The sequence below is a fragment of the Microcaecilia unicolor genome, chromosome 2, assembly GCF_901765095.1.
Source record: "Microcaecilia unicolor chromosome 2, aMicUni1.1, whole genome shotgun sequence".
Lineage (NCBI taxonomy): Eukaryota > Metazoa > Chordata > Amphibia > Gymnophiona > Siphonopidae > Microcaecilia > Microcaecilia unicolor.
In genome coordinates, this window is record NC_044032.1 from 251,216,380 (window position 1) to 251,288,468 (window position 72,089).

Here is a 72,089-nt window from a genome sequence, read left to right on the forward strand (position 1 = left end):
CCCGGAGGCTGAGCAATGCCCAGCCCCCACTAAACAAACGAGCAGCTGACCCTGATTACAGAGCTACGTGCACACACACACACACACAGCAGCAGCTAACCCAGAGGGAAGGAAAAGAATACTCTAAATCAACACAGATCCCTGTCAGAACCTAGAGCACGTTCTGAGAGAAACCTATCAGGCTTTCCTGTTACCACCAAATAAGTAACGCAAAAGCAGAGAAACTCTTCAGCTGCAGGCTAAAGTACTATCCCCTGACGTCAGCACAACCCCTGGCAGCCAATCAGAAGAGACGTCCCCCCTCCCCCTCAGCCAGTGTTGCCAGGTGGGCGGTTTTACCGCCCAATTGGGCGGTTTTCTGCGACCCGCCGCGGGAAATTTTTGCCCGCGGCGGGTTGCGGTTTTTTGGGCGGTTTTTAGGGCTTCCGGGCGGCTTTTTGGGCGGCTTTTTGATTTTTTTCGGCCGTGGGGGGCGGGGTTAGTGACGTTTTGGGGCGGGGTTAGTGACGTTTTGGGCGGGGCCGATGACGTGGGAGGCGGGGCCGATGACGTGGGAGGCGGGGCCGATGATGGGGAGGCGGGGCTGATGACGGGGAGGCGGGCCCGATGACGTGGGAGGCGGGGCCGGTGACGGCGGGGGCGGGGCCGGTGACGCGGGGGTGGGGGTGTCAGGGGCGGGGTTTGTGTTTGGGCGGGTTTTGGGCTGGTTTCTGGCCTGGATTGGGCTGGAAAAAAAATTTCTACCTGGCAACCCTGCCCTCAGCCAAACCGGCAGAATCATAACAGGGGTCACCTAAAGTTGCACCTTCCCTCCCTCATCCTTCCTCCCCCTCCTTGTACCCAGATTGTCAACACTCCAGTTCTTTCCTTTACCGGTCCTCCATAAGCAGCAGTAGGTTGTGGCAAAGAGAGTGCTGAAAGCAGCTTCTCTGGCTAGTAGAGCCTTTCCTCTGTTATGTCCTGCCTCTCTGATGAAACTTCCTGTGGGCAGGACCCACAGAGGAAAGGGTCCATGGCCAGAAAGGCAGCTTTCAGTGCTCTCTCAGCTGTGACCAACTGCAGCAGTGGAGGATCAGTGTGGAGGTAGGGAGTGGGAGGAAGCTAGAGAGATGTCAGACTCACGTGGCTTGGGGAAATAGGGAGAGGAGGGGGACAGGAAGGGAGAGATGCCATACCTGGGTGGGAGATGGAGAGATGCCAAACTGATCGGTGGGGGGGGGGGGGGTAACAGAGGGGAAAGATGTTGGGGGAGCAGAGGAAAAACAAAGAGAGAGAGAGAATGAGAGAGAGAGAGAGAGAGAGAGAGAGAGAGAGAGACCTGGAACAAAGTGAAGGGGGAAGAGGGGGGAGATGCTGGGCAGGGGCTGGGGAACAGAGGGGAGAGAGAGAGAGAGAAGCAAAGGGGACAGGAAAACAGGAAAGAGAGGGGACAGATGCTAGGCTGTGTGAAGAGTGGAGAAAATAGATGGAGAGAGGGGGAGAGATGTTGGACCAGCAAAGGGAGAGAAAGATGCCAAACCACATAGGGTGGGGGAGGGAAGAGAGAAGAAAGAAGCAAAGAAGCTGAACAGGAACATGGTGGGGCAATACTGGATACAAATGGAGGGATAGGGAAACAGAGGGGATGCTGGACAGAGGGACACAGAGAAAAGATACTGAACATTGGGGAAGGATAGAGACAGAGGCACAGATGAGAGACACTGGACAGGATGGATAGATACAAACAGAAAAGATGAACGCTGGACGTATGGAGAGAAAAAAATGTCAAAAGGAGATCCTGGAGAGAGTTACAAAAAAAAAAAACAACAACAACAGAGAAAAGCAGAAGAGAGACACTAGGACCAGAGCAATGCTCAAACAACAAAGGTAGAACAAGAAGTATTTTTCTTTGAATATATTAATTCTAATATGTCATTCTTGAGAAATGTGCATCCTCCTCCACCTCTGGTCCCTACTACCTTGGGAGCAATGGTGTTTTAGGGGGCCCATCTCAATTTTTCTGCCCATGGACCATTCAGTCCTAGCTGTGCCACTGACTGAGCCATCAGCAATCAGCATTTTTTCCAGTGCTGATTAAATTAGACCCTGTATTGAATATCTGGCTATAACTAGGCATTTGCTGAATAGTGGCCAGGATCCATAAAAGGGGATTTTGTTAGGTTCCCGACCATACTCTACCTCCTCTCGGTTCTGATCCTCTCTCATACCTCCCTAGTGACCAAATTCTCCCTCCATGGTCCATTTCTCCCTTGATCCCCCCGCTCCTTGGCCTGATCTCTGTGGCTTCAAATTGCTCTTATATGGAAAGCTGACCCCTAGCAGTAGTACCATGAGACTATGGGTTATGGTTATTTATTCTTGATATACTCCCATTATTGCAAATGTATCTCTGATTCAAGTAATCCCAGAGATGCCTAAGAATTTGGAGAGTAGGGGGAAGGATCAGGGGATCGCAGCCACGGGGGGAGGGAGGGTTGCAGCCACGGGGGGAGGGGGAGGGGCAGATCAGACAACAGAGGAGTTATCCAGTCCTGGAATCCTGGTTCTAAAAATCTATAAATATCGTTATATGCAAGCCTTAGCAATGACTAGGCAGCTGCCCAGGTGAACTCACAACAAATTATAGAACTCCAGCTTCCATATCCATCTGGGTACCAGTCTGACTAACACTAGTACCAGCATAAGTGCTGGCAGCTGCATTAAAAATGGATATTCAGCACCAGTATCTAGATATTACCTAGCACCAAATATTCAGGTATCAAAAGCCCATGAATGGCTGGTATTTAATAACTTTCTGACCATTGTGGATTGAATATTGAATCAATAGATTATTCTTGCATTGCAGAGACTCCAGTTGTTTGCAAAACCAATATGGTTATGGAGAAATAAGTAAAATATTTCTACATATTCAGTACAATTAATTATTATCATTAGCAATAAATAGTAATTACAACAATAATAAATTTGTTACTTTCAGTCTCTCTGTCCCTCACCTTCTCTCTCTCTCTGTTTTTCTCCATCTTTCTCTTTTTTCCACATCTCCCTCAGCTCTTTATTCTCTTTTTCTCCTTCTCTTATCTCATACTTCCTCTCTAATCTTATTCTATACCTCTTTTACTTCACACTATATGCCGCAGAAAACTATTTACTGTATTTTGTTAATACATGGCAACTATAAAGGCATAAAACTCTGTGTTCACTAAAGGATCTGGAGGTTCAGAACAAGAGATTGCTAGTCACATCCCTTTCTTTACATCACTGGTTTGGGAGTATTTCATGGTTTCATGTCCCCCTCCTTCTCCCCCATTCTCACTTTTCTCAGTCCCATCACTGAAGTAGGTCTCACCAGTTTCGTTAGAGATCTCTCCCTCAGGACAGGAGAAACAGTTGAAGCAACAGACAGGTCGTCCTTTCTGTGAAACCTTCCTGTACCTGGAGGACACATGGAGCGTGGGACCTGGAGGAGAGGTAACAGATGGGGTCACTGGTGCTGCTTGACAATTGTCACAGGTACTTTTGAAAACATACTAGATATTTTCCTATAAACAGCAAAATTCATTTATTTCTCTGTATTTATTTAATCATTCTATTAATGTATCTATTCTATCTTTCAAATGGGCAAAAGACCAGAGGAAAGGAGGGTGACTAATGTAAGACTAGTTTTTATAAAGGGCTTCAGAGGTGATTTGGAAAACTATAGATTGATGAGCCTGACTTCAGTGCCAGGCAAAATGGTTGAAGCTATATTACATAATTTTTATTGTCAGCCACTTCGATTTTGTGAGAAAGGTGGTATATCAAATTTTGTAAACTATTAAAGTATAATAACATAAGAATAGGGAAAACTCTGTTTTTATTTGCTACATATTATACTGTATTGGGAGTTTATTTGTTACTATTTCAATAATTACTGATTGGCTTCTTTGACAATTTGAATAAACATTTATTATGTCTAATACTTATTTATTAGCCAGAGTTTTCCTTGCCTGGGGTTCTGCCTGAGGGAGTAAAGATTTATTTGAGGAGCCAACCCCCCAGGAGATCTTCAGAAGGCAAATCCTGTCTCTGAGGCAAAGGCAGGAATGCATTTGGCGTCCGAACAGGGACTTGACAGGTGCATTGCCTCAGGTGGGTGATCTCCGTCCTCAAGGTAACTCTGTGGGTGAACATCTCCAGTCAGTCCTTTAACTGACAAGAGGGGTTTAGGGGTTCAGATAAGTAAAAGGTTGAGCACTGTGAAAGTAAAAGTTGAGTATTTTGAAAAGGTTAATGTCACCTTCGACACCTTCATGGCCACACCTCTCCTACTCTCCTCCACTCTCTTTTATTCCTTCTCTTACTCTCAGCCGGTGACATCAATCCCAATCCTGGCCCTCCTCACCAACTATTATCCCAACTATGCAGATCTCACTGTGACCTCTCTAACCTCATCACTATTCCTCTACTCCCCTCCTCTTCTTGCCCTTCTCTTGCGCCCTTTGGAATGCCCGCTCTATCTGCAACAAATTCCCATATGTTCATGACCTCTTTATCTGACGTCACCTCCATCTGCTCGCCATAACAGAAACCTGGCTCTGCCCTGATGACTCTGCTTCAGTCACAGCCCTCTGCCATGGCGGTTATCTTTTTTCACATACTCCTCGCCCTGCTGGCCGCGGGGGCAGTGTTGGATTACTTCTCTCTCTATCCTCCAGCAATTCAACCCCTTCTTCCACCTCAATCTCACTGTTTTTCCTCCTTTGAAGTCCACTCTATCCGCCTTTTCTCTCCTCTGCCTCTTCGAATAGCGGTCGTTTATCGTCCCCTTGATAAGTCCCTTTCATCCTTTCTCAGTGATTTTGATGCCTGGCTTGCCTTCTTCCATGATCCTTCCTCCCTCTCTCTCATCCTTGGTAACTTTAACATTCCTGCTAATGATCCTTCTAACTCATATTTCCAAGTTACTCGCTTTAACATCCTCCTTTAATCTCCAACTATGCTCCACCTCCCCCACTCATCAAAATGGTCACTGTCTTGATCTTATCTTCTCCTCCAACTGTTCACCCTCTAGTTTCCTTGCCTCTGATCTTCCCCTCTCTGATCACCATCTTATAACTTTCACACTTAAATCTCCTCCCTCCCAGTCCCGTCCTATCTTATCTAATTTATCTAGGAATCTTCATGGTATTGACCCTTCATCTCTATCCTCCCATGTTTCAAACCTCCTCTCAACTGTGGCACCATCCACGTCTGTCAACGAGGCTGTTTCTTCTTACAACAATATTCTATCCTTGGTAACTTTAACATTCCTGCTAATGATCCTTCTAACTCCTTCAATCTCCAACTATGCTCCACCTCCCCCACTCATCAAAATGGTCACTGTCTTGATCTTATCTTCTCCTCCAACTGTTCACCCTCTAGTTTCCTTGCCTCTGATCTTCCCCTCTCTGATCACCATCTTATAACTTTCACACTTAAATCTCCTCCCTCCCAGTCCCGTCCTATCTTATCTAATTTATCTAGGAATCTTCATGGTATTGACCCTTCATCTCTATCCTCCCATGTTTCAAACCTCCTCTCAACTGTGGCACCATCCACGTTTGTCAACGAGGCTGTTTCTTCTTACAACAATATTCTATCCTCTGCCTTAGACACTCTTGCACCTTTGATGACCTGCCCTATAAGGAGTACAAAACCTCAACCTTGGCTGACTTCTAATATCCGCTACCTACGTTCCTGAACCCGCTCCACCGAACGCCTCTGGCGGAAATCTCGGGCCCTTGCTGATTTCTTACACTTTAAGTTCATGCTGACCTCCTTCCAATCTGCTCTTTTACGCGCCAAACAGGATTATTATATCCAACTGACTAACTCTCTTGGCTCTAACCCTCAACTTCTCTTCACCACATTGAACTCTCTCCTCAAGGTGCCCCTCCCCCAACTTCCCCTTCATTATCTCCTCATACTCTTGCTGAATTCTTTCATGACAAGGTTCAAAAGATAAACCTTGCATTCTCTACCTCGCCACCTCTTCCTCCACTCCGTTCCCCTCTCTCTCCTTCCCCTCATTCCCTTTCCTCCTTTCCTGAAGTTACTATTGAGGAAACTACACTTCTCCTTTCTTCCTCAAAATGTACCACCTGTTCCTCTGATCCCATTCCCACCCACCTTCTTAATGCCATCTCTCCTGCTCTTATTCCTTTTATCTGCCACATTCTCAATCTCTCACTTTCCACTGCGACTGTCCCTGCTGCCTTTAAACATGCTGTGGTCACACCTCTCCTTAAGAAGCCTTCACTCAACCCTACTTATCCCTCTAATTACCGACCCATCTCCCTCCTTCCTTTTCTCTCCAAATTACTTGAGCGTGCTGTTCACCACCGCTGCCTTGATTTTCTCTCCTCACATGCTATTCTTGACCCACTACAATCTGGTTTTTGCCCTCTCCACTCAACCGAAACTGTGCTTACTAAAGTCTCCAATGACCTATTACTGGCTAAATCCAAAGGTCAATATTCCATCCTCATTTTCTTGATCTTTCCACTGCTTTTGACACTGTCGATCACAGCATACTTCTCGATACCCTATCCTCACTTGGATTCCAGGGCTCTGTCCTTTCCTGGTTCTCTTCCTACCTCTCCCTCCGCACCTTTAGTGTTCACTCTGGTGGGTCCTCTTCTACTTCTATTCCTCTGCCTGTCGGCGTACCTCAGGGTTCTGTTCTTGGTCCCCTCCTCTTTTCTATCTACACTTCTTCCCTTGGTTCATTAATCTCATCCCATGGCTTTTCCTACCATCTCTATGCTGATGACTCCCAAATCTACCTTTCTACCCCTGATATCTCACCTTGCATCCAAACCAAAGTTTCAGCATGCTTGTCTGACATTGCTGTCTGGATATCTCAGCGCCACCTGAAATTACATATGACCAAAACCGAGCTTCTCATTCCCCCCCCCCCCAAACTCACCTCCCCACTCCCCCCATTTTCTATTTCTGTTGATGGCTCTCTCATTCTCCCTGTCTCCTCAGCTCGAAACCTTGGGGTCATCTTTGACTCTTCTCTCTCCTTCTCTGCTCATATCCAGCAAATCGCCAAGACCTGTCGTTTCTTTCTTTACAACATCCGTAAAATCCGCCCCTTTCTTTTCGAGCACTCTACCAAAACCCTCATCCACATCTTTGTCATCTCTCGTTTGGACTACTGCAATCTGCTTCTTGCTGGCCTCCCACTTAATCACCTCTCCCCTCTCCAGTTGGTTCAAAACTCTGCTGCCCGTCTCGTCTTCCGCCAGGGTTGCTTTACTCATGCTACCCTTCTCAAGTCGCTTCACTGGCTCCCTATCCGTTTTCGCATCCTGTTCAAACTTCTTCTACTAACCTATAAATGTACTCACTCTGCTGCTCCCCAGTATCTCTCCACACTCGTCCTTCCCTACACCCCTTCCCGTGCACTCCGCTCCATGGATAAATCCTTCTTATCTGTTCCCTTCTCCACTACTGCCAACTCCAGACTTTGCTCCTTCTGTCTTGTTGCGCCCTACGCCTGGAATAGACTTCCTGAGCCCCTATGTCTTGCCCCATCCTTGACCATCTTTAAACCTAGATTGAAAGCCCACATCTTTAACATTGCTTTGACTCGTAACCACTTGTAGCCACTCGCCTCCACCTACCCTCCTCTCATCTTTCCTCTACACATTAATTGATTTGTTTGCTTTATTTTTTGTCTACTAGATTGTAAGCTCTTTGAGCAGGGACTGTCTTTCTTCTAGGTTTGTGCAGCGCTGCGTACGCTTTGTAGCGCTATAGAAATGCTAAATAGTAGTAGTAGTAGTAGTAGAATTCCGGCCGAAGACGCTTGGTAAATGAAATATTATGAAGGAAAAGGAAAATTGAAGGAAAGCGTGACATATTTTTTGTATTTCTGTCTTTCCCGGGTAAGTGTGATATATATTATGTTTGGTATAAGTACATCTAATTATGCTGATGTCTCTTTACTGCTTTGCTGATTTTTTTCTTGCATTTTTGTTATCAAATTGTCAATTAGAAGTTTATCAGTATGATTGCTCATTAGAGACTGTTTGTGTAGCAAATCCAGAGGAACAGAGAAAGATTATAAAGTATAATGAGAAATGGGTTAAGCTAAGTGAAAAGGATCCTTTCTTTTCAATGAAATAGGTATTGTGTTACCTAGTAATTTGTTGCTCAAGGGAAATTCATTATTAGAACATTTGAAAGTATTTAATTTGTGGAAGCAGGAGTCTGATAAACTAACGGGAAATAAACAACCCCCCTTACAGCCCTTCAGTAAACAGTGCTTCCTCAAAGCCAGGGTTGTGCCCAGCTCTGACAGAGGTACTATAAGTTGCTGAAGGTTACAAGCTTAATTTGCTTGATGACAGTACATCTGCTTCCCCAAAATTATCTGACATAGCTAGCAGCTCAGTAGGAAGTCTGCAACAGGGACCGATCACTTTATCTCCAGCTAAGGAAAGTAAGGGCTCTGTTCCAGCTTCAGCTGCCCCTTGGCTGAGTTCAGTGGCTCCATGTAAAAATAAAAGTTGCTTTTGGATACTAATCTTTACCCTCAAAACCTCTTTCTCCATTTCAGCTTGTGTTAAAACCTACACTTCAGCCGTACTAAAAAAGATTAAATTACCTTTTCCTCTATACACTTCTATGTCACTGTTTCCTTTGTGTATCTGGTTTTTAGATAACAATTTTGTTTCCCTGATCAGCTTGTTTTTTATGAGACTGATAGAAACACATGTAGATCCCCACCATCTCTTTTATAGGGAGCTTTTAGTTTTAAAATTAGACTAACAGGCTAAAAGAATTAATATACACTAAGCAGTTTCCTAAAAACAAATTCAATTCTGTAGATTTCTGCATATAGCAATAAGCTCTGACACTTATATGTTAAAACAAACTATTAATACCACCAGAACTAGGAATCAGAAAAGTTCATGCTGAGTTCAGCTTATTCTTTATTTATTGTTGCCTCTTTGTCAGGCAGGTTTGTACCTTTTAACTGGAAACTACACCTTGTTAAAATGTATTATTTGTGTTTTACCTTCCTCTGTTTCTTCAGAGGCATCTGGTATCAAACATATAAATGGCAAGAGGCGTACTCACTCGCAAATGCGCAGTAGAGACCCTCTCTGTCCCGTCCCCGCGTCAATACGTGATGACAGGGGCGTGACAGAGAGGGAACCTGCGCACCTGCGAGTGAGGGAACCGCCGTCGCAACCGCTCCCCCCCAGGGTTGCCGCTACTGCTCCCCCCACCCACCCGGAGTCGCCGCTGCCACCCACCCTCCACCTGGCCCGGGTACCTGGCTTCAATATTCAAACCGCCGGAACGCAGCACACAGCTCATCTGAGCTGCCGATGGCCTTCTTTACCTGCCTGTGTCCTGCCCTCGCCGACGTTACGTCACACGAGGGCGGAACACACGCAGAGAAGAAGGAAGGCCGACGGCAGCTCAGATGAGCTGTTTGCTGCGTTCTGGCGGTTGGAATAGTGAAGCCAGGTACCCGGCCCGGGTGGAGGGGTGGCGGCGGGGACTCCGGGGGGGGGGGGGGGGTGGCGGCGACCTATCCGGGGGGGGGGCTTTCAACCCCCCCCCATCCTTTACTAGCCCGTTTTTACGGGCTCAACGGCTAGTTCTACTATAAACAGATAGAGGTATTTTAGGGAAGAATAAGGGAAAATAATTGAATGATTTGTTGCTCAGTCACCAAACTTGTACTGCTTGTTTTATTCTTTGTTCACAGGGATTTTACATACTATTAGGTGAAAGAAATGGTGTGGTTTTAAACATGTGCATGTGTGTCCTAAGAATGACAGCCAGAACAGTGGAACTACAGTATGTGATCTTTGTTAATTAATATTTTATTGTCTTTTTTTTCCTTTTTCAGAATTTGAATTATAAATTTAGGCTTCTTATGGAATCAGGGTTTTATTCATACATGGCCATCCTTTTAATTTTTTATTATATGCATGCACTCCACTGAGACTTTTTTTTATTAACTGCAGAAATTAAAAAAAAAAATCTCCACGGAGCATTTAAACAGTATTGCTTGAGACTGATCTACAGCCTCTTAGGTCTTTGTCTTTTGTTTGTTTGTGGGTGTTTGTGTTACCCCTTATATACAATCAGTGTAAGTGACCATTTTTGAAATTTTTAGTTTTGAGGGTAGTACAATCAGTACATACAAATAGTTTTTCTCCTGAATACATATTAGTTGTGTATACAATGTAACAAAAGATTTCTTTTCTGCATTCCCTTGTAGACATGTTAGCTACTTAGATTCTGTCTCTTATCACCATTTTTAGTACATTAGTTACAGCTAAAGTGTACTTTTTTCACATTCAGTACAGAATTAGGGTCTCCCTTCCTCCAAGGTATACTTTTCCTTAAAAATTACTTTTATCTGGATGCTCTCTTTGCCCCAACTTGATTGTAGAGACCGGTGTACTATATTTTGTTTTTATTTGGGTTGACTAGACCCATGAAGACCCCCTCTAGTAGGCTGGCAAACTAGCCATTTACCAGAGAGGTTCCCTAGAAGGCTGTCATCTATAATTTCCTTGCGCTTATCTGACTCCCTACCAATACATATGCACTTAGGTATTTTCTTACTAACCATTCTTACCCCAAGAATTTAATTGAGCCTTAAGATATTCTATAGGAAAGAGTGAGAGAAGAAGTTGCAAGAAAAATAAGCTTTATTATAACTCACCACAATAATACAGCAAGATCAGGTATACAAGCAGATGGGGTGGTCGGACGGACAGCATGTCAGTCTAGCACGTCAACAGATCTTCTACCCCACCCAAAATCTCCCTGTCTTTTATACCCTCATGGTCCTATTCAATGGCTTCAATGTTAAGGTTGTTTACCACTTTTCTTAGCTAACCACAAGATGCTCTGACAGAAGGACTCCCTCCCCTCTTGGACAGCTACTTCCCTATTTTCTTTGTACCTGGCATTATCTTCATATAAACAAGTTTTTTCTAACTCAGATACAGACATAAGAGAATCCATTTTGTGACTGAGAGGTTCCATTTTGATTTCAGATTTCTTGACCTAACTTTTCCAATTTAGGTTATTAGGCCTCAGTCCGGGCTAAAAACTAGGCCATGCTTTTCCAGCAAGCTCCTAGTCATGCTAGCCATCAGATTTCTGACTTAGCCAGTGTTTCTAACAGCCTGAGCTCTAAGATTTGACTTCCCACCCTTCCAGTGGGGGCTTCTAGCTGTACCATATTTCTACAATTTCTTGCCTGATCTATGTGAATCTTGTAAAGGTCAGTCAAGGATGCACCTTTGTCTGTCTTACTAGGATTGGTACTTTTTTACAGCTCAATTTTATTAGATTGGGTTCAAAGCTTGTTATTAACTTTTCTGATCCTATATAATAGGTTTTGTACACAGATAACTTTTACATTAACTGTGAGATTTATTGAAAGGCTTATGCCTGTATCTTCTGTTATGTCTACATGTTGCACACTCTTACAATATATACATATGTGTTCTGTATCCCAGGAAGAGTGAATCTAGATGAATGTTTAACTTCAGAAGTTAAGATTTTTTCTGTAACTTGCATGAACATGTTTTGTGCTGCTCAAGAAAAAGGACAGTGCTTTTCTAGGCAACTGCCTAGTTTTCCCTAATTTGTTTACATTGTTTTCCCCTTTCACCATATATCAGATAGGTCACTAGATTTCCTATCTGGGACCATTATCTAAATGACCCCCCCTTTCTGAATTTATTGTTTTAGGTTAATTGAAATGAATTTTCCCCTAACTTGAGTTCCTTGTGTCCTTTATTATTTTAGCAACAAGATTGATGTTTCTACCTATCATATTTACAATTTAGATGTTAATTGTGAACAGCTAAAATATTAAACTTGTCTCCCACTCTGTGTGCTTTCTGAGCCTTGTTTTGTATCAATGGAGAAACAGTGTGCCTTCGTTGATTACATGGAGAGGCATAATCGAACGGCTCCGGCGAAATAGCTGCCTGGCCATCTTTTTCTTTGCTAATACGGTTGGGCCCGGCCAAATGTCAGATTTCGCCGGGTTTGAGATGGCCGGCATCGGATTTCGGTCATAATAGGAAATAATGCCGGCGATCTCAAACCCGGCGAAATCCAAGGCATTTGGTCATGGGAGGACCCAGCATTTGTAGTGCTCTGGTCCCGCTCACATGCCAGGATACCAACCGGGCACCCTAGGGGGCACTTTAAAATTTTTTTAAAAACCCATTAAAATAGCTCCCAGGTGCATAGCTCCCTTACCTTGGGTGCTGACCCTCCCCCAAACCCACTCCCCACAACTCTACATCATTACCATAGCCCTTATGGGTGAAGGGGGGCACCTACATGTGGGTACAGTGGGTTTTGGGTGGGTTTTGGAGGGCTCCCATTTACCACCACAAGTGTAACAGGTAGGGGAGGGATGGGCCTGGGTCCACCTGTCTGAAGTGCACTGCACCCATTAAAAACTGCTCCAGGGACCTGCATACTGCTGTCATGGAGCTGGTATGATATTTGAGGCTGGCATACAGGCTGGCAAATTTGGAATATAAACTTTGTCCAACTGATCAAGGGGCGATCAAGGAGGACAAAGCCGTAGCGGAGAAATTAAATGAATTCTTTGCTTCGGTCTTCACCGAGGAGGATTTGGGGGGGACACCGGTGCCGGAAAGAATATTTGAAGCGGGGGAGTCGGAGAAACTAAACAAATTCTCTGTAACCTTGGAGGATGTAATGGGTCAGTTCAGCAAGCTGAAGAGTAGTAAATCACCGGGACCTGATGGTATTCATCCCAGAGTATTAATAGAACTAAAAAATGAACTTGCGGAGCTACTGTTAGAAATATGCAATCTGTCCCTAAAATCGAGTGTAATACCGGAAGACTGGAGGGTAGCCAATGTTACTCCGATTTTTAAGAAGGGTTCCAGAGGAGATCCGGGAAATTATAGACCGGTGAGTCTGACGTCGGTGCCGGGCAAGATGGTGGAGGCTATTATTAAGAATAAAATTGCAGAGCATATACAAAAACATGGACTGATGAGACAAAGTCAGCACGGATTTAGTGAAGGGAAGTCTTGCCTCACCAATCTAATGCATTTTTTTGAGGGGGTAAGCAAACATGTGGACAATGGGGAGCCGGTTGATATTGTATATCTGGATTTTCAGAAGGCGTTTGACAAAGTGCCGCACGAAAGACTCCTGAAGAAATTGCAGAGTCATGGAATCGGAGGTAGGGTACTATTATGGATTAAGAACTGGTTGAAAGATAGGAAGCAGAGAGTAGGATTGCATGGCCAGTATTCTCAGTGGAGGAGGGTAGTTAGTGGGGTCCCGCAGGGGTCTGTGCTGGGTCCGTTGCTTTTTAATGTATTTATAAATGACCTAGAGATGGGAATAACTAGTGAGGTAATTAAATTCGCCGATGACACAAAATTATTCAGGGTCGTCAAGTCACAGGAGGAATGTGAACGATTACAGGAGGACCTTGCGAGACTGGGAGAATGGGCGTGCAAGTGGCAGATGAAGTTCAATGTTGACAAGTGCAAAGTGATGCATGTGGGTAAGAGGAACCCGAATTATAGCTACGTCTTGCAAGGTTCCACGTTAGGAGTTACGGATCAAGAAAGGGATCTGGGTGTCGTCGTCGATGATACGCTGAAACCTTCTGCTCAGTGTGCTGCTGCGGCTAGGAAAGCGAATAGAATGTTGGGTGTTATTAGGAAGGGTATGGAGTCCAGGTGTGCGGATGTTATAATGCCGTTGTATCGCTCCATGGTGTGACCGCACCTGGAGTATTGTGTTCAGTACTGGTCTCCGTATCTCAAAAAAGATATAGTAGAATTGGAAAAGGTACAGCGAAGGGCGACGAAAATGATAGTGGGGATGGGACGACTTTCCTATGAAGAGAGGCTGAGAAGGCTAGGGCTTTTCAGCTTGGAGAAGAGACGGCTGAGGGGAGATATGATAGAAGTGTATAAAATAATGAGTGGAATGGATCGGGTGGATGTGAAGCGACTGTTCACGCTATCCAAAAATACTAGGACTAGAGGGCATGAGTTGAAGCTACAGTGTGGTAAATTTAAAACGAATCGGAGAAAATTTTTCTTCACCCAACGTGTAATTAGACTCTGGAATTCGTTGCCGGAGAACGTGGTACGGGCGGTTAGCTTGACGGAGTTTAAAAAGGGGTTAGATAGATTCCTAAAGGACAAGTCCATAGACCGCTATTAAATGGACTTGGAAAAATTCCGCATTTTTAGGTATAACTTGTCTGGAATGTTTTTACATTTAGGGAGCGTGCCAGGTGCCCTTGACCTGGATTGGCCACTGTCGGTGACAGGATGCTGGGCTAGATGGACCTTTGGTCTTTCCCAGTATGGCACTACTTATGTACTTATGTACTTATGATCATTTTAGTTTAATTTCCCCTCTTGTTTTTGAAACAGGAGAGTGAGGTTAGTGATAATAAGTGCACCTCACCTCTGTCCGTTTCACAAGGTGTTCCAAGGGTAACTGTAGGGTGAGCAATTGTATCCAGAGGTGGGGTCACATTATACTGTATTAGGAGTTTATTTGTTACTATTTCAATAATTACTTATTGGCTTCTTTGACAATTTGAATAAACATTTATTATGTCTAATACTTATTTAGTAGCTAGAGTTTTTCTTGCCTGGGGTTCTGCCTGGGGAGTAAAGATTTACTACTACTACTACTATTTAGCATTTCTATAGTGCTACAAGGCATACACAGCGCTGCACAAACATAGAAGAAAGACAGTCCCTGCTCAAAGAGCTTACAATCTAATAGACAAAAATAAATACATAAATAATAAAGTAAGCAAATCAAATCAATTAATGAGTACAGGAAACAAACAAGTGGCATTTGGTCGTTTTTCTCACAAAAATGTCCAAATCAGTATTTTTGAAACCTATTTTTAGACGTTTTTTTCTGAAGTCCATCAGAAGTGTGTCCATATATCAAGGGGACGTGCCAGGGGTGTGTTCAGGGCGGAACTTGGGTGTTCCTAAGACATTTTTCAGCTATAATGGAAAAAACCAAAACCGTCCAGGACTACAACTAAAACATTTTGAGCTAGACCTGTTTTTATAACGAATAAGGCACAAAAAGAAGCCCTAAATAACCAGATGACCACTGAAGGGAATCAGGAATAACCTTCCCCAGTGGTCACTAACCCCTTCCCAGCCCCCTAAAAATGTGATGAAAAACATTACTTGCCAGCCTCAGATGTTATACTCAGGTCCATTAGAACAGCATTCAGGTCCCTGGAGTAGTCTAGTGTTGAATGCAGTGCACTGCAGACAGGTGGACCCAGGCTCCTATCTCCTCCTACCTGTTACACTTGTTGACAAAACTGCGAGCCCTCCAAAACTCACCAGAAACCAACTGTACCCACATATAGGTGCCCCCTTTACCCGAAAGGACTATGGTAGTGGTGTACAGTGGGGGGTAGTGGGTTTTGTGGGGCTCAGCAGACAAGGTAAAGGAGCAACGGTGAGATGTGTACCTGGGAGCATTTTAAGAAGTCCACTGCAGTACCCCCTAGGGTGCCCTATTGCTGTCCTGGGATATCAAGGGGACATAGCAGACTATGGACTCTTCCTCCAGGAACTTTTCAACCTTTTATAAACTCAGATATGCTAACCACTGTTACACTGCATCCTCCGGCACAAAGTGCCAGAGTTTAACTATTCGTTGAGTGAAAAAAATATTTCTTCCTATTTGTTTTAAAAGTATTTCCATGTAACTTCCTTGAGTGTCCCCTAGTCTTTGTACTTTTTGAAAGAGTAAAAAATAACATCTACTCATTCTACACACCACTCAGGATTTTGTAGACCTCAATCATATCTCCCCTCAGCCATTTCTTTTCCAGGCTGAAGAGCCCTAACTTCTTTAGCCTTACCTCATTTCATAGGAGTTCCATCTCCTTTATCATTTTGGTCGCTCTTCTTTGAACCTTTTCTAATTTCGCTATATCTTTGAGATACTGCGACCAGAACTGAACGCAATACCCAAGGTGATGTTGCAACATGGAGCGATACAGAGGCATTATAGTATTATTGGTCTTATTTATCATCCCTTTTCTATTAATTCCCAGTATCCTGTTTGTTTTTTGAGTGCCACTGCACACTGGGCAGAAGATTTTAGTGTATTGTCTACAATGACACCTAAATCTTTTTCTTGGGTGCTGACCTCCAAGGTGAACCCTAGCATCAAGTAACTATCATTTGGATTATTCTTCCCAGATGTGTATCACCTTACATTTGTCCACCTTTAATTTCATCTGCTATTTGGATGCCCAGTCTTCCAATTTCCTAAGGTCTTCCTACAATTTTTCACAGTCTGTATGTGTTTTAACAACCTTGAATAGTTTTTTGTCATCTATACATTTATTCACCTCACTCCAAGGGCACTTTCTTTATGACAAGGATAGAGACTCATGGTTATAGAAAACATCTCACCTGAGATAGTAGTGAAGATTCGGACACAAGAATCACCATGAAAGGCTGTCACTTCTGTAATGTCACAGGGAGGCTCCACCATTGCTAAAGGTGTCCTTTCAATCTAACTGGAATTTTCATGTGCTAAAATGCAATGCATGGAAATACTGCTTCACAAAATGTTCACTATAACTAGATCCCCATGCCATGCTATCATTAGAGAATTACATCTCTTTAGAAACCTGTAATTTTCCAGGGGTAGAATGTTGGTGCCAATCTCGTTTCTCTTCCCTCACTCTTGATCTGTAAACAGTATAGGACACGGATGTTTGGTTTCTCAGGACAGGGCAAGGCTCTGATAATGGAAGGAATGCTGTTGCCTAAGACCTTTCTTCTGCTAATTAAAGCAACATTTCTTAACCATATCCAAGTGTAGACCTTTTCAGATCTGCTATGAAATTTTCTTGTAGAAATAATGATTGAGTTAAACTACTGAAAGAGGGAGGAGCTAAGAAGGAAATCATTGATAGATTGGAAAATGTTCTTCAATATCTCAAATAAATGAGTATTTGTTTAATTGTTGATTCTTTGTATTATTACTTTTCTTTTGTTTGTCACATTGGCATGCCTTCTTGCCTTGTCTGTCTCTCATATTAATGAGAGGACAAATATATATATAAAGAATCAGGGAGCATCTCTGAGGCTCAGCAGTGAGGACAGCATTGAATCTGCTATTGCAGGGATTTGGCGGGCTATAAATTCTGTAGCATAGCATAGCACAGACAGCTCTAATCATGAAGCCCATTGCCATTGCATTCTTGCTAGGACTTCTAGTCCTGAAGAGTGAAGCCAGAGTCTTCAGCAAGTGTGAGCTGGCTTCTGCTTTGAAGCGTGGAGGGATGGCTGGCTACCATGGAATCACCCTTGCTAACTGTAAGCACTAATAATTTTACTTTCTTCCATTATTTCTGTCCTTTGTTTTCCACCAGGTAAACATTGGTATACATTCTTACTTTCCTATCTAAGTAGACATCCTCATATATTCTTTCGTCTTGGTTTACATTCATGATTACATTCTTTTCTTGTTGTGATACACAATAGTTTTCTTGGTTCATATTCTAGTGGTCTCATGTTGTACTTGTCTTTTTTTGTAAAGAATACGTTATAAAACTGTACAATAGCATACCCAAATTAAACGTAGGTGCACAGAAACTGCATCTACTTTTAAGGATCAATTCATACATGTTCCCAGGGGCATAATTGGGGTGGAGATGTAAAGCACATATTTTTCTCTTTAAATATATGTGTAGATACATAGCTTGTGCTTTGGAATACTGACCCGTAAATATTCTCAAGCCTAAAGATCAAAACTTTGAAAAAACAAATGAGATTTTAATGTCTACCAAAACTGAATTCCACAAATGAATTTCTCTTGGGAGAACATTTCCTTAAATAAAGAGTCAAACTGAAAAAAACTTGCAGGTGCTGATATTCAGACCACAGGAGTTAGCCTGGCTAACTCCAGCAGTTCGCGGTGATACCGGATAGTCAATGCTGGGCTGTTTCTGCTGACCAACACTGAATATCCAGTTTATTTCTGGCCACTAAGAACATGGGGTCTCTTTTACTAAGCCACGGTTAAAAGTTGCCTGCGGGGATCCAAGATGGCTGCACCTAGCTAAGTTGCTGTGAGCCTTGTTTTTCGTGCTCTACTACAATGCCTAAACGAAGAGGGAGAACAACGAGCAGAGCTTCCCCATTACCCCCCTCCTTATCTGGTCCGATGGATCGTTTTTTGAGGCCACAGGGAGCTACTTCTGACAGCGGAATGCAGCCAGTAGAGAACGCCGGCAATTTGGAGATTTCGGATTCTCCTGGCTATGAAGTCACCTTGAGCCCCGCTGCGCCCACCCCTCCTCCCCAGCCGATCGGCGCAAGTTCTTTCCTTATTGAATCGACGGGGTCCACTCCGGAAGATGGTAGGGGCCCAGAGGAACGCCGATTGGAAGCTTCATTTACATCTCAGGTTGGAACGGAGGGCAGTTTGCCCATGGAATCGCCGCGGATCGAGGGAGGAGGACCTGAGGGACTGGGTGAGACTCGTGAGCGGTTTTCTGAAAGGTTTGAATTACCTAAAGAGCTAGTAACTAAACCGAAAGAAGTGACATTAGATGCATTATGGGACTTAGTTTCTAATTTGGGACAAACCTTCTTAAAACAGACTAATGAAGTAATGCCAAAAGTAAAATCCTTGGAAATTGATTTACAAAAAAAAGATGAGCAGCTTAAAGAGTTAAATGATAAAGTGGATAAAATGGATCAAAGAATTGTGAAGATTGAAACAATACAACCTACTATGACGAAAGATTTGACAAACCTCAGACTGAAAACTGAAATTTTTGACAATTATATTAAAAGTTACAACCTGAGATTTGTTAACTTTCCTAGATTACAGAATGTTGCTCCTCTTGAGATGCTGAAACGCTATATGCGTGAAATTTTGATGATACCTGAGTCGAATTTACCACCATTGACTATGGCATATTATATTCCTGGGAAAAATTTGAACCAACTTGACAATCCGATTGATGTCTCTCTTTTGCTTCAGACTTCTGACTCTGAATTAGCAACTGCCGCCACGTTAGTGGCGATGGTTGCATTATTACCAGATAAGAATTGGATCTTTCGTTTATTTTTCCGAAATAAAGATAAGCCCTTTTTGGGCTTTAAAATATTATTATTTCCTGATGTCTCTAAAGAGACTAGAAGACGGAGGAAACAATTCTTGCTCCTTAGGCCTGAGGTTTTGCACTTGGGGGAAACCTTTTTTTTTTAAGGTACCCCTGCAAATGCATAATAAGGCTTAGGGAGAAGAAATACGTTTTCACAGAACCAGCTCACGTATCGGCACTTATTGCCTCGGTAAAAGTGGATAAGCATTAAATTACAAGATAACTCCACTTAGCAAGGTTTGCACCATCCGTTATATATTTCCCTTTGTTATACTCCCTTAGATTTCCTAATCTTGGATTTCAAATTTATGGACTTGAGTATGGGTTACCTTGAAAATGTATATTGTTTTTTCTTTATATATTTTCTTAATTTTCCTTAGCAGTTATATAACTGCTTTATCTTTCTATACTTTCCTAAGCAAGATGTTTCTTGTAATAAAATGGATAAATGAATAAATATAAATGAAAAAAAAAAAAAAAAGTGGCCTGCGGCAGTGTAGGCGTGTGTATTAGGCATGCGCCGGGCCAGTTTTTACCGCAACTGCAAAAAAGGTTTTTTTTTAATGCGATAGGAAAGCAGCATGCATCTAAAACTAGCCTAAGCCCTTAATGCCACCCATTGTTCTAGCAGTAAGGGCTCATGCATTACACACGCAGTGACTGATTGGCGCATGCCAACTGCCAATTACCGCTGGAAACGACGCACGTGGGAGGAAATCAAAATTCATCCAGGTGTTATGGGTGCATGCCAAATCTGAAATTACAGCCAGGGGGGCATGCTGGCCTGGCAGTAGTCTCATTTGAGCACACGCTGCACGTGCGTACAGCCTACCACGGTTTAGTAAAAGGGCCCCATAGCTGGCCAAGTCAGTGTTCAGCACTGGTCGGCTAAGTTCATAGCAGCCAAAGATAGACCTGCTATTGATGTGGCCACATTTGGCTGCCAAAATTAGCCAGCAATGCACTGAAAATCAGCAGTTAGCCGGTTATATCGTGCAATATAACCAGCTATCCGCTAAGCACTAACTGGGAATATTCAGCAGGAGACGGCCTGCTATCTCCTGCTGAATATCGGCAGATAAGTACATAAGTAATGCCACACTGGGAAAAGACCAAGGGTCCATTGAGCCCAGGTATGTCACCAGAGACACTGACCAACCACATGAAAGCAGCACGAGGCACACCAACAGACTGATGCACACTGCCACAGACCTTCTTCTCCTGTCCGACTTCAGACACCTGCCCTCTCCTCTCCAACTCCACACCTCCCCCTCCTCCCCGACCAACTCCTTCCTGAATCGCCATGCCGCTACAAAAAAAAAAAAAAGCCGGCACTTACCAGCTGATTCCCCCTGCAGCGCAGCACTGACAACCGGAGCTAAGGGAAATGCTCTGGCTCTGAAAACAGCAGCAGTTGTCAGACAGGAACTAACTCCCTAACTCTCTGCAAATTGAGGAGAGGATAAGAGAGCCAAGCAGAGAGCACAGAATCCTGTCAGATGAGAGCACAGGGTAAGGCAGGGACCTTGCAGTAAGGTATCCCCCCAAAGGTGACTGAGGGAGGGTGACCCTGGAACTGGGAGGAAGGGAGAGGGACCCTGTAACCGGGAGGGAGTGGGGGAGGGGGACAACCCTGGGATGGAGGGGGGAGAAAAACCCTGGAATTGGAAGGGAGGGGGTGACCCTGTAACTGGGAGGGAGGCGGGGGCACTGGCACACACTCTCATTCTCTCAGACACACTCTCTCTCTCACAGACACACTCGCACCCAATCTCACTCTCTCTCTGTCACACACAAACACTCACACATTCACTCTCTCTCTCTCTCTCTCTCACAGTCACTCTCACACACGCTCTCTCAAACATACACACTCCAAGGAAAAACTTCCTAGCACCCATTTCATTTGTGTCAGAAACGGGCCTTTTTTCCTAGTTCATAAATGATCTAGAGATGGGAATAACTAGTGAGGTAATTTAAACTTTGTGCCATCAGTAAATGTTTCAAACTTGTAATTTTTCACAATCCTCTTACGATTTAACAAGCGGGACCGTACGAGACTGGGAGACTGGACATCCAAATGGCAGATAATGTTTAATGTGAGCAAGTACAAAGTCATGCATGTGGGAAAGAGGAACCCAAACTATAGCTACTTGATGCAATTTTCTACATTAGGAATCAATGCCCAGGAAAAGGATCTAGGTGTCATCGTTGAAGGTACATTGAAACCCTCTGCTCAGTGTGCAGCAGTATCTAAGAAAGCAAATAGAATGTAAGGAATTATTAGGAAACGAATGGAAAAACAAGCATGAGAATGTTGTAATGCCTTTGTATCGCTCCATGGTGCGATCATACTTCAAATACTGTGTGCAATTCTGGTCACCGCATCTCAAAAACGATATAGCGGAATTAGAAAAGGTACAGAGAAGGGTGACAAAAAATGATAAAGGAGATGAGATGATTTACATGATTTACTTATGCACTCTTATTTGTAACAATTGTAAAATTATTATTCCGTTAATATGATTGCTATGATATTCTTATGCACCTATCTGTATCTATATTCTGAAATTCTTATTCTATAATGTGTATATGTCGTTGTAACATTTTGTAAGCCACATTGAGGCTGCAAATATGTGGGAAATGTGGGATACAAGTGCAGCAAATAAATACATAAAAATAAAAAATGACTTCCCTGTGAGGAAAGGCTAAAGAGACTAGAGTTCCTTAGCTTGAAGAAGAGGTGGCTGTGGAGAGATTTCGTAGAGGTCTATAAAATACTGAGAGGAGTAGGAATGGGTAGACATGAATCACTTGTTTACTCTTTTCTAAAAATACTAGGGACTCAGAGCACGCAATGAAGTTATAAAGTAGTAAATTTAAAACAAACCAGCGAAAATATTCTTCACTCTGGAATTCGTTGCTAGAGAATGTGGTAAAAGCAATTAGTTTAGTTGGGTTTAAAAAAGGTTTGGATAACTTCCTAAAAGAAAAATCCATAAACCGGATGGACTTGGGAAAATCCACTGCTTATTTCTAGGACAAGCAGCATAAAATCTGTTTTACTGTTCTGGGATCTTGCCAGGTACTTGTGAACTAGATTGGCACTTTTGGAAACATGATACAGGGCTTAAGGTAAAATTATGTATCATACCTGATAATTTTCTTTCCATTAATCATAGCTGATCAATCCATAGACTGGTGGGTTGTGTCCATCTACCAGCAGGTGGAGATAGAGAGCAAACTTTTGCCTCCCTATATGTGGTCATGTGCTGCCGGAAACTCCTCAGTATGTCGATATCAAAGCTCCATCCGCAGGACTCAGCACTTAGAGAATTACACCCACAAAGGGACACTCTGCCCAGCTCACCGCCGCCGAAACGGGGGAGGGGAATTAACCCAGCTCATCCCCACACAAGTGGGGGAGGGGAATCTGTCCAGCTCATCCCCACGGAGCGGGGGAGGGACACCACCCCGCCAATGCGGGGGGATCTGGCTTATCCTGCAACCGCAACCGCGGGAGGAGCTGACTGACCCTAACACCGCCGAAGTGGGAGGGGTACAAAGCTGCCCTACAGCCGCACGAAGCGGGAGGGAGCGCCGGCAGAATTTATGTCTCAATCCAGCCCCGTAAAACGGAGGGGAGAGGAATGCAGCAGCTCACTGTAACACGAACTCGTCTCAACTCTTGAAGAATCCAATTGACAAAACTTGAACACGAAGTCCTCCTGAACAGGAACTGAAGACTAAACTTGAACCTGAAACGCAACCAGAATATAAACAATACAGATATCTGGGAGGGGCTATGGATTGATCAGCTATGATTAATGGAAAGAAAATTATCAGGTACAATACATAATTTTACCTTCCATATCATCATGCTGATCAATCCATAGACTGGTGGGATGTACCGAAGCAGTACTCACCCAGGGCGGGACATTGAAATCCCTGACCGCAACACTGAAGCTCCAAACCGGGCCTCCGCCCGAGCAGCCACAGTCAAGCGGTAATGCTTGGAGAAGGTATGGGCCGATGCCCAAGTTGCCGCCTTGCATATCTCTTCCAAGGAGACGGACCCGGCCTCTGCCATCGAGGCCGCCTGAGCTCTAGTGGAGTGAGCCTTCAGCTGGATAGGCGGCACCTTCCCCGCGGCCACATAAGCCGCTGCAATGGCTTCCTTGACCCATCTTGCCACTGTAGGCTTAGCAGCCTGCAGACCCTTACGAGGACCTGCAAACAGGACAAACAGATGATCCGACTTCCGGAAATCATTGGTCACTTCCAAGTATCTGATGATGACTCGTCTCACATCCAGATATTTGAGAGCAGAGTATTCCTCTGGGTAGTCCTCCCTACGAAAGGAAGGGAGACAGAGCTGCTGATTCACATGGAAGCGAGAAACAATCTTGGGCAGAAAGGAAGGCACTGAGCGAATAGACACCCCTGCCTCAGTGAACTGCAGAAAAGGCTCTCGACATGAGAGTGCCTGGAGCTCAGAAACTCTTCTGGCTGAAGTGATAGCCACCAAAAAGACTGCTTTCAACGTCAGGTCTTTCAGAGATGCCCTCAAAAAGGGTTCAAAAGGCGGCTTCTGCAAGGCTCTTAGCACCAGGTTGAGATTCCACGCAGGCACCACTGAGTGCAGAGGAGGGCGCAGGTGATTAACTCCCTTGAGAAAACGCACCACATCTGGCTGCGAAGCCAGGGAAGCACCCTTCAGGCGGCCCCTGAAGCAAGCCAGAGCCGCTACCTGGACTTTAAGGGAACTGAGCGACAGGCCTTTCTCCAGACCTACTTGCAGGAACGCCAACACTGAAGAAATTGGAGCAGTGAAGGGAGAAAGTGAGCCTGCTTCACACCACGCTGCAAAGGTACGCCAAACCCTGGCGTAAGCAGTAGAAGTAGAGCGCTTCCTCGCTCTCAGCATAGTGGCGATGACCTTGTCTGAGAAGCCCTTCTTTCTCAGACGCTGCCGCTCAATAGCCAGGCCGTAAGACCAAAGGGGGAGGGATCCTCCATCACCACGGGACCCTGATGCAACAGGCCCTGCTCCACTGGCAGCCGCAGAGGGTCGTCCACTGAGAGCCTGATCAAGTCCGCATACCAGGGACGTCTGGGCCAGTCCGGACCCACCAGGATTATCCGGCCCGGATGCTTTGCCACCCGGTCTAGCACCCTGCCCAACATGGGCCAGGGCGGGAACACATAGAGAAGCTCCTGTGTCCGCCACTGTTGGAGAAGAGCATCTACTCCCAGAGATCGAGGGTCCCGTCATCTGCTGAAAAAGCGCGGCACTTGGCAATTGGCCGATGACGCCATCAGATCTAGGCTCGGCTGGCCCCAGCGCTTCGTGATGTCCAAGAACGCCTGAGCCGATAACTGCCACTCTCCGGGATCCAAGGTTATGGCGACTGAGAAAGTCCGCCTTGACATTCATGACTCCGGCAATGTGGGCCGCTGACAGCTGTTCCAGGTTCGCTTCCGCCCACTGGCATAGATTCATGGCTTCCTTGGCTAGAGGGGCGCTCTTGGTACCTCCCTGGCGGTTGACATAGGCCACAGCCGTAGCATTGTCCGACAGGACCCGTACAGGCCAAAAGCGCCAACCGAATGGCTCTGAGTTCCAGGAGGTTGATAGACCACTTTGCCCCTGCAGGAGACCAGAGCCCCTGCGCTGTCCTTCCCAAGCAGTGGGCTTCCCAGCCCGTCAAAGAGGCGTCCGTCGTGACGACAATCCACTCCGGGGTCACCAGAGGCATCCCTGCAGACAACTTGTCTGACTTCAGCCACCAGCTCAGCTCCCTGCGCACTGCTGGGTCCAAGGGAAGGCGCACAGCATAATCCTCCGACACCGGAGTCCAGCGCTGCAGCAGAGAGTGTTGTAGTGGTCTCATATGAGCCCTGGCCCAGGGCACTACTTCCATCGTGGCCGTCATAGAGCCCAACAGCTGCACATAGTCCCAAGCCCGAAGCGGAGAGGCTACTAGGAACTGGTCCACCTGAGCCTGAAGTTTGACAATCCGATTGTCCGGCAGGAACACTCTGCCCACTTGGGTGTCGAAACGAACTCCCAGATACTCCAGGGACTGAGTCGGGCGCAGCTGGCTTTTCTCCCAGTTGATGATCCACCCCAGGGAGCTCAAAAGAGCAATCACCCGGTCCACAGCTTTGCCGCACTCTGCATAAGAGGGGGCTCGGATCAACCAGTCGTCCAGATAAGGATGGACTTGTACTCCTTCCTTTCGCAGGAAGGCCGCGATGACCACCATTACTTTGGAGAAGGTCCGCGGAGCAGTAGCCAACCCGAATGGGAGGGCTCTGAACTGGAAGTGTCGGCCCAGGACTGCAAAACGCAGAAAGCGTTGATGAGGAGGCCAGATGGGAATATGCAAGTACGCTTCCTTGATGTCCAAGGATGCCAGGAACTCCCCTGCCTTCACTGCCGCTATAACAGAGCGGAGAGTCTCCATGCGAAAGTGCCGAACTTTCAAGGCCCGATTGACCCCTTTGCGGTCGAGGATAGGCCGTACAGAACCTCCTTTCTTTGGTACCACAAAGTAAATGGAGTAACGACCCTTGCCAAGCTGATTTTCTGGCACCGGAACGACCGCACCCAGGCGGATCAGATTGTCCAAGGTCTGCTGCACTGCCACAGCTTTGACCGGAGACTTGCAGGGAGAGAGTACAAACCCGTCTCTTAAGGGTCGGCAGAACTCTAGCTTGTAGCCGTCTCTGATGACTTCCAGCACCCAAGCGTCTGAAGTTACCCTGGTCCACTCGCCCAGAAACGAGGACAGGCGTCCTCCAATCTGCACTGGGCCATGGACCAGGACCCCGTCATTGGGTACGAGACCCTGGGGGAGGACCGGAGGGCGCACCTCCGGGACGGCGGTCTCTGCGAAAGGAATGCTGCTTGGGGGAGAAGTTCCTCTTGAAGGAAGAGGGGGCAGAGGAGCCCGACTTGCCCGGGCGGTACCGACGGGCTTCCTGAAACCATCCTCTGGAGTTACCGGGGCGAGCACTGGCCCGAGCCCTGACCTCTGGTAACCTCTTGCCCTTAGACGTGCCAAGATCGGTCACAATTTTGTCCAGCTCAACCCCAAAGAGCAGCTTGCCTTTAAAAGGCAACTTAGCCAGGCGGGACTTAGAGGCGTGGTCAGCAGACCAATGCTTCAGCCAAAGCCACCGCCGCGCAGAGACTGTCTGAGCCATACCTTTAGCTGAGGCTCTCAAGACATCATACAGCAAGTCTGCCAAATAAGCCAAGCCCGATTCCAGGGCCGGCCAATCAGCCCTCAAGGAAGGATCCGAGGGGGAAGCCCGCTGCACAATCGTCAGGCACGCCCTGGCCACATAGGAGCCGCAAACTGAGGCCTGCAAACTTAAGGCAGCCGCCTCGAAGGACGACCTTAAGGCCGCCTCCAATCTTCTGTCTTGGGCGTCCTTTAGGGCCGTGCCCCCTTCCACTGGCAACGCCGTTTTCTTAGTCACCGCAGTGATTAAAGAATCCACGGTAGGCCAAAGAAAGGCCTCCCGTTCACTTCAGGCAAAGGATAGAGGCGGGACATAGCCCTAGCCACTTTGAGGCTCACTTCCGGGACATCCCATTGAGCCGAAATTAAAGTGTGCATGGCATCATGCACGTAGAAGGTTCTAGGCGGGCGCTTCGTCCCCAGCATAATGGCGGAGCCAACAGGGGCTGAGGGAGAGACGTCCTCTGGAGAGGAAATCTTCAAAATGCTCATGGCCTGCATTAACAGGTTGGGCAAATCCTCTGAGCGAAAGATCCGCGCTGCAGAGGGGTCATCCGCTCCATCCGAGCGGGAATCCGTCTCCTCCAAGGAATCCCCAAGGGACCGTTGGGAGAACCCAGATACGCTGCCCTCATCTACATCAGAGGAGACAGAGTCCTCTAAGGCCTGGGAATCCACCCGAGGGCGCTTACTTCCGGGGGCCTCAACCCCTTTATCGGCCAGGGTAGCAGGGGCAGCGTTTTGCATAAGGAAGGCCTGATGCAGCAGCAAAATAAACTCGGGGGAGAAACCCCCCAGACTGTGCACTTCAGCAGCCTGGGCCACGGCCCTAGACGCACCCTCAACCGGCGCTCACAAGAGCGGGGGAGAAACATGCTGCGCATCCAAGATGGCGTCCGGTGCGACACTCCGCGAAGGAGCCGCGCGGGAAGAACGGCGCTTAACTTTAGCCGCTTTTTTGCCGTCGCCCAAATCAAGGGCGGCCATGGCATTAACGTCTCCCAGCTCAAGGGCGGCCCAAGAAGACGCCGTCCGAGCAGAGTGGCCGGCCAAGATGGCGGAGGCGAGCAGCGGGGGATGGGCGTTTATGGCGGGAAAAACCACCGCACCGGAGGAAGAACCGGGACACTGACCGGCCTCCAAACTGACACCCAACAAGGGCGAATCAGACTTTAAGACCACCGCATCCCCGCTAGAAGCGCACACGCGGTCCGGGGAGCGATTCTTCGTGCCCTCGCCCTTCGACACCATAGGCCACGCGGAGATCGATCGGGGAACCCCCGCCCGCTATAAAAAGGTAAAAATTACCTGCTTCTCGCTCCGATCTGTAAGGAACTGGTGTCCCAGTGAGTAGCTGCAATAAACGTTTAAATAAACGTCGAAATAAACGCCCTTAAGGACGTCCAAAATTTTTTTTTTTTTTTTTACGGAGCCAGTGGGAGGGGGGAGAAAAGGAGGGACCTGGCACCACCAGGTTTGCACTTGCTCAAGAAGAGCCCTCAACCCCAGGTACTCAACAAAACCTAAAAATTAGGCTTGGAGACCTAGCCAGAGCTGCTGCTGTGTGTGACCACCACCTGCTGAGATAGAGAACATACTGAGGAGTTTCCGGCAGCACATGACCACATATAGGGAGGCAAAAGTTTGCTCTCTATCTCCACCTGCTGGTAGATGGACACAACCCACCAGTCTATGGATTGATCAGCATGATGATATGGAATGGTCCTTTGGTGTGTTGGGGATGCATTTGTTCTTATATCATGATTAATGATTTCTTTTCACACATATTATCTTCTCATTGGTAAGAATGACTGCTATAAGATAACTCTTCCCTGTGGTAGCAGAGGATCATGGTACAGTAGGTGAAGCTTACCCAATAAAATACAAATATTTCTTAACTCATTGATTCATATGTTTTTTCTTTTCTTGGGTTTTGCAATAGAAAAAAATATTTCTCTAACGCCGAAAATATTTGTGCACTAGACCTAATTGTTTATAGAAGACTTATTTTTTTAAAATTAAGCATATGCAGTAGGTAAGATGAGTTGGTACTGTGGATCCTGCCTGAAGGCAGAGTGGACTAGATGATCTCATAAGTTTGCTTGCAGCCCTTTCTTTCTTAGAGGTGTGCAGGCCATTTCTTTCTTCTTCTTTTTTTTTTTTCTCAAGTTTCCTGTGTCATATACAGACTTTTTCATTATATTTGTGTTTCTAAACTATCTGGATATAGCCTACTTTCCCTCCCTTAGAATAGTCTCTTCCCTGTAAGTTTATGAAATTCCTTCCCCTGCTTCTTTTTTTTCTCTTCTTCTTTCTCACATTTTACTCTGTTTTTATATATTATTGTCATCCGCCCTGAAAGAGGGCAGTATTATCAAATTTGAATAAGCCTGAAACCTATTGTTCAATGGTGCTCACTTTTCTTATATAGTCTGGCTATAGACAAATAGTTCACACTGAGGTAATTATTCAAAGTCTAAGCCTAAGTCTATCAATTTTTCATTTACCGCCTTCTATTGAAGCACAAATCAAGGCGGTTTACATATATAACTATTCAGGTACTTGCACTGTCCCAGATTAGCTCACAATCTAAGTATAGGGGTTTAACTAGGCTGGAGAGGATCCTGCCTAGTTAAATAGCTTAAGGCAGGCTATCACCTGATATTCAGCGGCACATAGCCAGATAGTGAGTATCAGCACTGACTGCCCCCGCACTGTTCGGTTACTGCCTTATTTATTTTCACTATTTATATAGGGGCCCTTTTACAAAGACGCAAAAGGTCCTATGTGCATCCAGCATGCGCTAAATAAGCATTACCACCCAGTTACCATATGCCGCAGGCGATAATTCTGAATTTGGCGTCCACTGAAAACACACGGTAGTCAATGGTTGGCAGTAAGGTCTCAGGCCAAAAATGGATACACTAGTTTTTATTTTGTCGCATGTCCATTTTTTGGCCCCTTAAAATAGGCCCTTTTTCCAGGAAGTGGTAAAAACTGGCCTGGCGCGTGCCCAAAAAAAGTACTCGCACTGTCGCAGGCCACGTTTTGCCGCAGCTTAGTAAAATGGCCCCATACCACCTAGGCCTAAGTGGTTTACAAATTTTTTGGCGATGTCGTGGAGGAGCTGGCACTTAACCATCTGATCACAATATTCAGTCAAGTAAATGAATAAAGTTAGGACAGCAAAAGGCTGTCCTAACTTATTATGCCAAGCTACTTATCATCCTGTATGTGGTTAGCTTCTAGGTGGTTGCTATAACCCAGATATTCAATGCCTGTGCCCATTTTTGAAAAAAAAAAAAAAGTCCAAGTGAAAAACATACAAAAGTGAGCCATTGGGATGTAGTAAGAGCCAGCATTCTTAGAAGACTGGCCACACAGACATCCCAATAGAGCAGTGGTGCACCCCTAGGGGGAATGCAGTGGACTTCCCATAAAAGGCCCCAGGTACACACACATCTCACCATTACCCTCTTATATTGTATGGCGAGCCCTCCAAAACCTACTGTACCCAACTGTACACTACTACAATAGCCCTTATGGCTGCAGGTGTCAGCTAAATGTGGGTACAGTAGGTTTTTGGTGGGCTTTGGAGGGCTCACACTTTCTACCACAGAGTGGATTATGGGCCTGCGTCCCCTTCTCTACATTGCACTGTACTGACTACTAGGCTATTCCACAGACCTGCTTGCTGCTGAAGCTGCCATAGGGGCTGGAAAAAACTATTTCTTTCATATCTTTGGGGGTTGGGAGGGGGTCAGTGACCACTGGGGGAGTAAGGTGGGGTCATACCTTAATCCCTCCAGGGGTCATCTGGTCACTTAGGGCCCCCTTTTATGACTTAGGGCCCTGTTTACTATGCCACGCTATAGGAATGTAAGTATTTTTAGCATACGCTAACCATTAGCACACGCTAACTGTGTAAGCACCCATGGGCGCCTACACAGTTCGCGTGCACTAATTTTTGGTACATGCTAAAATCTCTAGCACACCTTAGTAAACAGGTTCTTTAGTCGTGATTGAAACAGGTCTAGACCAAAACATTTAAATTGTAACCCTGGACATTTTGGTTTTGTTCCATTATGGCAGAAAAACGTCCTAGTGTTAGGAAATCCCTAATCCTGCCCCTGACATGCCCCCTTGTGATCTGGATGCACTGCAGACAAACTGAAAGATAAACATCTGTAAAATAGGTTTTGAAAATAGTGATTTGAACATTTAGGCAAGCAAAATGCTCAAATGCTGCTTTATGCCACTTTTTAAACATTTGTTTTTTTTTTTTTTTAAATGAGTCTCGTGGAGGGGCATAATCGAACGGAAACGCCTATCTCCATGGACGTTTATCTCTGAGAACGGGTCCGTGAAGGGGCGGGCCGAACCGTATTTTCGAAAAAATGGACGTTTTTGAGCTGGGCGTTTGTTTTTTTTAGCGATAATGGAAACTAAAAACGCCCAGCTCAAAAACGTCCTAAGCCGAGCCATTTGGTCATGGGAGGGGCCACGATTCGTAGTACACTCGCCCCCCTGACATGCCAGGACACCAACTGGGCACCCTAGGTCAGTGCGGTGGACTTCAGAAAAAGCTCCCACATCATAGCTCCCTTACCAAGGGTGCTGAACACCCAACCCCCCTCCCCCAAAAACCTACTACCCACAAATGTACAACACTACCATAGCTCTTAGGGGTGAAGGGGGCACCTACATGTGGGTACAGTGGGTTTTGGAGGCCTCCCATTTACCAGCACAAGTGTTACAGGTGGGGGGTGGATGGGCCTGGGGCCACCTGGCTGAAGTGCACTGCGGTACCCACTAAAAGTGCTCCAGGGACCTGCATACACGCAGGCCTCTAGGACTGGTTGCTGCTATATAACATTGGCACACCAGTTGACACCTGAAGACTAATCTCTACGAAAACGTCCTTTATTGGAATAACCGCATTTAGTTAACCTCAGATCAGAGGTTGTGCCCCACTGGCAACGAGTCTCCCTGGTACTGAGATGAGCAGTAGGTCAGAGCTGGCAGAATGCTGTACAATGCCCTCTTTCAGCCACATTCAAGGTAAGAACTAAGTTCTGTAATGTGGCTAACACAGGAAAGGGAACTAAAACTGGCTTACAAAAATGGCCACTACCGCATGGACTACAACACGAAACACAACAGGGCACACTCTGACCCAGTAAGCAGGGGGAAAAGCACCATGGGAGAAGAGCCTACCAACTACCAACATCGTGAGACTGTAACACAAGCTAACACAATACCCTACACCCACCACAATGCAATGCTGATGTGACATCTGACCCAGGGAAAGGCTGTGAGAGGAGTGAACACATTCTGCTGTAATGGAGGTGGGTACGGCATTTGAGGCTGGCATACAGGCTGGAAAAAAAGTTTTTAAAGTGGGGTGTTTTTTGGTGGGAGGGGGTTAGTGACCACTGGGGGAGTCCGGGGAGGTCATCCCCGATTCCCTCCAGTGGTCATCTGGGCAGTTGGAGCACTTTTTTGGGACTTGTTCGTGAAAAAAAAGGGTCCAAAAAAAGTGACCCAAAATCGCGGTCAAAATGCCTTTTTTTTCGATTATCTGCTAAAGACGCCCATCTCTCCTCGGCTGATAACCACGCCCCAGTTCCGCCTCCGACATGCCCCCGTCAACTTTATTCATTTCTGCGACGGAGTGCAGTTGGAAACGCCCAAAATCGGCTTTCGATTATACCGATTTGGGCACCTTTGCGAGACAAACGTCTATCTCCCGATTTAGGTCGCACTATTGGCGTTTTTCTCTTTCGAAAATAAGCTGGATAGTAACCTATGTAACTTTGTAAGTCTATGGGCATTGAAAATGAGCCTCTAACAGGCTCATTTGCGAAAGAGAAGGACGTCCATCTTTCGACATAAATTGGAAGATGGACACCCTTCTCCCAGAGACGTCCAAATCAGTATAATCGAAACCCGATTTTGGACGTCTTCAAGAGGGTTTGGCAGAGGCGTAGCGAAGGTGGGACTTGGGCGGGCCTAACACTTGGACGTCTTTGACCAATAATTGAAGAAAACAAGGACATCCCTGACGAACACATGGACGTTTTCACCCGGACCTGTTTTTCTTACAAATAAGGCACAAAAAGGTGCCCGAAATGACCAGATGATCACTGGAGAGAATCGGGGATGACCTCCCGTTACTTCCCCAGTGGTCACTAACCCCCTCCCACCCTCAAAAAACATCTTTAAAAATATGTCGTGCCAGCCTCAATGCCAGACTCAGGTGTCATACTCAGGTCCATGACAGTGCATGCAAGTCCCAGGAGCAGTTTTACTGGGTACTGCAGTGCACTTCAGACAGGCGGACCCAGGCCCATACCCCCCTTACCTGTTACATTTGTGGAGGAAACAGAGAGCGCTCCAAAACCCACCACAAGCCCACTGTACCCACATCTAGGTGCCCCCTTCACCCGTAAGGGCTATGGTAGTGGTGTACAGTTGTGGGTAGTGGGTTTTGGGGAGGCTCTGAACACAAGATAAGGGAGCTATATTCCTGGGAGCATTTTATGAAGTCCACTGCAGTGCCCCCTAGGGTGCCCGGTTTGGGTCCTGACATGTCAAGGGGACCAGTGCACTACAAATGCTGGCTCCTCCCATGACCAAATGGCTTGCATTTGGACATTTGTCACATGGACGTCTTTGCTTTTGAAAATCGCTGAAAGTCAGAAACGTCCATGTCTAGGGACGTCCAAAGCTAGGGATGTCCAAATTTAAAGATGGACGTCCATCTTTTTTCGAAAATACGGTTTTGCCTACCCCTGGATTTCGCCGTTTTGCAAGGACGTCCAAATCACAACTTGGACATCCCTTTTTGAAAATGCCCCTCCACGTATATGAGTGTTTAATCATGAAGAAGTGGAACCTTTGCCGAGCGCCAGATTCAATTATGGCCACATTGTTGGACAGACTGGTTAGACCATGCAGTTTTTTTATCTGCCAACATTTACTATGTTATTATTGATAATCTTTCCAAGATTTTCTAAAGTCTATGGAAGAATGCTCATTAAAATGTTGGTTTCTCCATTCAAATGTATAGAGTTCATAGTTCAGCTTCATTTAATATTCTGCAAATAATAGATAAAAAACAACAAAGCAGTGGAATCAAATGCATTTATTGGAACAATACCCATCTCAATTCTTCAAAAGAGTGCATAAAATCATGCATATGTTCTACCAGTGGTTTTTCAAACATCTTGTTTTTTATGGCACTCTTATGTTCTGCAATACGTTTGTTGAATATACGTACTGTTTTACCAATATATACAAGTCCACAAGGGCAAATAATTGCATAGACAACCTGAGATGTTTTACAATTCAAATATTGTTTTAGTTCAAATTTTTCTCCTGTGTTTGGATTTTCAAAAAATTTTGCTTTCAGATTTACTGTGCAAAAACAACAATTCAAGCATGGAAAATGCCCCCAAACTGGATCTTTCCTTACAGGTACTGGTAATGCTGATGGTGCTAAGAAATCTTTTAAATTTCTATTTCTCTTAAATGCTATCATCAGTTGTTTTTCAGAAAAGCACGGTATATTCTGAACAAGTGTCCAATGTTTTCTAAGTATTTTAATAATGTCACGTGACACATGGTCAAAATAAAGGGTACACACAATTTTATCTGTATTCTTATCAGGAATATTATTATTTCCATGGAGGAGGTTACCGCTTTGATGTTCTTTTGTTTTTAGCATCCCTTCCTCTATATATCTATGTGGATAATCCCCTCTGTTTAAATCTATCAGCCATTACATGCATCTGTTTCTGAAAATCATTAGTATCTGAACATAATTTTTTAACTCTTAAAAACTGACTATATGGGAGGTTACGTTTCAATGGTTGGCTATGACAACTATCATATTTCAAAAGTTTATTCCTGTCCTTTGATTTACGGTATATTGTAGTTTTAAAATTACCATGTTCAAATTGTATTTTTATATCCAGATATGGTATTTCTTTCTATTAAAATACATTTGAAATTTCACATTATTATCACGTGTATTCAACCATTCGTGAAACTCTCTCAGCTGTACTTCACTACCTTCCCATAACATCAGTTTGTCATCTATGAATCTCCTCCATGTTAAAATGTATTTTTTCAAGTGACTAGTCTGTATATATTTCCTTTCAAAATTACCCATGAATAAGTTTGCCAACGATGGGGCTACCGTTGCCCCCATGGCTGTCCCTTTCACCTGTTGGTAATAACATCCTTCAAATTTGAAAAAATTTTCTTTTAAAGCTATAGTAATTATTTGCATGATGAATTCTGTGGGTATTCTTCTATATGATTTCCTCTCAATCAATGCTTCTTGAATTACTGCCAATGCGTCATCTTGCGGAATACTTGTGTAGAGAGACTCGAAGTCAAATGTCACTAAAATAATATTATTATGAACAGGACCCAATTCGTCCAAAATATTAATAATGTGCGTCGAGTCCCTCACATAAGATGGAATAGAGGGAATGAGGGGTCTAAGAAATGAATCCGTGAATACAGACAGAATACATTCGCAATAATTAATAGTGCACCATCAGCAGTTAGACAATGAAGGGAGCTAACAGTTGCATCAGTCGCAATTATGCTCTGCTTCTCAAACTATTTCTCATCCTTATAGTACAATAGTCAGTAGAATAAGGGGCTATGATAGGATCTGTCAGATACACATACCCACACGTCATATTGAAAGAAATCTTGGAGATTACCTTGAGAGCTAAAAAGTGAAACATGGATCTATGTCGGTGACAACTGGTCTCTACTATGTATATGTTGATCTGAGCTAAAAGCTAAGTACCCTATTGATTGGATCAGAAATTATGCTATTATGCTATATATGCAAGGAATAAAGAAAAGATTAGAATGCTTTTGAAAAAAATAAAAAACATAAAAAAAAATATTGAGAATAAAATATGGACTATTGTTAAAACGTTAAAAATAGGATTAATGAGAATTATGGTACCGCCCCTATTGTATGCTTGGCTCATTAAATTATTCAGCCAAAGAGGAGATGGGTACGTGTATCTGACAGATCCTATCGTAGCCCCTTATTCTACTGACTATTGTACTATAAGGTTGAAAAATATTTGGAGAAGCAGAGCATAATTGCGACTGATGCATAGAAATACATTGGCATCTCTAGCGCTTAGCGTGCATTAAAAGCACCAGTGCAGCTAAGTAAAAGACCTCCTAAATGTCCACCGTTTAGTTCTGCCCAGCTCGAGACTTGCCTGCTTGGAATCTACATGTCATAGTGCCTTTTTCTTTCTAGCATCCCATACTTGGAATAATCTCCCTCTAACCCTCCATAGTGATCTCTGTTTCAGGAATTTTAAGATATTACTTAAAACTTGGTGTGTGCCTCAGGAAGCATAAAAACCCAGCAGTATGAGATAGTAAGCAAGGAAAGGTAGTCTGGAGTACCTAATCTTAGGGCCTTGAAAGTGAGAATTGCAACCTTGTATGTGATCTGTTGTTTGATGGGAAGTCAATGTTATTGTTTGAGTAAAGGCATAGTGTGGTTGAAGCCATGGGCATTGCACAGTAACCTAATAGATGTATTTTGCAGTGTTTGGAGTTTCTTCAATATAGTGCAGGGTAGACCAGTTAAACTATATTACAATAGGCTAGACAGGAAGTGAAGAAAGAGAGAACCAGTGCATGAAAATGTTCAGTGTCAAAGAGGTAGCAAATTGCGTGTAGTTGATGGAAGACTAAAAAAGATATAATGGAATTAGAAAAGGTTCAGAGAAGGGCGACAAAAATGATAAAGGGGATGGGACAACTTCCCTATGAGGAAAGGCTAAAGTGGTTAGGGCTCTTCAGCTTGGAGAAAAGACGGCTGAGGGGAGATATGATAGAGGTCTATAAAATAATAAGTGAAGTGGAACAGGTAAACGTGAATCTCTTGTTTAAATACTAGGACTAGGGGGCATGCAATGAAGCAACAAAGTAGTAAATTTAAAACGAATCAGAGAAAATATTTTTTCATTCAACGTGTAACTAAACTCTGGAATTTGTTGCCAGAGAATGTAGTAAAAGCGGTTAGCTTAGAGGGGTTTAAAAAAGGTTTGGATGGCTTCCTAAAGGAAAAGTCCATAGACTTGAGGAAAAGCCAATAGTTCTAGAATAAGCAGCATAAAATATATTGTACTGTTTTGGGATCTTGCCAGGTACTTGTGACCTGGATTGGCCACTATTGGAAACAGGATGCTAGGCTTGATGGACCATCGGTCTGTCCCAGTATGGCAATACTTGTGTACTTATGTAAACTAACCTTGGTCAGATGCGATATTTGAGGTAGAAACGAGAGAGAGGAATCAAATATAATGCCCAAATATAGAAAGCTATATACTGCTGAGAGTGAGGTGCCCAAGAGTGTGATAGGTGAAGGGAGGGAGAGCGGTGTGCCTGATAACCAACAGGTCACCATTTTATCAAGATTAAGTACCAACTATTCTTTAAGCCAGTTAGTTACAAATGCAAGGCACATCTGCAGTGGCGTGAGAGAGGGGGAGACAGGAGATGTGGGTTTGAGCAGAAGAATGTCATCAGCATAGAAATAGGCAGAAATCCCAAAATACTGAATAAGGGCAGCAAGGGGACTCAGGTAGAGATCAAAGAGTAGCAGAGAAAGAATTGAACCCTGTGGCACCCCATGATGTATCTCCCTCTGTTTAGAAGTTGTGTCAGAAAGAACGACCTTAAAGTATGATTTGAAAGAAAGGAGGTGAACCATAAGAGGACCATACCAGGAATCCCTAAAGAAGATAGACATGAGAACAGGAGGGAATGGTTAACCAAATCAAAAGCTGCGGCAGGTCTAAGGCTAATGCTAAGATAGCCCTGTGTTGAATAAGGAGACTAGAATGAAGAATTTGGATGGTGGTAACAATAATCTTAAAGAGAACCCGGTTTTGGATGGGCAAACAATGTTCTACCTAAAGGAAAGGGGAGATGCTATTAAACCTTTTGGCACTGTATATCAATTTAGCTGCTAAGTTTTGAAACAGCTGTAATCTACGTAATTGGTATAATGGTAGACCATGAAGGAGGGAATTACAGTAATCAAGACATGAGATTACCAGGGATTGGATAAGAAGGCGGAGGGAGGATCTGTCAAAGAGAGATCTTGCAAGACATATCTGGTGGAGCACAAAAAATGATTTCTTGATAATCAAGGAGATGTGAGATTTAAAAGTAAGATAATTATCAATAAGGACTCAAAGAATTTTAATATCCTCTTTAACGGGTATGGGCACTCCTGAACTAGAGGGGATTGAGGTGAGACAAGAATGACTCAGTAGAGAAAAGAAAAGAGCTGTGGTTTTAGAGGGATTTAGTTTTCAGTCGAGTGGTTAGGGTGGTGGACTTTGGTTCTGGGGTACTGAGGAACTGAGTTCAATTCCCACTTCAGGCACAGGCAGCTCCTTGTGACTCTGGGTAAGTCACTTAACCCTCCATTGCCCCATATAAGCCGCATTGAGCCTGCCATGAGTGGGAAAGCGCGGGGTACAAATGTAACAAAAATAAAGTAAAAAATGTTAAGGGATATAAATGACTCCAGAAGAATATTTAAATCTTTCAGACTTATTCAGCCAGTACAGAGTTTGTGCTCTCTTATGTGGTCTCAGAGCTTCACTTTCTATTTCTCTCAAAACTTCTCTTTTAAAGAGGTAAACCTAGTTCTTCTGTATTTTACAGGGATGTGTTTGGTCCATCATGAGAGTGGCTACAACACTACAGCTGTGAACGACAATGGGCCCAGCAGGGATTATGGTATTTTCCAGATAAACAGCTACTTGTGGTGCAATGATGGACAGACCCTGGGCAGCAAGAACGAATGTGGCATCAATTGTAGCAGTACGTACAGACAAATCATTTCTTTCCTTCTTAGAATAATATATTTTGCTTTTTATTATTTATGTGTGAAACAGATTTCATTAATGATTCTCAGGCTCCTCTATTGTTCTAAGTTATCTGGATAACAAACTGAATACTGTCACAATCCAGATAGGTTTCAGAACCTCCTTGGCTCACTCACTCTCAGCCCCAGTAAGAGTCTTATAATACTGAGGCAGTTTGTAAGGGTATTCAGAGACACTAGTCAGATGATGCCTCTGAAAATCCCGCTGCGCAGAACTCATCTGGATAGCAGGTGCTGTTATCTGAACATGTACTTTTGAATATTGACCCAAAAATAATATCAACTCTAAAGATCAAAAACTTGAGTACACAAATAATATTTTAATGCCTACCAAAACCTGAAGTTATTTTCCACCAAATGGATGTGGAGTGGCATGGAGGACTAGCCTAATGGTTACCAGGGAAGCCATATTTATAAATCCTACTGCTGCTCCTTGTGATCATAGACACCACTATGGGGTGGCACAGAGTGGCAAATGCCACCCCCAAAAAAATAGCTTGCCACACCTTTGCCACCCCAGATTCACCAGGCATCTTCCACCTAGTTTCACTCCCTGTCCAGCATCTTCCATCCGCCCTCCCCTCGAGGTCCTGCATGTCTCCCACTTCCCTCCTCCCAGCATGGACTGGCACCTCCTCTCTATTCCCTCCTTCCTCCTCCTGGCACTTCTCCAACCTTTTTAGTTAGTTTCTCTGCCACGTCCTGCCTGCTCTAACGCAACTTCTTGTTCCTGCGTAGGCAATAAAGAAGGATGCTGTATCGCATGGTGGCTGAAGGGGAGAGAACGATACCACATCAAAAGGAAACAGAGATGCCTGACCACATGGGAAGCAGGGAGGGAGACAGATGTTGGACTGCGGGAAGGGGAGACTCAGGGAGATATGCAGGCCCTGGGATGGGGAATGCAGGAGAAAGGGAAGAGAGGGGAAGAAGCTGAACATTAAGAGGGACCGGTTCACAAAGGGGTGATGCTAGACACAGAGAGAGGAATAGGGACAAAGCAGGCAGGTTCTGAACATGGGAGAGGGATAGGGATGGGTATACAGAGGGGAAATTACTAGACAGAACAGAAAGGAATGCAGAGGGAATGATGGTGGACATGGAGAGAGAAGAAATGTCATATGAACCAGAGACCCTAGGAAGAGCAGAAGATGGATGGGTCTCAGGGATAGGGGAACAGAGTAGAAGATGGATGGGACATAGGGAGGGGAGTAGGGGAACAGAGCAGAAGATGGCAGGGACCTGATTGAGTGGGAAAGTACTGGAGGGCAGAGCAGGGAATAATGAATGGGAGGGATGGAGAGGGAATTTTGAGGGGATAGTGAAAACCTCACAATTAATAGGCATAAGTTGGGTGTGTTGATGGGTTGGGAAATGAGTGAATGTGTGAATTGGGTGGTAAGAAAAAGGGGATGAAGTATGGAGAAAAGTTGAAACATAGTGTGAATAACCTGGAAGACTAGAGAGAGGATCGAAAAGGGATGGGGGTACTGGGGAGGGGTATGAGAGGAAGGAGATGAGTTTCTGAGGAATTGAGAATAGAAATGGGGTAAAAAAAAAAGTGGTGAAAGAAAGGCAATAGGAGATGGGGAAGAGGGTAAGAGATAGAAGAGACTAGGACCAGCCCAATCAGAAAAATAAAATGCTCAGACAACAAAGGCAGAAAGAAAAAATGTATTTTTATTTAATACTTTTTAAGGATTGGAATGTATTCACTTTGGAAAATATGCATATTTTCACTTTTTGTATTTAGCAGAGTTCATGTGGAAATGCATTTCTGTTTCTCTTTTACTAGCATTACACTGATTATAGAATCTGGTTTTCTTGGGAAGATCCATTTCAGTTTTTGTCTGGATGTTTTTTTTCTGGTTCCCTATTCTGTTTCAGGTGAGGGTCTGCCCATGTGTGGCTGAGAGAAAGAATTCTGCTATAATGTAGTTTGTGTCTGTGGAGGGATAACAGTCCACCTTTTTCCAGTTTCTCGATATCAGGTACATTGGTGTTCTAGGGCCCAGTGTAACATTTACAGCACTGTTAGCTCTCTTATGATTTGGTAAGTTTTTCTTTTATAGGCTTTGAGTGATTCCTTTTGCAGGGTTTATGTTATTTTACAAAGCATCTAACCTGTTTGAAAGTAGGCTCTGAGGTGTGGAGGGGAATAATCAAATGGCGCTGGCGAAATACATGGCCGGTGATGTATTTTGGTGGCGCCGTAAAGAGCTGGCCAGAACCGTATTTTCGAAAAAGTTGGCCAGCCATCTTTTGTTTCGATAATACGGTTCCGGCCAGCCAAATGCATTGGATTTGGCCGGGGTTTGAGATGGCTGGTTTCATTTTTTAGCGATAATGGAAAGTTAAGTCGGCCATCTCAAACCCGGCCAGATTCAAGGCATTTGGCCGTGGGAGGAGCCAGCATTTTTAGTGCACTGGCCCCCCTGACATGCCAGGACACCAACCAGCCACCCTAGGGGTCACTGCGGTGGACTTCAGAAAAGCTCCCACGTGCATAGCTCCCTTACTTTGGGAGTTGAGCCCCCCAACCCCCCACCAAAACCCCCTACCCGCAAATGTACTGAACCCACTAAAACTGCTCCAGGGACCTGCATACAGCCTCTAGGACTTATTGCTGCTGTATAACTTTGGCACACCAGTTCACACCTGAAGACTAATCTCTCTGAAAAAGTCCTTTCGTGGCATAACCACCTTTACTCACAGTTAACTGCAGATCAGAGGTTGTGCCCCACTGGCAAAGAGTCCCCTGGTACTAAGATTAGCAGTAGGTCAGAGCTGCCACAATGCTGTACAATGCCCTCTTTCAGCACCATTCAAGGTAAGAACTACGTTCTCTAACGTGGGTAACACAGGAAAGGGATCTAAAACTATCTTACAAAAATGGCCACTACCGCATGGACTACAACAGGAAACAAAACGGGGCATGCTCTGACCCAGTAAGCAGGGGAAAAGCACCATGGGAGTAGAGCCTACCAACTACCAATACCTACACCCACCACAATGCATTGCTGATGTGACTCTGCAGTGCAAATAACAGAAAAGGTGCCACACTCACCCCAGAGCAACATCACAAGCAGGCAAAGGCTGTCGGAGGACAGAACACATTTTGCTGTCATGGAGGTGGGTACGGAATTTGAGGCTGGTGATAGAGGCTGGCAAAATATGTTTCTAATTGATTTTTTTAAGTGGGAGGGGTTGGTGACCACTGGGGGAGTACGGGGAGGTCATCCCCGATTCCTTCTGGTGGTCAGTTGGGGCACCTTTTTGAAGCTTGGACCTGAAAAAAAAGGGACCAAGTAAAAGCGGCGAAATGCTCTTCATCGCCGCTTTTTTTTCCATTATGGGCTAAAGCCGGCCATTTCTTAACCCCGCCCATGTCCCGCCTTCGCTTCGCTGCCAACACACCCCCTTGAACTTTCGCCGGCTTTTCGACGGGAAAGTGGCGATGGTGTCAAAATAGCGGCTTTCGATTATACCGATTTGGTCGCTTTTGCGAGATCGCCAACCATCTCCCGATTTATGGCCGGCGATCACTTTCGAAAATGAGCTGGATTGTCACCCAAAATAAAAATACTCAGGACCGGTTTCCACAACCTGTAGAGTTGCCACACAAACAAAAGCCCATCTGATTTAAAAAAAAATGTCCTGCAGCATTTGCTGTTTCTGAGGTGATAATCACAATCTGAATATTTTTTTTCTGGTGACTTGTAAGGGGGAAAGCTTGCTTGTTGGGGAATATGGAATTTGTGATAGAGAACTGGAGTTTCAGGGTTTATCCTAAGAGTCTGACCAATCTTGTAGAGAATCCAGATTCTGCTCCCACATTGAATAATGTGTTGAATGATGCTATCAATTATAATGGCGGTCTTATCAGATAGTTAAAACTGGTTGGATGGCGGGGTATGGGGGGGGTGATCTTTATAGATAGAAGGTCATGATGTCTTCTATTGGTAATTTAAAGGTAGGGGAAAAGTGGGGTATGATGTGCAAAAATGTTGTCATCCCAAATATTTCTGTCTAGTGTAACATGGGGTTAGGGAAAGAAGAAAAAAACAAAGTGGTAAAATGGGGATTTACTTGTGCTGGTGAACATTCCGCCAGTCAGCAATGTAGCTTAGAATTTTGAGAAGGGTTTTGGAATGGGAAGCTAAGGAGGGGTTACCTGGGAGACGGGGCTGGCTGCAGTGTTGCCAGGTGGGTGGTTTTACCGCCCAATTGGGCGGTTTTCCGCGACCCGCCGAGGGAAATTTTTGCCCGCGGCGGGTTGCGGTTTTTTGGGCTTGTTTTGTGTCTTTTGGGTGGTTTTTTAAGCGGTTTTTTCGGCCGCGGAGAGCAGGGTTAGTGACGTTCTGGGCGGGGCCGATGACGTGGGAGGCGGGGCCGATGAAGGGGGAGGCGGGGCTGATGACGGCGGGGGCGGGGGTGATGACGCGGGGGTGGGGTGTCAGGGCGGGGTTTGACTTTGGGCGGGTTTTGGGCTGGATTTGGGCTCGTTTGGGTGGGAAAAAAAATTTCCACCTGGCAACCCTGGCTGGCTGGCAGTTGCAGAGAGGTTCTGGCAACTGAAGAGAGTGGATGTGCTGTTTGATGTGGGACAGGCAGTGTGGAATTGAAGGAAATTAAAAGTTTTAGGAAGTGAGTTTGGCTGGCAGTGAAAGCATTGAGGTGAGAGTGATAGTAAAAGTGAGATTGAGAAAGTGAGATTTGGGAATTTTGTGTAAATGTAGAGTGAATGGTGAAGGGAGTGTGGCAAGGGGATATTTAAAATAACAGTAATAGGGAGCTGTGCATGGAATGCTGAGAGTGTGGTGCATAGGACTGCAAGGTTGCCAGTCTCTCCCAGCTTAGGGAATTAGGTGTTCGCGGATCTGTTCGCGGATCTGCCGGCCCAGCGATCTGGGGACCCACCGCACCACCGCAGCGATCCCGGGCCCAGCAGCCCGACGCCCACGTTGCCCTTCCCGCCGCGTGGCGCGGCCAGCCTCCACCGCGAATCTTCCACACTGGGCTGTCGGTGCACAGCAAAGCAGACTTCCACAGGCGCCACGGATCAGTAAAACTCCCTGCATCAGGAGGAAGTATTGACGCTCCAGCTAAACTCGTTTGCTGATTGAGGGCAGCCCAGCTCGGTTGCTCTGAGAGCACCCCAGCTACTCCAGCTTTCCCTGGTCCACCCGAGCCTGCCTCTCTCCGCTTGCCTGCTACAGTCTGACGGTTCCAGCTTGTTCCAGTCCGCTGATCCAGCTTCCCCCTGCTTGCTCCAATCCAGCCGTCCTAGCTTGTTCCAGTCCGCCTGATCTCAGCTTGGCTTGTTCCGGTCCGGTCCGCCTGACCCCAGATTGTTCCGGCCCACCAGTTTCCCAGCTTGTTGCAGTCCGCCTGATCCCAGCTTGTTCAAGTCCGCCGATCCCAGCTTGGTCCAGTCCGCCTGAGCCCATCCTGTTCCAGTCCGCCGATCCAGCGTCCCCCTTGTTTGTTCCAGTCCATCTACTCCAGCCTGCTTGTTCCAGTCCAAACGCTCTAGTGTGTTCCAGTCCGCCTGCTCCAAGCTCGTTCCAGTCTGCATGATCCCATCTTGTTCCAGTCCGCCCGATCCCAGCTTGCTCCAGTCCACCGATCCAGCTTCCCTGTTTGCTCCAGCGTTCCAGTCCAACTGTTCCAGCTTCTCCCTGCTTGTTCCAGCCCATCTGCTTCAGCCTACTTGCTCCGGTACACCTGCTCCGATCCCAGCTTGTTCCAGTCCACCGATCCAGCTTCCCTGTTTGCTCCAGCGTTCCAGTCCGACTGTTCCAGCTTCTCCCTGCTTGTTCCAGCCCATCTGCTCCAGCCTACTTGCTCAGATACACCTGCTCCAGCCTACCTGCTCCATTTCATCTGCTCCAGCGTACTCCAATCCGCCTGATCAAGCTTCTCCCTGCTTATTCCAGTACACCTGCTCCAGTCTGCCTGAACCAGCTTCTCCCTGCTTATTCCAGTACCTGCTCCAGCCTGCCTGCTCCAGCTCATCTGCTCCAGCGTGTTCCAATCCACCTGAACCAGCTTCTCCCTGCCTGTCTCAGTCCATCTGCTCCAGACTGCCTGCTCCAGCTTCTCCCTGCTCGTTCCTATTCATCTGCACCAGCTTGCTCCAGCCCACCTGCTAGCTTGTCAGCCATTGACTTACTTGCCTACTAGCTTACTAGCCCACTAACTCACCAGCCATTGACATACCTGCTCTCCAGTTTCTCCCTGCTCGCTCCTGTCCTCCTGCATCAGTATGCTCCAGCCCGCCTGCTAACTTGTCAGCCCTTGACTTACCTGCTCTCCAGCTTCTCCCTGCTCATTCCTGTCCATCGGCTCCAGCATGCCCCAACCCGCCTGCTAGCTTGTCTCCCACTGATTTACCTCCCGACCTGCTAACTTGTCAACCTACCTGCCTCACTGCTTGTTCCAGCCCACCTGCCTCTCCCTGCTCGTTCCTGTCCATCCGCACCAGCTTGCTCCACCCCGCCTACAAGCTTGCAGCCACTGCCTCACTTGCCTGCCTCCTAACTTGCCAGCCACTGACTTACCCACTCTCCAGTCCATCAATCCCTCCAATTCCAAGCCTCCGGCTCTTCGCTCTGTCACCACACTTACACTTACATAAGTACATAAGTACATAAGTAATGCCATACTGGGAAAAGACCAAGGGTCCATCGAGCCCAGCATCCTGTCCACGACAGCGGCCAATCCAGGCCAAGGGCACCTTGTCACACTGCAGTCACTACTTATGGCCCCTGTCCACATCCTCTTCCTTGCCCTGTCCCTTCCTAATCTTTTTCCCCTCCCCTTACCACTGTCTACCGCTGGAACCCATTGCCCACCTGTGTTCCCTCCCGTCCTGCCCGCTACGGCAATACCCTATTCACCCTCATCCCTCACCACCTCACCATCTCTCCTGTCCCCCTCCTCCTTCCTAGCCCTTAATCTCCAACACCTCCTTCCTACCATTAACCCTTCACCATTCCTCCTAAGTGCACCCCGTCTTCGTCGCCTTCGTCGCCCGACCTCCCCCACCCTCCTCCGCACTCTCTTGCTCCTCCTCCTGCTATCCGCGGGAGACATTAATCCTAATCCAGGCCCCCCCCCACCTGTCCTCCTCCTTTCCATGCAAACGTTTCCGTGATGTCTCCAACCTCGTCTCTATTCCCCTCCTCCCCCCCTCTTCCCTCCCCTTCTCATGTGCCTTGTGGAATGCCCACTCGATCTGCAACAAACTGCCCTTCACCCACGATCTCTTCATCTCTCGTTCCCTCCAACTGCTCGCCCTAACTGAAACCTGGCTCTCCCCTGACGACTCTGCCTCAGTCGCGGCCCTCTGTCATGGAGGCTATCTCTTCTCCCACACTCCCCGCCCAGATGGCCGCGGTGGAGGCGTCGGGCTACTTCTCTCACCCTCCTGTAGTTTCCAACCCCTCCTCCTACCGCAGTCTCACTGCTTCTCGTCCTTCGAAGCTCACTCCATCCGGCTATTCTACCCATTACCACTCAGAGTTGCAGTCATCTACCGCCCCCCTGACAAGCCCCTCTCTTCATTCCTTACTGACTTCGACGCTTGGCTCACCGTCTTTCTTGATCCCGCATCTCCATCCCTCATTCTTGGTGATTTTAACATTCACGTTGACAACCCATCCAATTCCTATGCTTCTAAATTCCTCACTCTGATATCCTCCTTTAACCTCCGACTATGCTCTACCACCCCTACTCACCGTGATGGCCATTGTCTCGACCTCGTTCTCTTCTCTTCCTGCTCACCTTCCAATTTCTGCACCTCAGTCCTTCCTATCTCAGTTCATCACCTAATCACCCTCACACTTCATCACCCTCCCCCTCAACCTCGCCCAACCATAACCACGGCCTTCAGGAATCTCCAAGCTGTCGACCCCCCTACTCTATCCTCTCACATCTCCAATCTCTTCCCTTCCATCTCGTCTTCTGAATCTGTCGACACGGCTGTCTCTACCTACAATGAAACTCTCTCCACTGCTCTGGATACCCTAGCACCATCTGTCTCTCGCCCCACTAAGCGCACTAATCCTCAGCCCTGGTTAACCCCTTGCATCCGTTACCTTCGCTCCTGCACCCGATCTGCTGAACGACTCTGGAGGAAATCTCGCACCCTATCAGACTTCACCCATTACAAATTCATGCTATCCTCCTTCCAGTCCTCCCTATTCCTTGCCAAACAGGAATATTATTCTCAATTAACCAATTCTCTTGGCTCCAACCCTCGTCGCCTCTTCGCCACCCTCAACTTCATACTTAAAGTACCCTCCGCTCCCACCCACCCCTCACTCTCTCCTCAAACACTAGCTGACCACTTCCGCGATAAAGTGCAGAAGATTAACCTTGAATTCACTTCCAAGCCTTCTCCTCCCTGTGACTTCTTAACCCACTCCCTCAACCAACCTAACCCGGCCTCCTTTTCCTCCTTCCCTGAGATCACCGAAGAGGAAACTGCTCGCCTTCTTTCTTCCTCTAAGTGCACCACCTGTTCCTCGGATCCCATTCCCACCAATCTGCTTACCAACATCTCTCCTACAGTTAACCCCTCAATCTGTCACATCCTCAACCTCTCTCTCTCCACTGCTACTGTCCCTGACACCTTCAAGCACGCAGTAGTCACACCACTTCTCAAAAAACCATCACTTGACCCCACCTGTCCCTCCAACTACCGCCCCATCTCTCTTCTACCCTTCTTCTCCAAATTACTTGAATGTGCTGTCCACAGCCGTTGCCTTGACTTCCTCTCCTCTCAGGCTGTCCTCGACCCGCTTCAATCTGGCTTTCGCCCACTACACTCGACAGAAACAGCACTCTCTAAAGTCTGCAATGACCTGTTCCTCGCCAAATCCAAAGGCCATTATTCCATCCTCATCCTCCTCGACCTATCCGCCGCCTTTGATACCGTCAATCATAATTTACTTCTTGACACACTGTCCTCATTTGGGTTCCAGGGCTCCGTCCTCTCCTGGTTCTCCTCGTATCTTTCCCAACGCACCTTCAGAGTATCTTCTAATGACTCCTCTTCCACCCCGTCCCGCTCTCTGTTGGGGTTCCTCAAGGATCTGTCCTTGGACCACTTCTCTTCTCGATATACACCTCTTCCCTAGGCTCGTTGATCTCATCACATGGTTTCCAGTACCATCTCTATGCCGATGACACCCAGCTTTACCTCTCCACTCTCGACATCACAGTTGAAACCCAGGCCAAAGTTTCAGCCTGCCTTTCCGACATCACTGCCTGGATGTCCAACCGGCATCTGAAACTGAGCTCCTTATCTTTCCACCCAAACCCTCTTCTCCTCTTCCCCCACTTTCCGTCTCTGTTGACAACACCCTCATCCTCCCCGTCTCTACAGCACGCAATCTCGGAGTCATCTTCGATTCCTCCCTCTCCTTCTCTGCCCATATCCAGCAGACAGCTAAGACCTGTCGCTTCTTCCTCTATAATATTAGCACAATTCGCCCATTCCTCTCTGAACAGACCACCCGAACCCTCGTCCACTCGCTCGTTACCTCTCGTCTTGACTATTGCAACCTTCTCCTCGCTGGCCTCCCGCTTAGCCACCTATCCCCCCTTCAATCTGTCCAAAATTCTGCCGCACGTCTTATCTACCGCGTGAACCGATACTCTCATATCACCCCTCTCCTCAAGTCGCTTCACTGGCTCCCAATCCACTACCGTATACAGTTCAAGCTTCTCCTATTGACCTTCAAGTGCACTCAATCTGCTGCCCCCCATTACCTCTCTACCCTCCTCTCCCCGTATGTTCCCACCCGTAACCTCCGCTCTCAGGACAAATCACTCCTATCTGTACCCTTCTCCACCACCGCTAACTCCAGACTCCGCCCCTTCTGCCTCGCAGCACCTTATGCCTGGAACAGACTTCCTGAGCCCTTACGCCATGCGCCCTCCCTGCCCATCTTCAAGTCCTTACTCAAGGCCCATCTCTTCTCCCTTGCTTTTGGCGCCTAACCACCTTCCCCATTCCTGTTACCTACACTGACTACTTAGTCTGTTACCGTTGTTTAAACTTGTACAGCGCTGCGTAACCCTGGCAGCGCTATAGAAATACTAAGTAGTAGTAAGTAGTAGTAGTAGTAAAAACTAAGAGTACAGGTTTGGGAAGGAAAGGGAAGTTTGCTTAATTTTATTTTAATAGATTATTTTGGCCACAGTTTTTGTAATACTCCTCAGAAGCAGGGAAAGGTGTAAACCCCACTTATAGGAAAGATAGGGTTTTGCATTCTTTGAGTTTTTTTAAGAGTGAAGTTTAGGAAGAAGATTCAATTGGACAAGACTGGCAGACATACAGAAAACAACAAGGGCCCCTCCGCAAGAAAGTCTACGCTGCCAACAAATGAAGATCGGTAACAGCTAAGTGATTTTGAAAACACGGAGAAAACTTAAGTAGAGAAAGACAATTAAGAAAGGGAAAGAGGAATAAAAAGACATACTTACCTTGTTCCTCAGGAATAGTGAACGGAGTACCTGTGAAAACAATAAAAAGGGATACACAAAGAATCAATTCTTAAAGGTTATAAAAGAGATAAACAATATATTTTATAACTAATTTGAGGAATTGATTATTGGTAAAAGAAGATACTTATCTGAAAAGTGCTCTGTAAAGACGAAGGTGGTTTCTGTGAAAAGAATACAACTAAAATAAGGTTATTATTGGGAGTTCGGGTTTAAGGGTTACAAAGTTAACATTTAAGTGGGAAAGGGAAATTCTGGTGTATGTTGAAATTGATTTGTTGTTTTTTTTACAAAGTAAAAGAATGTTTTAATAAAAATGTTATATTGTTTTTGAAAATCTAATCTTTTCTTATTGCCATCCAAACCGTTAAAAGAAAAATCTTGAATTTAGTTTAATTTCCTCCTTGGTTTCTAGGAAGTCAAGGACGCGGTTAGTTATTTGTCTCTCCCTCCTCCTTCCTGTGAACTGAATTCCGGCAAGGTTGCCACAACTGCCTACATCTGACCAGGCGGAACCCGGGTCATCATACTCAGGCTTAGCAACAGCTTGGCTTAGTTACAGAGAGGCTCTCTGGCTGGCAGTTGGGAGATGGAACTGCAGCTGTGAAGAGAGAGGATGTGAGAGGTTGGATGGCAGAGTCTGTGTGACTGAGAATTGAGGTTTTATTTCTCATAGAGAAGTGGGAAAGGGGTTTAAAATAACAGGGAATAATTTAAAGGAGGGTTAGAGTGGGTGATGTTGTACTGGGGAAAACTGATGTAGCTTTTGTCACAAAAAGGGAATAGCCTCCTGAACATTGGTAATGGAAAAGTGATTTTAAGTGATTTTAACTACTTTGATGGGAAACCTTTGACACTGAGAAGGATAAAAAGAGGATCAGTGGATATATAGATATATATAGGAGTAAAAAAGGTCACAAGGGACATAGGTTTAAATGATACAATGTTCAGTGTATTGAGAGAATGAGAGAGTGGCTGCAGAAGGAGGTGAGTGAATGAGCTGCAGGACCACTTCTTAGAACAGGGTACCAATATATTAGCATAGGTTTTGTAAGAGGGAGGAAATTGTTTATATTTTGTTTTAGCTAACCCCTGACCACAGTGTTGATAATATTAAGAGTAAAGTCACCAGGTAAAAGGCATTTTATGTGAATAGGAAGTAAGGGTTTTGCCCCCCCCCCCCCCCATTTTAGTTGCTTAAGAAAGGTTTAGGAAGAAGAAACATCTGGAAGACGAAACACCTGGACGAACGGGCTCCCACGCAAGCAAGGCTGGAGTCACATCTCCTCAACTAAGTGGCATTGGTCACAAAATTGATAAAAGAGACTGAAGTGGATTGGGAAAGAGTATGCTGAATTTATAAGTAAGCTGCAAACTGATGCAAAGTTGTGTTGAATCCTGTGGAAAAGAAAATATATGAAATCAAAAGAGTATGGTTGCATGTCAAATCTTCCTAACTGTACATTGAGATTTACCAGTTTAAGTTTATTACATTGTTGTACAGACACTATTCAATTATACTTGCTATTGTGGCAAATGTTATTACTGAAGCATATGTGCGGTTAAGTTTCTAATTAGTAAAAAATTCTTTATTCAACTGAAGAGTGAACTGGTGTGTCTCTTCCAAAATCAGGAAAGATCCCTACATTTAGATTATTTCCTCACCTACCCTTTGAGGGTAGGTGACAAGGTTAGGTTTTGTTGCTTGCTCCTCATTCCTGTGTGCTGGGTTTCCGGGAAGTTGCCACAACTACCAACATCAGGCTAACTGGAACCTTGCTTTTACCTTACATCACCCGCAGGATTGGAGGGAAGGACAACACTAGAGACACCAAAGCTTGAAAAACCCTTTTAAATTCATGAATACACCAAATAACTCAAAAAAGAACCACTTTTTGAATGAAATGAAATATGCTTCTCAAAATTTAGTTCACAAGTAGCATCACTCCTAAGCACTTCATTATGGTATGAAAAGAAAATAAAGCTTGTCCAGAAAAAGATGATTGGTAGATTTCCCCTACTGATCCACAGGACCTCAGTTTTGGTAGAGCTGAGAGAAAATGAATTATGTTTTATCCACTTGGTATTAAACATGCATTAGTTTTTGAAAGAAAACCAGAAAGGTCATTAATTTGAGAGCAGTAGATCCACTAGTCATTTAAACAATAAAGTTCAAAGATCTAATAATCTCCAGTAATGGACAGAGGTAAGCATAAAACAAACCTGGGTGCAAAATAAGCCTCTGAGGAACTCTACAGTACAAATGAATAGTTTAATAGTTTAACAGATGTGGAGCTTGGAGAAAAGACGGCTGAGGGGAGATATGATAGAGTCTATAAAATAATGAGTGGAGTGGAACAGATAGATGTGAATCTCTTGTTTACTCTTTCCAAAAATACGAGGACTAGGGGGCATGCGATGAAGCAACAAAGTAGTAAATTTTAAAAGATTGGAGAATATTTTTCTTCACTCAACGTGTAACTAAACTCTGGAATTCGTTGCCAGAGAATGCGGTAAAGGTGGCTAGCTTAGCAGGGTTTAAAAAAGGTTTGGCTTGCTTCCTAAAGGAAAAGTCCATAAAGCACTATTAAAATGACTTGGGGAAAATCCACTGCTTAATTCCGGGATAAGCAGCATAAAATGTATTGAACTTTTTTGGGATCTTGCCAGGTATTTGTGACCTGGATTGGCCACTGTTGGAAACAGGATGCTGGGTTGGATGGACCTTTGGTCTGTCTCAGTGTGGCAATACTTATTCCTTCTTGATTAAACATAAGATCCCCTTCATACCTGTTCTCTCTGCTCTCCCCATATACATACCCACCAATCGCCTGCACTCTGCTAATGGGTATCATTGAGCACTTCCTCTGATGCACTGCTCATGATTTATTCTTTGTGCTACACTGCACTAACCAGATAGAGAAAACATTGGACTGTTCCTGCTGGTTTCATGTTAAGCCCCTGACTCAGCCCTTGCGAGGGTTAAACATGGCCATGTTGGGCGGTTAGAGGAAAGTTGTTTGCTGATTTTATGTATCTACATTGAATAAATTTTGTTTTATTTTACTATGTGGGTCTGCTTTTTTTTTTTCTTTTGCAGCATTTGTGATGGGACAGGTTGAAAGTAACTTTAGCACAGAGGAGGTGAATTCATAGATCAAGTAGGATCTGAGATCACCAAAGAAAGGTTTAATCGGTCAGAGACTTAATGGGTTGATCTTCTATCATCATACCCTATGGGAGTAATTCTATAAACTGGAGCCTTGATGAAGGTGCCACAATGAGGCACGGTTAGTGCCAATTCTGTAATGGCTTTGAAGCATTTATTTATTTTAGTGCATTTCTATCCCACATGCCAAAGTATTATGGACTACTGACACAAAGCCGCTTCGGAATGCCAAAATCAAGGTTATGCCATGTCAATAGCTGGTGTAAATTGGTATGCCAAAATACACCATGCAGTGTATACATCTGAAAGTATTCTATGCAGGGGTGTAGCCAGACCTCACAGTGGGAGGGGGCCAGAGCTCGAGGTTGGGGACACATTTTGAGTGCTGTCCTGCCGCAGCTCCCCACTCCATGCCTCGCCTCCTCGCCCCCCCCACCGCCTCACCTACTCGCTCCCCCCTACTGCTTCGCCTCCTCACCCCCACCACCTCGCCTCGCCCCCCCACCGCCTTGCCTCACCCCCTCACAAACAAATACCTTTGCTGGTGGGGGTCCCCAACCCCCACCAGCCAAAGCCTTCTTCAGCGCGGTCTCTGGCGCAGCCGCGTTTGCTGCCTGCCCCCTGCTCTTCTTTCTTCTTGCTCTTCCTGTGCATGCTGACGCTGCGCTGGAGACCGCGCTGAAGAAAGCTTCGGCTGGAGGGGGCTGGAGGTCCCCACCAGCTAAACCAGGGGCCCGGATGAAATTTGCAGGGGCCCAGGCCCCGTGGCCCTCCGTAGCTATGCCCCTGATTTTATGAACTGTGCATGTCACTTGATAAAATGCCCATGACACACCCATGTTCCATCCGCACGTCCACTTTCTTTGCAGTCACACACTATTGCACTTATGCTAGTCTGTTTACAGAATTGCACCAGTTGTGTTCATTGACTCTCTATTCTGTAACAATTGCACACTTCCAATTCCCACTTCAGGCACACTCCTTGTGACTCTGGGCAAGTCACTTAACCCTCCATTGCCCCAGGTACAAATAAGTACCTGTATATGTAAGCCGCATTGAGCCTGCCATGAGTGGGAAAGCACGGGGTACAAATGTAACTAAAATAAAAAATTTATGAGAATGATAAAAACAGGGTGAAAGAACACACAGAGGAAGATCTGGAGAATAAGAGAAGAGTCATATGTTCATTTATTGACTTGTTAATTCATTTTTCACTTACATCTATGTGATCCCACATGTGTTTTATCATTTAGGTCTCTTGAATATTGACATCGGTGATGACATTGCTTGTGCCAAAACAGTTGTGAGAAAGCCCCAGGGAATAAATGCTTGGTAAGTAACAGTCATTAGTGTGACAACTACATGGGATTCTGATGAATAACAGTTTTTGCTTCCATTATTTTCTTTCTGACTTCTAGATAATATATCTTTATGGTTTATGGTTTATTACAATTTATTATACTGTCTAGCTTATACAGATCACAGCAGTTTACAATTCAGTAAAAAAAAAATAGACAAATCTCACCATAGTGGTCCATGCCATGGTAATGCCATGACTGGACTGCCGCAATGCCCTGTACTCTGGTCAAACCAAAATGAGTTTGGAGCAGCTCCTACTAATTCAAAAGGCTGCAGCACAACGGATAGAAGGTTGCAAGTACATCACACCCTTCCTGCAAAAGCTACACTGGCTACTGGTACTTTACAGGACTAAATGTAAAACTCTAAGGGCCCTGTTTACAAGGCGCACTAGCGTTTTTAGCGCATGATATAAATTAGTGTGTGCTAACCGTGTAGATGCCCATAATATTCAATGCAGAAGGTACAATTATGTTGTAATGGGTTGTACTGGGTAAGTCTCATAAATATACCACGGCTGGTATAGAGACTTACCCAGTACAACCTATTACAACATAATTGTACTTTTTGATATCCTCTACTGTGTGGGCTGTTTTGAATTTATATTTTAGTATTTGGCATAATATTCCTACGGGCACCCACGCGGTTAGGCAGCGCTAATTTTTAGTTTGCGCTAAAAATGCTAGTGTGTCTTTCTAAACAGGGCCCTAAGTTTGAGTTTTAAGGTTCTGAGACAAAATGGGCCAGAATACTTAAAAAAATAAGTTAGCAGTGTATACACCTCTGAGATCTCATCATTAACCGTACCCTCATCAAAAGAAATTGTACAATGTGATTCCCATCAGTATGGAATTTTCTCCCAGAGGGGCTAAATCTAACTCAGAATTACCTCTACTTCAGGAAGTAGATGAAAGCCTGACTCTTCTCCCACACCTTTAATGCATAGTAACATAGTAGATGACGGCAGATAAAGACCTGTATGGTCCATCCACTCTGTCCAACAAGATAAACTCATATGTATACTTGATCTTGATTTGTTCTTGCCATTTTCAGGGCACAGACCATAGAAATCTGCCCATCACTGGCCTTGTTCTCCAACTTCTAAGTTGTCATTGAAGCCCCACTCCAGCCCATCCAAATCTGTCCAGCCAGGATCAGGGAACAGACCATAGAAGACTGCCCAGCACTGACATTGCTTCCTAATTACTAGTGTTGTGGTTGAATCACCACTAAGCTTGTTTGGTTCCACACCTTCTATAAAGGATTCTTTTGTGTTTAAGTTATCAAGGCGCAGTAAAAGATTGACTTTTATTACCACATCTTGATTTCTCATGGGATTCAGCAACCTGTGGTATCTCAATCCTGTAGGTTTAATTATCACTACAGGAAATTGTAGTACTGAATTAGGACCCTTTAAGTCACATTAACAGGCAAATAATGCAACTTAAAGCCCTAACTTCCCCCTAAATATCTAAACATGTGTATTTGTAAACCTCAAAAAGTGCTACCATGCATTCTTCCAAACACCAACAAAGCTGTTTGCCAATGACAGGTAAAACTACAAGAGATATAACATTAAATAATGTCTTTGTAAAAGAAAAGAATAAAACGAAGACCAATAATAAATACATAAAACATGAGGAACCCATGTTTTAGCGGCCATGGCAGCCATTTTAAAGAGGCTGTCACAATGGGCAGGAGTGAGTCGGCATCGCTGGGCAACGGGCAGGTAAACCCACTAACATTAGAAGGGGAGCTTGCAGTTCTGGGGGGGTAGGGGTTGGGGTGAGGCAGGGGAATATAGCAAGGGGGGAGTGGGCATCCTGAAGGAGGCACATCCATTTCTGCAGGTCCCAGTCAATATTCAGCCAGGACCCGCATAAGTTCCGGCAACTGGCACCCTAGGAATTAGTCCTGAATACTCAATGCTGGTGGCTGTTTAAAAAAAACACTGACTGTCACGGGCTGAATAAGGACCTGTTAGTTAACGTGTCTTTTGCAGGTGAAAAGGTTGATTGTGCTGTGAATAGGGTTCTAATGATGATCCACTTTTCAACACTCTGTACTTTGTTCATGTTTAGGGCAATTTTCAAGGTCATTTCTACTTCACTGAAATTCATAAACTTCTGCAACTATTTGCTAGTCAGATTACTTAGTGGAATCAAGCATGATTAATTGTACTGAAGCACAATGTAATCCTTTTCTTTGTTTTTTAGGGCTTCTTGGAGGACTGACTGCAAAGGAAGGAATCTGAGCAGCTTCGTCTCAGGATGCACAGTCTGAAGCAAATATGATAACTGCGTATACTGCATTGGTTCTGCATATAACTTGTGAAGTTACAGTCAATTAATAAACTGTTAATTCCATCTAGCATTTCCTATCCTTTGATTATGACATAACCACTGCAATACAAAATTAAAAATAAAAAGTGATGCACACCAAAGCACTGAATCACTTGCCTGGTGTTTTATTTATCTATTTATTCATGACATTTATACCTCACATTAGCCTTAAATAGACTCGTTCAATGTGGCCAACAAATAAACAGTAAAGTGAATAAAACATAATAATGTACAGAATATAACACAAATTACAATAATTTCAAGAAGCAAATTAATACATGCGCAATAAGTAACCAGGGATTTAGACTATCTCAAGGACAAAAGTAATTTAGGGTGGCTGAAGTAACAGAGTGTCAATACGAGTTAGACTGTCATTGGTAGGAATACACAGTTATTTGAAATGGCAAATGAAATGACAATGACTATCCTTTCAGTTTTATCAAAAAACTTATTTGAATTCGTTTTTTAAAAATGTAATATGTAAGAGGGTATCCTGGTAGCAGAACAGTGTAATTCCCTTGCCCATAATGTCTTGTCTGTTTGTTTTACCTAGATTGTAAGCTCTTTGAGCATGGACTGTCTCTCTATGTCAAATGTTCAGTGCTGCGTGCGTCTGGTAGCGCTATATAAATGCTATTAGTAGTAGTAGTAGAACAGTGTCTATCAATAGATTTGCACCTAAGGAACACCCACAAAACATTTAGGGGTCATTTTACTAAAGCCATGGTAAACAGTGGCCCATACTTGATTTGGTGAGTGAAATTGGCGCACGCTGGGCCACTTTTTACCATGGCGGGAAAAAGCCATTTTTAAAATGGAGTCAAAAAACAACAAGGCAGGCAATCCGCCAAATCCAACGTGGAAGATAAAACAAAGAGCAGATCTTGAAAAAACATACTGTCTTTTATTTAATAAAAAGCTCCCAGGTTATTAATTATCTGTGCCTGACATGGCCATGTTTTGCCTGGAATATTGGCTGTGTCAGGGGCAAAACAACTAAAATCAAACATACAAAGATTTATATATTTACAAACAAACAAAATGAACATTTTAGATGGGTAAATAAAACACGGATGAACTGTTTCATAAACAAACTATACAAAGTTTTACTTCTATATTAAAGCATAAAAAAGACAAATAAATAATAGCAACATAAAAAGGACTATGCAGAAACCACTTATCTCAGTTTACAACCAGCTAAAACAAATGGGGGAGGGGAGACAGAGAGGCTTACCCAGCTGGTGTAAAACAGCAAACTTCACCTTTTGTGGTTCAGAAAACAAAATGAGATAGGCACTGTCTAATAAAAAAGGAAATGTCCTCCGTGTTTAAAAATGCATAACTGCTAAAAGAGCATCTATACAATAGAATGTAAAATCTCAAAAAAAAAACTACTTACATGCTCACGTACCTGCAGGCATTTGATAAAAGTTCAAACAAACTTGCTATGACATCCTAGCTTATATGCCTTAAGATGTCATGCATGCATAATTATTGTAAAAAAAACAACAACAGTAAACCACTTCTTAAGACAAAAAAACTAATTTCTAGATAAAAACCAATGTGAACCTTCTAAAAAGCAGTTAATAGACAGTTCTTATACAAAAAAAAAATCTATTTTGAATTTAAAAAGTCTGGTACATTTAAAATGCTTAAAATGACCAGACTAAAAATGCTTAAAAACAACTTGAGATGTTCTAGAATCCATAACCATCAAAATCACTGTCTCCCCGCCCCCATTTATTTTAGTTGTTTTTAAACTGAGATAAGTGATTCCTGCATAGTTCTTTTTATGTTGCTATTATTTATTTGTCTTTATTATGCTTTCTTATGCTTTAGTATATAGAAGTAAAGCTGGTCACCGCATCTCAAAAAAGATATTGTGAAACTAGAAAAGGTACAGAGAAGGGCGACGAAAACGATGAAGGGGATGGGATGACTTTCCTATGAGGAAAGACTAAAGCGGCTAGGGCTCTTCAGCTTGGAGAAAAGACGACTGAGAGGAGATATGATAGAGGTCTATAAAATGATGAGTGGAGTGGAACAGGTAGACGTGAATCGCTTGTTTACTCTTTCCAAAAATTCTAGGACTAGGGGGCATGAAATAAAGCTACAAAGTAGTAAATTTAAGACAAATCACAGGAAATGCTTCTTCACTCAACAAGTAATTAAACTCTGGCATTCGTTGCCAGAGAATGTGGTAAAAGCCATTAGCTTAGCGGGGTTTAAAAAGGGTTTGGATAGCTTCTTAAAGGAAAAGTCTATAGACCATTATTAGGATGGATTTGGGGACGATCCACTGCTTGTTTGTTGGAAAGGCAGCATAGGATGTATTGTACTGTTTTGGGATCTTGCTAGGTGCTTGTGACCTGGATTTGCCACTCTTGGAAATGGGATGCTGGGCTTGATGGACCTTCAGTCTGTCCCAGAATGGCAACACTTATTTACTTATGTACCCCGGAGGGAGTGGACATCAACAGAAGTGATTTGAAAAAATTTAGAGGAATGGTCTAATGTTTGGCAGTTAAAATTTAATGTGAAGAAGGTCAAAGTGATGTATATGGGGTGTAGAATCCCAAAAGAGCTGTATTTGGTAGGAGGTGAGAGGTTAATAAGTACACCTTGGGGTGATAGTGTCAAAGGATCTTATGGTGACAAAACAATGTGAAAAGGTGTTGGCTGTAGCCAGAGGGAGAGAGACATATCTAGTAGAAAGGAGGTGTTAATGCCCATGTAAAAGTCATTGGTGAGACCCCATTTGGAGTATGGTGCTCAATTTTGGAGGCTGGATCTCATTAAGGACATCAAAAGACTTGAGTCAGTTTAGAGGAAGATGACAAAAATGATATGAGGCTTGTGCCAAAAGGCATATGAAAAAGACTTGAAGACCTGAAAGAAGGAATGGGGGGATATGAATATTAAATACTTAAAAGGAATTAATATGCAAACTAATCTTTTTCATAGATGAGAAAGCACTAGAACTAGAGGTCGTGAGTTGATAATGGATGCATGAAGGCTACTCTGCTACTTGGATAGCTGATTGAATTACTACAGCATCTATCCAGATTCATACTTATGCATCTGTGGATTCTCAGCACTTATCCCAGGGTTTCTTGATTTCTGTTACCAAATTTGCCTTCATGCATCCAATATGCTTTTTGTGCAGAAAAATTTCTTAATGTTAGTCCTGAGTGCACTCTTGTGAGGGGCCGTTGCCCCTGGACCTTGCTGGATAAACCCTACAGAGCCTCAGAGTAGCCTCCAATGCTGTTCCTGCCTACTGCTGCCATCTACTACAGAACACTGGATGTTAATGGACTTTCTTGTGTGCCTTAAACATACTGGACTTTCTCACTGCTGTGTTTTAACTAGAGTAGCCTTAGTTTAGACTTAAAAGAGCCTAAGAGTTGTTGTAGAACATGCTGTTTGCCTAACAGGATGCAGGTGCTATCAAATGACAGTTATGCCAAGCGGTTGCAAGAAATATATACTGTCTAAGAAGCCATATGCTTGAATGCATAAGCTAGCTGGGGCATTACCGCCTCAGCTCTGCAAGTCTGAGCCTTATCAGTACATTCCAGGGGTTTGTGCAAAGAAACAATGCTGTATGTGTGTGTGTAACTGAAGCTGTTAGATAAGTTTCTTGCAAGGTAGCATTTCTCAGAAATGACGGGTGCTAAATCTGTGAAAACTACTGATGTGTACTGCGCATGCTTGCATGACGTAGTAATGTGTGTAATGCGCAAGCTTGCTATTACTGATATAAATGTGAGTGTCAGATGACACAGGGCACGCAGTCTTCCTGAGATTACTCAGAGCTGCGTCTTGGCTGCCAATAAAAGTTTGTTTGGTTTGGATCCATTTGCCTCCAGTCTCATGATTGATTGCTGATTGTCCTGTTACACTCTCTCACAGAAAATGATAGAAAATAAAAAACTAAAATGGCATTGTCTGTTTTTGCTAGATTCGTTTTCAAGTTTCATATGCAACTCAGTACCAATTCTTCCATTCCCCCATATCCTTTATCCTAAATCTGAATGTATCTTATTTCATTGGCCTCCATGTTTATCCGAAGCATACCCAAAATCTGTTAAAGTGATGACCTACACCACCTCCCCTGTTACGTTATTTTAGGCCTGACCATCTTCTGCTTTGCTGCTTATCATACAAGACCTCTAGTTAGGCAAGTTCTCAAGCTACTTTCTTATAACCAGGATTTCTAATAATCCCCACTGCTGCCCAGGACTGTAGATAAGTGCCTATAGGCCGCCATCACAGTGGGCAACCACCTCGCCTGTGTACGTCACATGTTAAATGATTAGTTATGTCACTCCACCACTGGGGCTGTTGGTCTTAAGAACATAAGAACAGTCCTCAGCCATCCCTGCATGTCCCGAGACAGCAGCTTTTATTTTCTCACAAAAAGAAACTTTTTGATTTTGAGATGCCCCTGGCCTCCAGAATGTGGCTACTCAGCAGTAACCCTTACTGACAGGAGAACAGCTGCAGGCAACTGTACTAGCTCTCCAGGGCCTGAAGGGAGAGTCTGCTGCTGCCCCAGGCCAAGAGCTGGCTCTTTCCACACACATATCAAGAGCAGACTGTGAGTAGAGAGGGCAGCTGGGTCCTACAACCTGAGAAAGCACAGGATTGTGAGTACACAGAATGTATATTATTAACAAAAACCATGTTGGAGTCTCCTTGTGAAAATGGCATTCTTCCTGTGAGAGTAATAGACAGAAGTTCTGACAATGACAGAGAGTCTCACTGTATCCTATATTCTTTACAGATTATTATGTTCATGGTATTCACAACAGTGAAGAGAATGAGGACCTTTAAACAACTTTAGACTGAGAATCACATACTTTAGGTGATATTTAAGATCAGAAAAAAAATACCCTGCAAGAACAGCTGCTTTGTTAATGGACCTGTTAGTTTTTTCTGTCTCTGTGATTTTTTTTTTGCCATATATTTTATTATTTGCACTGTCTAAAGAGAATCCACAAAAAGTGGAGAACTCAATAGATCCCACGAGGCGTGAAATGAAAAATAAAAAAGGTGGGAATATAAGCCAGGCTATCCAAAGAATGGAACCAAATTATCTTTTAAAAAAACAAAGTTTAATAATTTCCAAACAATGTGTGATTGTTACATTACTATTTGTTTGGAAATTATTAAACTTTGTTTTTTTAAAAGATAATTTGGTTCCATTCTTTGGATAGCCTGGCTTATATTCCCACCTTTTTTATTTTTCATTATTTGCACTGTTACATTTTAGGAATTTTGCATGTTTTAACCTGCCTGTATTATGAGTTTCACTATTTTGTTTTTGTTAACTGTAGTGCTTTGATATGCTAAGGGAAAGATAGTATACTTCATCAGTAAACTAAACCAATTTTACACCACAGTACTAGATTTTCTCACCTTCAGTTGGTGAGAAAAGCCTCCTTATAACACTCATCAATTTGAGTGATGGCTGTGTGTCCCTGCCATCATAGGAGCCAACTTTTCAAAATTATAAGGGGGTGCTAAGTCCAATGGAACTAACCCCTTCCTGGACACATACAAGGAATTTTCTCCTATGCCTGCCATGAGACTCCTGGTTCACATCTTTCTCTTTTTCCAAGCAATTATTCAGATAGTCTCCCTCACACAAGGACTACCACCGATTGCAAATACTGTACTGTAGAGAACTTCTAATCCACTCCTACCCTAGCTGAGATCATTTTCATGTACCTTTCTGGCTCCATGTGCAATTTTCTTTAAGTTATACCCCTTATTCACTATCTAGCTCCTGTTACTCTATCTTACATTTCTCTCAAAGTCTGTGTCTCAGCTTCGCTCACACTTTATGCTGTCTATTAAGATGTTTTATTGTGTATTATGTCAACATTCTAAGTAGCATGCTATGTCATAATATGTACTGATATTTGAATATTTTTCCTGTTGATATTGTCTATTGCCTATGTTCAGCTTGATCTTGTTGTACACTGCCTTAGTTGAATTTCTCCTCGGATCTAAGGGCTGTATGTACCAACATGCATTAACCGATTAATGTGCATTAATGCATGTTAATTCGAGTTAATCACACAGCAAACAAACCCCATAGAGCAGGGATGGGCAACCTTGGTCCTCGAGGGCCGCAACCCAGTTGACTTTTCAGGATTTCTCCAATGAATATGCATATAGTACTAATCGAGTAAACTTTCCAAACTGAGCATACAATTTTATCAATTACATCTAATGCCAGTCAAAAAAACTACACAAATTGTTAACTTTACTATAACTTTTTTTACTGAAATTTTTATACAAACCGCTATCATATGGAAATACGTCCTGTTATTGCTACAAATAAATCTATCCAAACCCATTATAAATCAATCATACAACCATTCATATTTTAATGGAGCACTTAACACTGCTATTTCACTTTCTAAGCAACTAAAGACACAGAAAACGCTATAACGTTCCTTCTCAAACAGATATCGTAAATAAGTTCACATGACCACAGCACTTATTCAGCAAAGCAATGCTTCTTATCTTTTAGTTTATCAATAGAAATCAAACAAAATAAAACATGGAAAAGAAAATAAGATGATACCTTTTTTATTGGACATAACTTAATACATTTCTTGATTAGCTTTTGAAGGTTGCCCTTCTTCGTCAGATCGGAAATAAGCAAATGTGCTAGCTGACAGTGTATATAAGTGAAAACATTCAAGCATTACTATGACAGTCTGACAGGGTGGGGGGATGGGGGTGGGTCGGAGATATGCATGGGGACATCAAAGCATATCATTGATATTCTAACAGGATGGGTGTGGATAGATGAGGGGTGGGGTGATCAACCGAGACATACATACCTCCGACCCACCCCCATCCTCCCACCCTGTCAGACTGTCATAGTAATGCTTGAATGTTTTCACTTATATATACTGTCAGCTACCACATTTGCTTATTTCCGATCTGACAAAGAAGGGCAACCTTCGAAAGCTAATCAAGAAATGTATTAAGTTATGTCCAATAAAAAAGGTATCATCTTATTTTCTTTTCCATGTTTTATTTTGTTTGATTTCTATTGATAACCTTAAGAGTGGACTAACACGGCTACCACACTCCTCTACTTATCTTTTAGTTAAAAGTCCAGTATTTGTAATTCACAAGTCTTATCTTCAAATAGTGTCAGCTTGTAAACTCCTTAAGTAGAAGCTTGTGCTGAAAGAAAAAGAAGATGTTGTGCAATTGCCCCTTCTGGCCTAGTTATCAGCCATGCAGCCAGTGGGAATTTAAGGAGCTTATAAATCGACACTGCTTAAAGATAAGTGTTGTGGATTTCAAATGCTGGACTACCTACTCAAGAAGCATTGCCTTGCATAATAAGTGCTGTGGCTTTGAGAACTAATTCAGGAATGTTTTAACACATCAGTATCTCTATTTGCATTGTAAGTGAAGGTACTGTGAAGAGGCTGTGTGATTCTCCCTTTGGCGTTCTCAGCCAAGCAGCCAGCGGGGACTTAAGGAGTTTACAAGCTGACACTATTTGAAGATAAGACTTGTGAAATACAAATGCTGGGCTTTTAACTAAAATATAAGAAGCATTGCTTTGCTGAATAAGTGCTGTGGTCATGTGAACTTATTTACGATATCTGTTTGAGAAGGAACGTTATAGCGTTTTCTGTGTCTTTAGTTGCTTAGAAAGTGAAATAGCAGTGTTAAGTGCTCCATTAAAGTATGAATGGTTGTATGATTGATTTATAATGAGTTTGGATAGATTTATTTGTACCTGTAGCAATAACAGGAAGTATTTCCATATGATAGTGGTTTGTATCAGGGGCGTATCTGCGTGGGGCCTCAGGGGCCTGGGCCCCCGCAGATTTTGCCCTGGACCCCCCTACCGCCATCAACCCTCCCCTGCTGCCGTTGCTTACTTTTGCTGGCGGGGGACCCCAACCCCCGCCAGCCGAGGTCCGCTTCCACCTGCCGCTGCCTTAAAAACTACTTCTTCAGCTGGCGGGGGACCCCAAACCCCCTCCAGCCGCCCCGAGGTGTTTAAAATTCATCTTCGGCCTCCGTGGCCGTGCTGCTGTTGATAGGAGCTGTTGAATCCACTTCGGAGTCTGACGTCGCAGCACGTACAACGTACAACGACGTCAGACTCCGAAGTGGATTCAACAGCTCCTATCAACAGCAGCACGGCCACGGAGGCCGAAGATGAATTTTAAACACCTCGGGGCGGCTGGCGGGGGTTTGGGGTCCCCCGCCGGCTGAAGAAGTAGTTTTTAAGGCAGCGGCAGATGGAAGCGGACCTCGGCTGGCGGGGGTTGGGGTCCCCCGCCAGCAAAGGTAAGCAACGGCGGTGGGAGGGGGTGGAGAGAGTCATTGGTGGCGGTGGGGGCTCTGACAATGGCGGGGGGCGGGGGTCGGTGGCTAAAATGTGCCCCCTCCCTCTGGCTCTGGCCCCCCCTACCGCCGGAGTCCAGATACGCCCCTGGTTTGCATAAAATTTCAGTAAAAAAAGTTATAGTAAAGTTAACAATTTGTGTAGTTTTTTTGACTGGCATTAGATGTAATCAATGAATATGCATGAGATCTATTTGCATATAATGGAGGCAATACACATAAATAGATCTTATGCATATTCATTGGGGAAATCCTGAAAACTCAGCTGGGTTGTGGCCCTCAAGGCAGGGCCAGCATTAGGGGGGGGGGCCAAACAGGGCCCCACAGATCTAGGAGGCCCCAGGGTCCAGGCATCTCTCCTCCTTCTCCCCATCTCAATCTGTTTCCTCCTCTTTTCTTTAAAAATGTATTTCCCTTATCAGATGGACCCTGGTACAGCAGCCATCCTCACAAGCTGCCTCTGGCTTCCCCAAAGCTTTCCCTCTCTGCATTGATGGCAATGTCCTGTTTCCGCCTGGGCGGATCGTGGCAAAGAGTGGGAAAGCTTTGGGGCAGCCAGAGGCAGCTTGTGAGGATGGCTGCTGTGCCAGGGCCCCTCTGAGAAGGGAAATAAATTTTTAAAGAAGACCACAAGGTGAGGTGAGTGGAAGGGAGGGAGATAGATCATGGTGAGGAGAAGGATAAGAGATGCCCAGGCCATATAGTAGCAAAGCAGATGGGGAGATCAGGGGGAGAGGGGAGGGGAGAAGATCATCAGGGGCCCCCTCCTTACTTTCTGCCCTGTCTAAAAATGGCCCTGCCTCAAGGACCAAGGTTGCCCACCCCTGCTATACAGAATACTGTGGCTTCTATTATTTATGTGCTTATTTCTATTAAAGTGCATTTTAATAAATTGTATTGATAACATCAGTTTTTTCATTTACTTACTGCAGTGTAACAATAGAAAGGAGAGATGTGTTGGAAATTAAAAGAGATGCCAAGTGTTACTCATTAGGAGTCTGTCACTCATTTGAAAACTCTGAATCTGTTCCATCACTCATTAGATCCTCAGTGTCAGTGCACTGATATTGATCACTGCTTTCATGAGAGGCAAGCCTAAAAGAGGAAAAGCCAAATGGTCTAAACAGTAGGAAGAAAATTCTAAGCATCCTTTCTGTATACTTTGGCCCCTACTACTACTACTACTTAACATTTCTAGAGCGCTACTAGGGTTACGCAGCACTGTACAAATTAACAATTAAGGCCGGTCCCTGCTCGGAAGAGCTTACAATCTAAGTTCCTGTCTCTCTATTGATTGCCCCTGCTTTCCCCCTCCTGACCCTCTCTCCCCTTAGCAGTTCCTGGATCTCTGGTTATTGCCTCTGGTTTTAACCTCCTGCCCTCTGTCTCCCCCTCAGTTTATTGTGTCCCATTAGAATCAGAATAAATAACACAAAAACAACCTTGCAAAATCCAGTTAAGAAAATACTGAAACTGAAAAACAAGCAACTCCTAAAATTAAACTTATTTTTATTTTTTGTGCCTCACTGACTTCAGCTTACAGCTTTTAGAAACAGATGCCCCTCTGTGTTCATCCCTCATCTAAGTCATCAATAAAAGTTGTTTTTAATCTTGCGGACAAATAGATTTTTTTTAAATCAAAAAGACTTTAAGGTAGATTTTAAAAGATTTTTTTCTCAGTCACCATGTGTCTTTCAGAAAGTAAAATGTTTTTTTGAACTGATCTCTTTCAAAATTATTTGACGGAACTGAGAAACCATGGGGTTGACATTCTTTAACTGACTAGGAGGGGCATAATCGAAAGGGGCACCCAAGTTTTCCTGAGGATGTACTCGCAGGACGTCCCGGCGAAGGGGCGGGGAAACCCGTATTATTGAAACAAGATGGGCGTCCATCTTTCATTTCGATAATACAGTCAGAGACGCCCAAATCTTGACATTTAGGTCGTCCCTAGAGATGGTCGTCCTTAGACTTGGTCGTTTCTGATTTTCGGCGATAATGAAAACCGAGGACGCCCATCTCAGAAAACACCAAATCCAAGCCATTTGGTCATGGAAGGAGCCAGCATTCGTAGTGCGCTGGTCCCTCTCACATGCCAGGACACCAACCGGGCACCCTAGGGGCCACTGCAGTGGACTTCACAAATTGCTCCCAGGTACATAGCTCCTTTACCTTGTGTGCTGTGCCCCCCCAACCCCCCCCCAAACAACCACTCCCCACAACTGTACACCACTACTATAGCCCTTATGGGTGAAGGGGGGCACCTAGATGTGGGTACAGTGGGTTTCTGGTGGGTTTTGAAGGGCTCACATTTACCACCACAAGTGTAACAGGTAGGGGGGGATGAGCCTGGGTCTGCCTGCCTAAAGTGCACTGCACCCACTAAAACTGCTCCTGGGATCTGCATATTACTGTCATGGAACTGGGTTTGACATTTGAGGCTGGTAAAAAATATTTTTTAAAGTTTTTTTTTGAGGGTGGGAGGGGGTTGGTGACCACTGGGGGAGTAAGAGGAGGTCATCCCCGATTCCCTCCGGTGGTCATCTGGTTAGTTCGGGCACCTTTTTGTGGCTTAGTCGTAAGAAAAAAAGGACCAGGTAAAGTCGTCCAAGTGTTTGTCAGGGACACCCTTTTTTTTTCCATTATCAGTCAAGGACGCCCATGTGTTAGGCACGCCCAAGTCCAGCCTTCGCCCCCGGGAACTTTGCTTGTCCCCACGACGAAAAGCAGTTGGGGATGCCCAAAATCAGCTTTCGATTATGCAGATTTGGGCGACCCTGTGAAAAGGATGCCCATCTTCCGATTTGTGTCGAAAGATGGGCGTCCTTCTCTTTTGAAAATAAGCCTGTAGGGGGGCCAATGATCAGAAACAAATGTGTGCACTAGCACCGTGCTTGTCTGCGCCCTAGGATCAGAGCTGGTGAGCGCATGAAACAATGTACTCACCAGCTCTGATCGCTAATTGCATGCAAATGCATTTAAACGAGGGTCTCCTCTATTCCTCCCTTATGATCTATGGTTAGCGTGCCAAATAAGGGCGCTGCTTCCGCTGCAAATCCTACGCTGCAACTCAACCGAAACTGCGCTCACTAAAGTCTCCAATGACCTATTACTGGCTAAATCCAGAGGTCTCTATTCCATTCTCATTCTTCTTGATCTTTCCGCCGCTTTTGACACTGTTGATCACAGCATACTCCTCGACACCCTGTCCTCACTTGGATTCCAGGGCTCTGTCCTTTCCTGGTTCTCTTCCTACCTCTCCCTCCGCACCTTCAGTGTTCACTCGGGTGGATCCTCTTCTACTTCTATCCCTCTGCCTGTCGGCGTGCCACAGGGTTCTGTTCTTGGTCCCCTCCTCTTTTCTATCTACACTTCTTCCCTCGGTTCATTAATCTCATCCCATGGCTTTTTCTACCATCTCTATGCTGATGATTCCCAAATCTACCTATCTACCCCTGATATCTCACCTTGCATCCAAACCAATGTATCAGCGTGCTTGTCTGACATTGCTGTCTGGATGTCTCAACGCCACCTGAAATTAAACATGACCAAAACCGAGCTTCTCATTTTTCCCCCCAAACCCACCTCCCCGCTCCCCTCGTTTTCTATTTCTGTTGATGGCTCTCTCAGTCTCCCTGTCTCTTCAGCTCGTAACCTTGGGGTTATCTTTGACTCCTCTCTCTCCTTCTCTACTCATATCCAGCAGATCATCAAGACCTGTTGTTTCTTTCTTTACAACATCCATAAAATCCTCCCCTTTCTTTCTAAACACTCTACCAGAACCCTCATCCACACCCTTGTCACTTCTCGTTTAGACTACTGCAACCTGCTTCTTGCTGGCCTCCCACTTAGTCACCTCTCCCCTCTCCAGTCGTGTCAAAACTCTGCTGCCCGTCTCGTCTTCCGCCAGGGTCGCTTTACTCATACTACCCCTCTCCTCAGGTCGCTTCACTGGCTCCCTATCCATTTTTGCATCCTGTTTAAACTTCTTCTACTAACCTATAAATGTATTCACTCTGCTGCTCCCCAGTATCTCTCCACACTCGTCCTTCCCTACTCCCCTTCCCTGCACTCCGATCCATGGATAAATCCTTCTTATCTGTTCCCTTCTCCACTACTGCCAACTCCAGACTTTGCTCCTTCTGTCTTGCTGCATCCGACGCCTGGAATAAACTTACTGAGCCCCTACATCTTGCCCCATCCTTGACCATCTTTAAATCTTTAAATGTACGTGCAGGACGTCAGAAACAGAAGGAATAGGAAGCCTTTTGTGAGGAGGACCTTGGCTGGTGGGGGGTTGGGGTCCCCCGCCAGCAAAGGTAGGCGGGTTGGCGGTGGGAGGCGGGGTCAAGCGGTCGTTGGCAGGAGGGTCCAGGGCCCAATCTACGGGAGCCCATCCCCCCCAGGCCCCATGTAGCTACACCACTGATAGATAGTATTAGGCCCTACAGTCATATTTTCACCTCAATACTATCCATATAGGTTCTGAAAATAGACAGTGAAGTTATATGTTAACTGCCTTCTCCTGAATATATAACTCAGGGGCCTCTTTATTAAACTGAGTTATGCAGCTAACACAGTATTACCAGTGCAGTAGACAGTACTTCAAGCCCACTGTACAGTCTACTGCACTAAAACAGGGGCCTTCAGTTTGCTAGCTTCCTAATTTAGGAGTGGGTCAAGTCTGGGCATAATAGGGGTGGGAGGAGGTACATCCATCATGGGTCTTTACCATGTGCTAGCTGTCCTGACTGCTGATAGTGCAGCTGAACTTACAGCTACCTCAAGAGGCAGCTAGCGGCAGCTGACATGTCAATAAGTGCCACAGCGGCTCAGCCCCCAGCACCTCAGATTCCAACAGCACTGCCCCTTCCCTATCCCCAACCAGCCATGTTAAAACCCTCCTGGGGGGAATGAAGAGAAGATAAACAGGTTACTGCAGGAGAAAGGGTTAGGTGGGGGTTAAGAAGGTAGACTTAGGGTTAGCCAGGCACATAAGTGTAATGAAATAACCAGGTTTTGGGCAATATTTTGAATTTATGGTATGACTGTTCGAGCTTCATATCTAGAGGGAGAGAATTCCATAACTGGGGGCCAATAGAACAAAAAGCAGAATGTGTTCTGCTGTCTAGGCATAGTTGGCTGTGAAACAGAAGAGGCATCTGGGAGGATCGCAAGGATGGGAAGGGACCTAAAGTGGGGACTACCTCTAGGGATCATTGGTGCCATTTCAGATTTTGGTGCCAATCCAGGTGACAGCAGAGGGTAACCACTGCTGCCTGGGTTCCCTTGAACTACCAATGTGGCCCCAGGTAAGTCCCAAGGAAGGGAGGTGCCTGGAAGAGCAGTGCTTGACCTGAGCGGGGAGGGCGGATCATGGAGGTTGTGAAATGTTAGGGGATATTGGGGATTGTGACATGTCAGGAGAAGGTTAGGAGGGGTTGTGACATGTCATGGAGGATCAGGAGGATGTGACATATCAGAGTGAGGATCAGGAGGGGTTGTGACATGTGAAAGGGATTGGGGGGGGGGGGGGTTGTGATATCAGGGAGGGAACCAGCGTGCGCACCACTGCCCATGCCTGTTCTCCTTTCTTTCTTTGTTTATTTCTAGTGAGCTTGAACCACATTACATGGAGTGCCTAATGCGTTATCAGTCACTGCATATAACTAGGTGCTGTGTGATGACTTGGTGCCCTATGAGGTAAATTCAGGGCAGATGCTGGCCATTCACCCCTAAGTTTACTGCACAGGCTTTGTATTTACCACATGGTAATTTTAGCGTTAATCGTGCGGTAAATGCAACATTTACACACTTTAGTAGAAGAGTCCCCTAGTTTGAATATCAGGACAATATGAAAGTACTTTGTAACTTATACATGTAAATGATGGATTTCCTAAAATAACTAGTTATACATGTGTTTATATTCACTTATAAATCCACTTTTTATCTGTGCTACTCCAGGGGAATTCTATAATAAAATTAAAATTCTGCTTAAAAAATATAAAATTCAGTACACTAGATTTGAAAATTCTGAAAAATTCTACAACTTCCTGTTGTCAAAATAGCACAATATAATCATTGTCTAAGTCACAATGAATTAAAGTATGACACAGAACAATAATTTTATTTCTCTGGAGTAGTGTAATAATGCAATCAACCCCCCCCCCCCCCCCCAAAAAAAAAAACACTCCCACACGGAAACCCAGCAAAGACAAAAAAGGTGGAAATGACCGCAGAGAGACGAACCAAGTCCTTTATTCAAATTGGTGGATGACAAGCATGGAGGAGGAACACTTCTATGCACCACAAGCAGAAGCTCTGGTTTTCATGGATTTTTCATTCTCAGTCTGTAGAGATCAAGGAAAACTTTGAGTTGCTGGTAGTGCCAAATTCTTGCATGTCAGTACTTGTGGTAACCATGGTGTCTCTGGTTAGATTGTAAGCTCTATGAGCAGGGACTGTCTTTCTTCTATGTTTGTGCAGCGCTGCGTACGCTTTGTAGCACTATAGAAATGCTAAATAGTAGTAGTAGTAGTAGTGGTTGTAGTGCTGCAGTCATGGATTAAAATGCAGACAACTCATCTCATTCATTACCCCTACTCTTTTCCCCTACTACTTCAACACATGCATGTTTTCTCTCTGGTCAGTTTGTCTTCAGTCTCTTCCCAGTTAGCTATTCACCCCAACAAGTCAGTCCAATCCCTTTAACCAGACAAATAACCAGCCAACCAGCACTCCCATAAACAGTAAGCAGTACCCAAACCTGTCAGCCTGTACCTTGTTTCCCCTTCCTCAGACAACCAGATTGCCATCCTTCAAATAGCCAACCTTCTTCATCAAGCAATAATTCAGCTTGCATCTCTGATTCCCTCTCCAATTCCCCTCTGCCTCTTCCTGCCCCCTTTATTTTCCAGCTTTTAACCATGTTTTTATTTGTTTAGTTACAGACAGTTACTCACGAATCATTAACCTCTGGGGGTAAACCGTCACCCCACGATGAGAATAGCTGGATAAATATTTTAAAAATCAGGAATAACCTGATACTCTTTCACAGAATAAACACGTGCGCTCTGATACCCCATCAGTACAAAAATAAAAACATAAATCCTGATCCCTTATCTTAAAATGCATAACTTGATAACCTTCCTGACATAAATCCACAAACTTTTACCTCATCCCACACTGAAACACACAAATCATAACATTCAAACAGATTATGACATTCCTTTCAGTACAAACACACAAACCCTGGTACTTCTTGTTTCTATCATCAAATACAGAATCTCTGACATCCCTTCCCTCTGCCAACACTAAAATCCTGTTAACTCTTCCCAACAAATATCATCTTCAGTCCCACTTGGTATATTTTCCTAATAAAACATACAAATATCCCTTGACATCTTTATATCTTCAAAACAAACACACATACCCTGACACTAAAACATATACATACAATTTGATACTCTGTCCACTACAAGCTCACAAACGCAGCACTTGAAGTATTAAAAATCCAGGTTTCAATTGTGTTTTAGACCTAAATGACCTAATGTTTATTTTAGAACGGTAATCTAGGTCCTAGGACCATTTCCAAGGTTTGTTTGGACATAACTTAATACATTATAAAGAGATGTCAAGGGATATTTGTCTTCCACGTGGGACTGAAGATGATATTTGTTGTGAAGAGTTAACAGGATTTTAGTGTTGACAGAGGGAAGGGATGTCAGAGATTCTGTATTTGGGGATAAAAACAAGAAGTACCAGGGTTTGTGTGTTTGTACTGAAAGGAATGTCATAATCTGTTTGAGTTGGGAAGGAACACCAGAGTGTGATTTAAAAAGAACGTCATAGTATATGTGAAAAGTGGTCTACAGATGTGTAATGTGTG

The 72,089-nt window shown here is 44.6% G+C and overlaps 1 protein-coding gene across 2 annotated transcripts; it reads left to right on the plus strand.

Moving 5' to 3' along the window:
- The first annotated feature begins 17,144 nt into the window (after positions 1 to 17,144).
- On the plus strand, positions 17,145 to 55,868 carry LOC115463428 (lysozyme C-like). Of its 2 annotated transcripts, none has more exons than XM_030193904.1 (4): positions 17,145 to 17,408; positions 38,194 to 38,352; positions 53,354 to 53,432; positions 55,676 to 55,868. In XM_030193904.1, exons 1-4 carry the CDS (start codon positions 17,270 to 17,272, stop codon positions 55,740 to 55,742), a joined length of 444 nt encoding a protein of 147 aa, XP_030049764.1. In that variant the 5' UTR covers positions 17,145 to 17,269; the 3' UTR covers positions 55,743 to 55,868. The 2 variants fall into 2 exon arrangements, with proteins under 2 accessions (XP_030049764.1, XP_030049766.1); XM_030193906.1 differs by lacking the exon at positions 17,145 to 17,408 and adding an exon at positions 20,563 to 20,719.
- Positions 55,869 to 72,089: the final 16,221 nt, after the last annotated feature.

Excerpts from the sequence above, each read along its gene's own strand:
- LOC115463428 (XM_030193904.1), top strand. The coding sequence starts at position 17,270 with ATGAAGCCCATTGCCATTGCATTCTTGCTAGGACTTCTAGTCCTGAAG. Across the intron at positions 38,353-53,353 it reads ATGTGGCATCAATTGTAGCA|GTCTCTTGAATATTGACATC; the intron begins GTACGTACAGAC and ends TTTATCATTTAG. Across the intron at positions 53,433-55,675 it reads CCCCAGGGAATAAATGCTTG|GGCTTCTTGGAGGACTGACT; the intron begins GTAAGTAACAGT and ends TTTGTTTTTTAG.